We start from the raw sequence: 72,089 nt of genomic DNA, 5'->3' as shown, positions 1-72,089 counted from the left end.
AGAGATCTTTCAAGACTATCAAATAAATTACATTGAAATGTTAAATTTAATTCCACTGGATACTTCAGAGAGGATTGGTCTCAATTGGCCAGTGTGATTAAACGATTCGTTTGATTAACTAACGTATTTTAACCTAAAAATAACACTGACATGTATATATATAATCTATTGTTTCTTCGAAGGAAATTCCACATTTCTTAGTGGTGTGAAATGTTGGTGATGGAAAGCTTGGAGGCTCCACATACTGGCACTTCTATAATGATCCATTGATTTTCTTCTTTCCAAAGATGTAGAAAAAATAGTTTGGAGTTAATGAGTTTCAGAGAAGCCCTATCCAACTGTAAATTGGGGAACATGGAAACAACATGACTCTTAAATGCATGGGGAGAGCTAGGTTCGGATAATTTTGTCAGAAGCGAAGAAACGTGATTAATTCGAAGATTGAACAGTGTCAAGTCAAAAATCATACAAAAACATTACTGAAACATTCAAAGAATCATCGCATTGTAAGGTGAGATTCATTTACATTGAACTTGCTGTTAGTTACAACAGGAATTGTAATAAATTGTTCAAACATACAATTTTCACTAGTTCCTCGTCTCCATCGTGCCAGTACTTTAGAGTGTTGTGAATGAAATTTGGATTCTATCAGAATCCCATGGATCAACCAGTGATACATCAGAATTTCATTAAAGTTGATGGGAATTTGAGATTTTCTTAGTCGAGAATTTGTTCCATCACAATTTCATTGAGGTTAAGCCTGGAATGCATTTCTGAACAAGAACAGTATGTGTAAATGTTAGTATGGTTATTTGATGACAGACTGACAGGCTGCTATGGTAACACACAATACACTTTAATCTGGGCCAACAGAACATTCAGTTTTTTCTGATTTACAAAATAATTGAAAGATTAAGATGTTTTGGTTTTGTTTGTTTCAAACATTTTCTTTAATTAAGTTATGAATTTCACATTCAGATGAGCAGATATGCCACCCTTAAGGAAAGAAGTTTTTAACGAAAATATTTTTACAACAATTGAATGAGATGTATGTATAATTTGACAAGTATTGTTTGACCACTTTACGTCACAGATTTACCACAGTCAATATTAATATCGTCTGACCACTTTATGACACAGACTTACCATGGCCAGTGGTAATATTGTCTGACCACTTTATGACACAGATTTACCATGGCCAGTGGTAATATCGTCTGACCACTTTATGACACAGACTTACCATGGCCAGTAGTAATATCGTTTGACCACTTTATGACACAGATTTACCATGGCCAGTGGTAATATTGTTTGACCACGTTATGACACAGACTTACCATGACCAGTAGTAATATCGTCTGACCACTTTATGACACAGACTTACCATGGCCAGTAGTAATATCCCCTGACCACTTTATGACACAGACTTACCATGGCCAGTAGTAATATCGCCTGACCACTTTATGACACAGACTTACCATGGCCAGTAGTAATATCGCCTGACCACTTTATGACACAGATTTACCATGGCCAGTACTAATATCGTCTGACCACTTTATGACACAGATTTACCATGGCCAGTAGTAATATCGTCTGACCACTTTATGACACAGATTTACCATGGCCAGTAGTAATATCGTCTGACCACTTTATGACACAGATTTACCATGGCCAGTAGTAATATCGTCTGACCACTTTATGACACAGATTTACCACGGCCAGTAGTAATATCGTTTGACCACTTTATGACACAGATTTACCATGGCCAGTAGTAATATCGTCTGACCACTTTATGACACAGATTTACCATGACCAGTACTAATATCGTCTGACCACTTTATGACACAGATTTACCATGGCCAGTAGTAATATCCCCTGACCACTTTATGACACAGATTTACCATGACCAGTACTAATATCGTCTGACCACTTTATGACACAGATTTACCATGGCCAGTAGTAATATCCCCTGACCACTTTATGACACAGATTTACCATGACCAGTACTAATATCGTCTGACCACTTTATGACACAGATTTACCATGGCCAGTAGTAATATCCCCTGACCACTTTATGACACAGATTTACCATGGCCAGTAGTAATATCGTCTGACCACTTTATGACACAGACTTACCATGGCCAGTACTAATATCGTCTGACCACTTTATGACACAGATTTACCATGACCAGTACTAATATCGTCTGACCACTTTATGACACAGATTTACCATGGCCAGTAGTAATATCGTCTGACCACTTTATGACACAAATTTACCATGGCCAGTTGTAATATCGTCTGACCACTTTATGACACAGATTTACCATGACCATGCAGTCAGTACGATTGTTTGTGTACTTACTACTTATGGTCGTTTTTATCAAACTTTGGCATGGTAGGAGAAGGCAAATTATATAAGCCTTAAGATTTTTTGTTTGTTAGAATAAATGGACTTTGATCAAGTTTGGAATGCAGGATATAATCAATAGGGGAAGATGTTCGGTTATTTTGGCTCTGACCCCTTGAGGGTAGAAGGGCGGTGCCCAAAACCCTTTTTCTTCCCTTTGTACTCTGATGCAGCAGCATGTCAACACCCAGCATCAGTGATTATAATACAAACTCTGTTTTATATCAATGAATGATCAGAGCTCTATAGGGGCAAAGGGGCCATCCAATATAGCAGAAATGGGTCTAACATCATATTTGGTTTTACGCTAGTTAAAGAGAACTTTCTAATTTGGTATCAACTGAGGGTCTGGTGGATGAATGGGGCCTATAGGGGAAAATGATAATTTAATTTAATTTAATTAATGTTTATGCAGAACTATTTGATCAGTCCTTTTTGATCTCTTATATGTTTTAAGTTTTGTATTCGGCTTATAGATAGCTATAGTCACTCATATCAGTAGTAAGTTTTGTTAACATTTATGTTACGTGTAGCTACAGTACGAGGAGGGTGATTTGGTACTCAAACGCTCACAGAGCGTTGACCCGCACAGCCCTCTGCTCAGAATTTGCGCGGGTTTTTAGCGGGATTGCCGCGGGTTTTTAGCGGGCTTCTAGCGGATCGGCAGCAGGTTCGGGCGCGGGCTTCAGCGGGTTCGCAGCGGGCTTGAGCGGTTTTGTAGCGGGCTTGAGTGGACTTGTAGCGGACCCGCTTGCCGGGCGGGCTTGTAGCGGACCCGCTCGAGCGGAATTGTAGCGGACCCGCTCAAGCGGAATTGAATAGGACCCGCTCAATCAGTAATGGCGGTAGACTTTCAACAGCCTGGTGTCGATTAATTATACATTAATTACCATGTATATGTTTTCAGTTGTATCATCCATCGTAAGTATTTATTGGATGATGTACCTCAACAATGAGATAAAAATTCATATGTGTAATGTATTGCTCATGAAATCGTTGTTATAAGTTGAATAATATCTGCAATGATGTACAATATGACAGTGTACTTGATGTCAGCCCATTTTGATAAAAACTATTTGTAGGGAAATATTGTAGTTATTAAAGTTCAAATAGACTATTTTCATGCATGTGCAAGATCACTCACGAGCCATAAATCCAGTGATATTGGATATAGTTGTCATTTAGTGTTAGGAGCTGAGTCAATACATTGTAAATGTATCCTGTGACTGCTAACTGGTGACCGCCTTCTTTGGGAAAACGGAAAGGTAATCATTCCGGTTAATGGTGGACAATGAACCAAGTGTCCGCAGTAGCATTATTTCATTCTTACGGAATGGGGACAGGTCAAAAGGCGGTTTTGTCATCATTTCTAGAGTACTTAGGACGGTCGGATCTTGGTCAGAATGTTTGTGCACCTCGAGTGGGATATGGGGAACATGGAAATGTGCTCAATCACTTATCAATTTGCAGCATGGACTGCAATGCAGCATATGCTGGAATCATGCTGCTTTTATGCTGGCATCATGCTGCTAGTTTCACAGCATGATTGCAGCATGTGCTGCATAGCAGCATGGTACCATGCTTCTGTACAGCATGTAAATGGGAATATATCTGTAATATTACTATATGTTGGCACAGAAACACACAAATACCCCAGTGTTACCAATACAGGTCCTCTGGGTCTCTTGTTATTAACAGAAAATGATTACTTAAATTATTCCTCTTTAACCCCAACTTAAAATGAATTTGGAGGTGTTAAATGTGAGAGGTTTTTGACAGTGTGTTTGTGAACTGTTGTTTATTTATCTTAGTCTGAGATGAAAATATTAAGTTCTGGAATGGAAGCAGATGTTACAGATACTTCCAAACAATAATGTCTGGTATCACCTCCGGCAGACAGAACATAGACTAGACAAGTATAGTCACCTTCACCAAGTCTCACAACATGTTGGAAAGTTGTATTCGATGGACAGTATAATGGGGAAAAATTCACAAAGCAATAGTATAATTAATTCCAATAGACGGCAATCATTTCTTTTGTGCAGAATTTGGAGAAGAAATATATTGACCTTATTTTCTGTGCTGTAGTATTAACCCTGCTGATGAAAACAGGGGAAAGAGCTTCAGTGTGATCCAGGCTTCCGACTGACACTGGGAGACAAGAGTGCTCCTTGCTCCTTTAGAACAAACATTCCTTTGACCCAGACTGATGAAAAGTCGGAAGCTGGGAATTAAGGTGTTGACAGATAATAGGGCTATGGAATGGTTTTCAAGCTTACTTTGACTCTGAAGCACCAGCGTATGATTCATATCGGTTAATGATAATTCATAAACATGTAAAGAAATATATATTATTTGTAATTTTTATAAGAAACCTGTTTGAGTCTGTCTGTAAGTAGAAACACAAAATAAATTTATTAAGATTTTTGGAAAATTCTCAATAGATAATCATGGATGTGATGGCTATCTCCATGGTAGTTCTCCCTTGTAGGCCCCTGTTAGGAGTTTGACCATTAGACATGTGTCAGTTTGTGTAGTATTTGCATTGTAAAGCCCTAGTTGGGTGTTTATTTGTTTGTAATGGTTCTCTGAGGTGATTATCTTGACCACTGCAGTGACCGTTGGTCTGTCTGAGTCATCAAATATAACATAAAGATCTCTATCTCAATAGCAGGCCTGTCAAATTAATATGTATATGTATCATACAATATTTAGCAGCTCCTATAGATGGGCAGCAGTGATTAGGGATCACAGGGAGCAGAGAAGCCATCCATAGGTTTCCTTCTTCTCTTCTGATTAGTAGAGATTTGAATAATGACAGAGTAATATTGAAGAAGCATAGGAATGCATATCTATATTGGCGTATATGCTAATAGTTTGCTTGGTACCACTGCCTATGTAATGATAGAATTCCAGATGAGATTTGTTTTAGTATGCCCTGCCCATGTGATGGGACTATGTGTTTATGTAGATAAGGTGTTATCCAACATGTTACCCATGTCAAGCTTCCATTCCATCCTTCATCAATGTCATTTTGGTTCCAAGATCACATGAAAATCTCATCACATCATCCACATTATAGTGACATCACTATATTAGCAACTTCTTTTTTCCAGTTATTTTACCCATCACCTTGGGTGAGCTTATGTTTTAGAGATTCAAGGTCAGGTTCATCAAAACTCCATCATTACTAATCATAGATGCTGTTCCATTCATGATCAACCCTAAATACTTCATTTAGACCAAGTTGATATGATAATTACTCTGATGAATTCCCATTTCAGGGTTTCAATTGAATTGCAAGGTCAAGGTCACCTATTTCTAGAACTTTGTCAAACAATGATACAATAGTTAGCATGATGATAGCCCTATAGGAATTATCGACAGACTGGCCTTTTATATTGCCAAACAACTTCACGTATCATCCCTAGCCATATCTTATTGGCAATAATAAAGGCATTGCATTAATTTTTTTTTTTTTTTTTTAAACTTTTTTTTGATAGATTAATCATTTACAACTGTAATGTATTGGTCACTGGCCCCATACTGTGTGGTTCATCTTGATGTTGACAGATATTTTTAATTACTTGATTTATAGATGAAATAGAATGATTGAATTATTGCATAGTGCTCACATTGGGACATTATTTGTTTATCTGTGGAGCTGTGTTTGTGTAACACAAGGGAGGAAAAACAGCAGTCTTGGACCCCGTCTATAAATCATTAACACTGCCATGCAACCAGCAGAGGGATATACTTCATTGGTGGAATCAAGAGGTGCACCAACTCCCGCATACTTTAGCTGCCAGATGTATTTAAACTTGCACAAATTCATTTTCTATAAGATTGTGATCTTTTATCAAATGATCTGGAAGAGAAGTAGGATGTGTAAAATAAAAATATTGTAAGATAAAACCTATGAAGCATATAGTGAGTCTTGAAGATTTACCCCAAGAAATAGAAGTGGAATATCTTTACTGTGAGTTTTTATTACAATCATGACATAAATACAGAGATATGTGGTGTATCTTTCACTGTATTTTATAGGATTTTTGTAAATTGAGGACGGAAAAGAAAGTTGGAGGTTTATTTAGGCATGTCTTATCTCAGCAGAATCTGAAAGAAAAAAACTCCAACAAGACTGCAATTCATTCACAGGTTCATTCATACAGAAGTGTGTTAGTAATATATAGACATATATGTTCCCAAGTCTGCCAAAATCGTTCACTGAAATGCTTCCTCATTCTATTAGGCAATTGTTGGGAAAGGTTTCAATTTTAAGTTGGATTCAAAATAGTTACTTTGAGATGAAAAGAAAGTTAGTCTTTCCTTTTTTTGGGAAATTTTTTTTGAGACCTGTGTTATTCAATTGTCTGCTGGATGAGATGAAATGGAGCCTGCCGTGATGTCTACCCAGTGTTGGGCAATGTAGGGCTCGATTAGCTTTGACACCTTACAGCTAGTCACAACCATAAAAATGCTGCTAGGGTCAGAACCAGAGCACATGTGATGTACACCCATCTACATATGTTGTCTGCTTCTGTTTCGCCCTCAGGTTGAGCACGTAATCTATAGAAACGTTGAGGGCTTCTGTTTTAATCAATTTATCCCCATCCTGTAGTGTATGCAGTGTTATTAATGAGAGGCTGTGAAAACAGTATGTGGAAAGACAATTTCTTGAGCATGTAATGTTTTTTTCACAGAATGTTACCACATAGCAATCTGATGTTTATTACTTAATAGCAATCTCATACTAATTGCTTATTATAACATAAAAATCTTAATAAAAAACAACAATAAGATCGATATTGATACATAAGGGAAATAACATGTTCTCAAAATAAAAAAAGTATCCATGTATATTCAAGGTAGTCCATCTGCTGCTATCGTAGTGAGGGATTTGAGGGGATATACGTGGCATGTGTGTTTATAATAACCATTGGTACAACTTGAGAGGAGACATAATTAAAATTTATATACCGATCCTGTATAACAAATACCTACAGGTGTTTATGGAAAGGTCTACACAGTCCAACAAATGCTTGGTGACAACTGTAGACGTATTAAGAGATATAGCTCAAATAAATCTATACACATATATCTGGAGGGAATTACCATAGAAACAATCTAATATCAGATGACAAAATCTGTCAAACCATACACTGGGAACTGGAGTCTACATCACAACACACAATACAAACTGGAGTCTATAGATCACAACACACAATACAAACTGGAGTCTAGATCACAACACACAACACAAACTGGAGTCTAGATCACAACACACAACACAAACTGGAGTCTAGATCACAACACACAATACAAACTGGAGTCTAGATCACAACACACAACACAAACTGGAGTCTAGATCACAACACACAATACAAACTGGAGTCTAGATCACAACACACAATACAAACTGGAGTCTACATCACAATACACAATACAAACTGGAGTCTAGAACACAATACAAACTGGAGTCTGGATCACAACACACAATACAAACTGGAGTCTGCATCACAACACACAATACAAACTGGAGTCTAGATCACAACATACAATATAAACTGGAGTCTACATCACAATACACAATACAAACTGGAGTCTACATCACAATTAACATACAATAGAAACTGGAGTCTACATCGCAACACACAATACAAACTGGAGTCTACATCACAATACACAATACAAACTGGAGTCTACATCACAATTAACATACAATAGAAACTGGAGTCTACATCACAACACACAATACAAACTGGAGTCTAGATCACAACACACAATACAAACTGGAGTCTAGAAAGCAACACACAATACAAACTGGAGTCTGGATCACAACACACAATACAAACTGGAGTCTAGATCACAACACACAATACAAACTGGAGTCTACATCACAATACACAATACAAACTGGAGTCTACATCACAATTAACATACAATAGAAACTGGAGTCTACATCACAACACACAATACAAACTGGAGTCTACATCACAACACACAATACAAATTGGAGTCTAGAACACAACACAGTACAAACTGGAGTCTATATCACAACACACAATACCAACTGGAGTCTAGAACACAACACAATACAAACTGGAGTCTATATCACAACACACAATACAAACTGGAGTCTACATCACAACACACAATGCCAACTGGAGTCTATATCACAACACACAATACAAACTGGAGTCTACATCACAACACACAATACAAACTGGAGTCTAGATCACAATACAAACTGGAGTCTACATCACAACACACAATACAAACTGGAGTCTAGATTACAACACACAATACAAACTGGAGTCTACATCACAACACACAATACAAACTGGAGTCTAGATTACAACACACAATACAAACTGGAGTCTACATCACAACACACAATACAAACTGGAGTCTAAATCACAACACACAATACAAACTGGAGTCTAGATCACAACACACAATACAAACTGGAGTCTACATCACAACACACAATACAAATTGGAGTCTAGAACACAACACAGTACAAACTGGAGTCTATATCACAACACACAATACCAACTGGAGTCTAGAACACAACACAATACAAACTGGAGTCTATATCACAACACACAATACAAACTGGAGTCTACATCACAACACACAATGCCAACTGGAGTCTATATCACAACACACAATACAAACTGGAGTCTACATCACAACACACAATACAAACTGGAGTCTAGATCACAATACAAACTGGAGTCTACATCACAACACACAATACAAACTGGAGTCTAGATTACAACACACAATACAAACTGGAGTCTACATCACAACACACAATACAAACTGGAGTCTACATCACAACACACAATACAAACTGGAGTCTAGATTACAACACACAATACAAACTGGAGTCTACATCACAACACACAATACAAACTGGAGTCTACATCACAACACACAATACAAACTGGAGTCTAAATCACAACACACAATACAAACTGGAGTCTAGATCACAACACACAATACAAACTGGAGTCTACATCACAATACAAACTGGTGGCTAAATCACAACACACAATACAAACTGGTGGCTAAATCACAACACACAATACAAACTGGTGGCTAAATCACAACACACAATACAAACTGGAGTCTACATCACAACACACAATACAAACTGGAGTCTAGATCACAACACAATACAAACTGGAGTCTAGATCACAATACACAATACAAACTGGAGTCTATATCACAACACACAATACAAACTAGAGTCTAGATCACACCACACAATACAAACTGGAGTCTACATCACAACACACAATACAAACTGGAGTCTAGATCACAACACAATACAAACTGGAGTCTATATCACAACACACAATACAAACTAGAGTCTAGATCACACCACACAATACAAACTGGAGTCTACATCACAACACACAATACAAACTGGAGTCTAGATCACAACACACAATACAAACTGGAGTCTAGATCACAACACACAATACAAACTGGAGTCTAGATCACAATTAACATACAATAGAAACTGGAGTCTACATCACAACACACAATACAAACTGGAGTCTACATCACAACACACAATACAAATTGGAGCCTAGAACACAACACAATACAAACTGGAGTCTAGATCACAACACACAATACCAACTGGAGTCTAGAACACAACACAATACAAACTGGAGTCTATATCACAACACACAATACAAACTGGAGTCTACATCACAACACACAATGCCAACTGGAGTCTATATCACAACACACAATACAAACTGGAGTCTACATCACAACACACAATACAAACTGGAGTCTAGATCACAATACAAACTGGAGTCTACATCACAACACACAATACAAACTGGAGTCTAGATTACAACACACAATACAAACTGGAGTCTACATCACAACACAATACAAACTGGAGTCTAAATCACAACACACAATACAAACTGGAGTCTAGATCACAACACACAATACAAACTGGAGTCTACATCACAATACAAACTGGTGGCTAAATCACAACACACAATACAAACTGGTGGCTAAATCACAACACACAATACAAACTGGAGTCTACATCACAACACACAATACAAACTGGAGTCTAGATCACAACACAATACAAACTGGAGTCTAGATCACAACACACAATACAAACTGGAGTCTATATCACAACACACAATACAAACTAGAGTCTAGATCACACCACACAATACAAACTGGAGTCTACATCACAACACACAATACAAACTGGAGTCTAGATCACAACACAATACAAACTGGAGTCTATATCACAACACACAATACAAACTAGAGTCTAGATCACACCACACAATACAAACTGGAGTCTACATCACAACACACAATACAAACTGGAGTCTAGATCACAACACACAATACAAACTGGAGTCTAGATCACAACACACAATACAAACTGGAGTCTAGATCACAACACACAATACAAACTGGAGTCTAAATCACAACACAATACAAACTGGAGTCTAGATCACAACACACAATACAAACTGGAGTCTACATCACAATACAAACTGGTGGCTAAATCACAACACACAATACAAACTGGTGGCTAAATCACAACACACAATACAAACTGGTGGCTAAATCACAACACACAATACAAACTGGAGTCTACATCACAACACACAATACAAACTGGAGTCTAGATCACAACACAATACAAACTGGAGTCTAGATCACAACACACAATACAAACTGGAGTCTATATCACAACACACAATACAAACTAGAGTGTCTAGATCACACCACACAATACAAACTGGAGTCTACATCACAACACACAATACAAACTGGAGTCTAGATCACAACACAATACAAACTGGAGTCTTTATCACAACACACAATACAAACTAGAGTCTAGATCACACCACACAATACAAACTGGAGTCTAGATCACAACACACAATACAAACTGGAGTCTAGATCACAACACACAATACAAACTGGAGTCTAGATCACAACACACAATACAAACTGGAGTCTAAATCACAACACAATACAAACTGGAGTCTAGATCACAACACACAATACAAACTGGAGTCTAGATCACAACACACAATACAAACTGGAGTCTAGATCACAACACACAATACAAACTGGAGTCTAGATCACAACACAATACAAACTGGAGTCTAGATCACAACACACAATACAAACTGGAGTCTAGAAAACAACACAATACAAACTGGAGTCTAGATCACAACACAATACAAACTGGAGTCTAGATCACAACACGCAATACAAACTTGAGTCTAGATCACAACACACAATACAAACTGGAGTCTAGAAAACAACACAATACAAACTGGAGTCTAGATCACAACACAATACAAACTGGAGTCTAGATCACAACACACAATACAAACTGGAGTCTGGATCACAACACACAATACAATTTGGAGTCTAGAACACAATACACAATATCAACTGGAGTCTATATCACAACACACAATACAAACTAGAGTCTAGATCACACCACACAATACAAACTGGAGTCTAGATCACAACACACAATACAAACTGGAGTCTAGATCACAACACACAATACAAACTGGAGTCTATATCCCAACACACAATACAAACTGGAGTCTATATCCCAACACACAATACAAACTGGAGTCTAGATCACACCACACAATACAAACTGGAGTCTACATCACAACACACAATACAAACTGGAGTCTAGATCACAACACACAATACAAACTGGAGTCTAGATCACAATACACAATACAAACTGGAGTCTAGATCACAACACACAATACAAACTGGAGTCTAAATCACAACACAATACAAACTGGAGTCTAGATCACAACACACAATACAAACTGGAGTCTACATCACAATACAAACTCGTGGCTAAATCACAACACACAATACAAACTGGTGGCTAAATCACAACACACAATACAAACTGGTGGCTAAATCACAACACACAATACAAACTGGAGTCTACATCACAACACACAATACAAACTGGAGTCTAGAAAACAACACAATACAAACTGGAGTCTAAATCACAACACAATACAAACTGGAGTCTAGATCACAACACACAATACAAACTGGAGTCTACATCACAATACAAACTGGTGGCTAAATCACAACACACAATACAAACTGGTGGCTAAATCACAACACACAATACAAACTGGTGGCTAAATCACAACACACAATACAAACTGGAGTCTACATCACAACACACAATACAAACTGGAGTCTAGATCACAACACAATACAAACTGGAGTCTAGATCACAACACACAATACAAACTGGAGTCTATATCACAACACACAATACAAACTAGAGTGTCTAGATCACACCACACAATACAAACTGGAGTCTACATCACAACACACAATACAAACTGGAGTCTAGATCACAACACAATACAAACTGGAGTCTTTATCACAACACACAATACAAACTAGAGTCTAGATCACACCACACAATACAAACTGGAGTCTAGATCACAACACAATACAAACTGGAGTCTAGATCACAACACACAATACAAACTGGAGTCTAGATCACAACACACAATACAAACTGGAGTCTAAATCACAACACAATACAAACTGGAGTCTAGATCACAACACACAATACAAACTGGAGTCTAGATCACAACACACAATACAAACTGGAGTCTAGATCACAACACACAATACAAACTGGAGTCTAGATCACAACACAATACAAACTGGAGTCTAGATCACAACACACAATACAAACTGGAGTCTAGAAAACAACACAATACAAACTGGAGTCTAGATCACAACACAATACAAACTGGAGTCTAGATCACAACACGCAATACAAACTTGAGTCTAGATCACAACACACAATACAAACTGGAGTCTAGAAAACAACACAATACAAACTGGAGTCTAGATCACAACACAATACAAACTGGAGTCTAGATCACAACACACAATACAAACTGGAGTCTGGATCACAACACCCAATACAATTTGGAGTCTAGAACACAATACACAATATCAACTGGAGTCTATATCACAACACACAATACAAACTAGAGTCTAGATCACACCACACAATACAAACTGGAGTCTAGATCACAACACACAATACAAACTGGAGTCTAGATCACAACACACAATACAAACTGGAGTCTATATCCCAACACACAATACAAACTGGAGTCTATATCCCAACACACAATACAAACTGGAGTCTAGATCACACCACACAATACAAACTGGAGTCTACATCACAACACACAATACAAACTGGAGTCTAGATCACAACACACAATACAAACTGGAGTCTAGATCACAACACACAATACAAACTGGAGTCTAGATCACAACACACAATACAAACTGGAGTCTAAATCACAACACAATACAAACTGGAGTCTAGATCACAACACACAATACAAACTGGAGTCTACATCACAATACAAACTCGTGGCTAAATCACAACACACAATACAAACTGGTGGCTAAATCACAACACACAATACAAACTGGTGGCTAAATCACAACACACAATACAAACTGGAGTCTACATCACAACACACAATACAAACTGGAGTCTAGATCACAACACAATACAAACTGGAGTCTAGATCACAACACACAATACAAACTGGAGTCTATATCACAACACACAATACAAACTAGAGTGTCTAGATCACACCACACAATACAAACTGGAGTCTACATCACAACACACAATACAAACTGGAGTCTTTATCACAACACACAATACAAACTAGAGTCTAGATCACACCACACAATACAAACTGGAGTCTACATCACAACACACAATACAAACTGGAGTCTAGATCACAACACACAATACAAACTGGAGTCTAGATCACAACACACAATACAAACTGGAGTCTAGATCACAACACACAATACAAACTGGAGTCTAGATCACAACACAATACAAACTGGAGTCTAGATCACAACACACAATACAAACTGGAGTCTAGATCACAACACACAATACAAACTGGAGTCTAGATCACAACACAATACAAACTGGAGTCTAGATCACAACACAATACAAACTGGAGTCTAGATCACAACACGCAATACAAACTTGAGTCTAGATCACAACACACAATACAAACTGGAGTCTAGAAAACAACACAATACAAACTGGAGTCTAGATCACAACACAATACAAACTGGAGTCTAGATCACAACACACAATACAAACTGGAGTCTGGATCACAACACAATACAATTTGGAGTCTAGAACACAATACACAATATCAACTGGAGTCTATATCACAACACACAATACAAACTAGAGTCTAGATCACACCACACAATACAAACTGGAGTCTAGATCACAACACACAATACAAACTGGAGTCTAGATCACAACACACAATACAAACTGGAGTCTATATCCCAACACACAATACAAACTGGAGTCTAGATTACAACACACAATATAAACTGGAGTCTAGATCACAACACACAATACAAACTGGATGGTTTCATTTAGGTTCAGATATTTAGGGTAAGGATAATTTGGTTTTTAATGTACAGGCATGTTCATGTGACAAGTTTAGTGTTCTACATTTAAACTGTTGTCATCGATATTGAAGCTGTTGAGATAAAAATGGTTAAGACAAATCCCAGGGATGTAGATATAATCAGGATAAACTACATGTTTATTGTGACACAAGCTTAGATGGAGAAATCCTATATATGTTCTGAAACCTTGAGACTTTGCTGTCTTCATTTAACAAGTGTTCAGGGACAAATCGCACGAACAATATACATTTGTCACCAAGTCTTAGTCTGCTTCTAATAGATACACTTAAGGTGCTAAACCAATAACATGGAAAATAAAATTGTTTTTCGAAAGTTAACATAAAATTTGAAAGCTTACATGCATTTATAGGAGTTGTTTAAGAGGAAGTAAAATGTTTAATAAAAATGGACCCAGGATAAATAGTTGATAAGGATGGAGAAGTATGCTAACAATACTTGAACCAGGGTGTCTTAAATGGATCACTAATAAGAATCATGGTGACCTTGACCTTTGTCCATTAACACCAACTTTGGACATCCAACAGTGTAGTTCTATATATGGCTGGTATGTTTTAGGCTGTTGAGGATTGGTAATGTCTACGTTACATCAGGCGATTAGACAGAGGCCATTTTTTTCAATTTGTGCCTCGTTGTCTGACATCCGTAAGCTTTATTTGCTAGCAACCTTGACATCACAGCTTAAATAAACAGATAATACTTACAGCATTATTACAGCTGAAAGCTTCTAAAATTGAAAGCATGATTAACTTTCCTCAATTTCCTTCATAAAAATACTGGTGAAGCTCAGTTCTTAAATAGAATTAATCTGAATGTTTGTGAATGCTCCTTATGGTCAGAAATCTGCCATTCCATAGACACAAGTCTGCTATTCCACAGACATATATCTACAATGCCCCTCCAACTCTGGACAGGTACATGTTTCCACACTTTTACAGGTATAAGATTTCCTTATCTGCAGTTTTATCCAAGCGAGTCGATCCTTCAGTCAGGGAAAAAACAACCTACACATGCTCTTTTCACATTCTCGACAATTGTATTTCGTCACATCAACAATACCATAACATCATGGCAACAGTACAATGAAGTCACACCGACAATTCAATCAAGTCACGTGAACATTTCCTTGCATTGATGTAACATCAATATTAGATACATAACAGGGTAAACAGGGTAAGAGAAAAATAATCATTCACCCCAAGGAAGTGAGACAGGGGAATCTCAACCCTGAGGGTTAGATAATGAAGCTGCACAACAATCAGCAAGCCTCGTATTCTGCAACTTAAGAATGTTCCCTTCGGGTTGAGATTCACCTGTCTCGCCCCCAAGGGGGAGAAAGTTTCTATTATTCTCTTACTGTGGACAGGTGTATCCACACTTTTATAGATGTAAGATTTCCTTTTCTCTTTACCTGGACTAAACTTTGAGTTTTTAGGTCACCTGAGATGAACCCAGAAGAGACCTATTGCAGTTGCCTTTTGTCCATTGTGGTGTCTGAAAATAATTTACAATTTTCAGCTTCTCAATGATCAAGTGGCTAATGAATTAAGGGTCATGATATTCGGCCATTAGCATTGTTGCGTGAAGGCCTACCAAGTTGGTTCAAATGAATGACCTCAACCGATTTTAAAGGTTACAGGGATCAAACATAAGGAAATATTTAAACATTGACTTTTCCAAAACTGTTAAAGGTCCCGAGTCATGATATTGTGCTTGATGCATGCTGGTAAGAAGTGTTATCAAGTCTGTTCAAAGGAATGACCTTGACTGACTTTTAATTTTAAGGTCACATGAGTCAGGTTTATTGAAAAACTTATAAATGAAACATTAACATTAAATACCTGTAAACAAATACAGAAATAACATGTATATATATACTACATCAGCATTAATACAGGAATAACATGTATATATATACTACATCAGCATTAATTTTGACATGTTTTTCCTTCATGTAAATATAGTCCTTTTGTCTACTAGCTGTCTCTGTTCTTAGAAACTTATTAGTCATTTATAGAAATTTCACATCCCATACTATCATTGCAAATTAACCTGTCATATTGATTGTGAATTTATCGTTTTCCAAGAAGTGAGGTTTTGAATTGATGGAATGTTAAATTCAATCAAGTCTTTATTATGAGTTTATATACATTACAGCGTTTTGTCTGGATATGTTTTATTAAAATCCTGTTCTTCATGGAGTACTATTAATTAAAAAGAAAAAGTTATGTATTTCCTGGATTCAATGGGACTTCAGAAAAAATAGAATAAAATAAAAGAATAGACAAGAGATATGGGAGGTCTTAAGCAAAATTCTCTGTATACCTTAAAATCTCTTTTAATCCTCCAATTATTGTTAAAATTATTATATAAAGATAATGCTTTATATGATTAAGGGGGGGGGGGGATACTTTTCCTATGGGAGGGGGGAGGCGATACAAATGCTATGGCCAGTTTTGGTATCCAGATACAAATCCTACAGGGGATACCTTTAATCTTATATGACAATATGAAATGATCTAAGTCTATAATTGTCATCAAGTTTTGACCTAGCCGATTACAGATAGGGATGGCTAAGTAAAAACTTATGTCCAAAAAAGTCCATGATTACTGATATTTCTTCTCTTCCACATACTGCGTTTGGTTTCTGAGTGATTAGTATTCAATCACATTATGGACCTTTAGCCCAATGGCCAGGAAATTGACGATCCTATCATAAACTATCTGCCCCATTGTATCTCAGGATGGAGACGAGAAGGCTTCCTGAGGATTCATTTTGTCCCAGAGATCTTGGCCAAGTACCAGACAGGAAAGAGAAGATTGAAGACTGGTCATTTGGTCTGTACAGACTGGCTGAGTACCCATTGATGGACACTGGTCTTATCGTTGATTAACAATTAACAATTGATTATAGTAGAAGTTTGGAAGGACCACCACACAGGAAATGACCTGTCAAAGGCTGGGGTCAAAGTGACATCCCATTAGATAGCTCTTCAGTGTTTGATATACATATAAATACCATCATATACTGCTGTTTTATCTTTTTAGTTTATGTTTTTAAGTGATATGAAATAAATTAGAAATAGAAAACAACTAAAACTTCTGTTAACTCTAAATCTTTTGCCCTTCTTATTTAATGCATGCAGGACTTAACTGTTGCCAACAGCTTGATTTTTACACATCAAGTCACAATATTTTGCTGAATGGATTTGATGTTTGGATTTACCATTTTGTTAGGTGTCAAAATCTGGAGCAGAAGTAAATGATACTGAGGTCTTTAGAAATATAGTTATGTCTCATTTAGGATCGAACTCCCAGGCTCTCAGACTTACTATATTGCAGCGAGTATTACTCCCCCTCCTGAATACAACTTTAATGTCTTAGAGATTTCCTCTTGTAACAATGATGATTGTGAAGGTCTTTGTATAATCTGGAGTATCTATATGGGCTCCATTGTCACAGAGGTTTTGATAAATCATATTTGATTTGTTGCCTCCGCTAAGAATTGAACCTGCAAGGACTATTGGTTTGTGAAGTCTTATACTTAAATGACCAAGCTAAAGAAACCTTTTCCCTAGTCACATGGTATATTGCCAATTGTATTTACCAGAGTTGCATTGAATTCATGATTCTATGAAAAAGTCAGAATCATGAAAATGGAAAATAAAAAAGTGAACATTATACATTTTCAGTATTTTTAACTTAATTAAATTGATATTACAACACGAACATAATAATATGTCTGTTATATAAATAAATTGTTAATATTTAGTATATCTGCTTGTGTTTTTAAAACTGTGAAGGGTATAATTAATAATTACATTGATGAGACTCCTTATACCGCCCATATCTCTTTATCCAGTCAATAAAATATAGCTCCTGACATTAGGATGGAAATAACATCATAAACCAATTTAGATCTCTGCAGGGAAGATACACAATTTATCTGCTTACATTTATTACTTGGGTAGGTGGCACTAAGAGTTATCTCCCCTAATGTCGATGAATTATGTCCCCTGGTGGTGATGTACATTAGCAGTACTACCCCCAATGTTTCTGTCAGGGCCTGGGATAGTCATACATCTAGCTCTGTGTGAAATGTCTGATTTTCTTGATTGGATGTTCCCATCAAGTATTTATAGCTGTCTATCCTCTTTAGAGAGATAAGATTTTCATATCTTGTCTAGCTATGTATATTGAAGCTTTCAATTATGACTTATTTCCCTTGAAACAGGATAGCTTCACTGTCCTTGTGCAAGTCTTGTTTAAACACTGTATTAATTATTAGTTACTTCCCCTTGATCTTGAAAGACTGCTTGGATGTTCACTTCTTGTTTTCTCCCCTATTCATATTCATAACTTTTCAAATGACAATCTTGATATGCACTTCTTGCTTTATCAGATATACATCTAGAGTTCTCTCCCCTGGGTTCTGGAACCCATCATATGTTATGAAATACCACTATATGTATAATATACAACAGTGTTTAAAGTCTCCAGTGTTGGCCTGTGTATGAAGTTATTACTGGATGTAGCAGATTTGATAGACTGCAGAACTTACTTTTATTATCAGTTGTCAGACAAATCTCTGTAATTATCCAGTTATTCCCCTTGATGTAGAATTCTATGGTCTGTGCACCCTGCAGAGTGATAACTTAGTCCTGGTTTGAATGCATGGTGATGATAATACTGTTCCATTGTACACTATATTGTCTGTGTTGTTTATGTATGGCTCTAATGTTACATGACTGTTCACCATAATATAGTCTGTATTGTTATTATTTATGTGGCTCCATTGTATACCATATAGTCTGTATTGTTATTATTTATGTGGCTCCATTGTATACCATATAGTCTGTATACTGAATCCTATGGGATCAGAGGAAATAGTTTATTTGATCCTTTGTAATACAGAAATAGTTTATTTGATCCTTTGTAATACAGAAATAGTTTATTTGATCCTTTGTAATACAGAAATAGTTTATTTGATCCTTTGTAATACAGAAATAGTTTATTTGATCCTTTGTAATACAGAAATAGTTTATTTGATCCTATGTAATACAGAAATAGTTTATTTGATCCTTTGTAATACAGAAATAACTTATTAGATCCTATGTAATACAGAAATAGTTTATTTGATCCTATGTAATACAGAAATAGTTTATTTGATCCTATGTAATACTGAAATAGTTTATTTGATCCTTTGTAATAGCAGAAATTCATATAGAGTCTGGTTTGTCTTAAGAAAGTTTTATTGAATGTCAGAATCTCTGGAAATGACTGGAATACACTGATTTAAACTATCTATTCCTATAACGGTTAGATAAATGAATGTTTTTGTTTGAGTCTTGCAATTTCCTTTTGCTTGCAATATTGATAGAGACAATTGTTGCTTAAAGTTTTGACAATAGAAATGACAATTAACATCATCTCCATGTCAATCGGCGGCTGTCATGGAGATGAATCACTGTTGTAAATGAGCCGGATGACTGACCAGGGTACAGTGTGAATCATAATCTGCAGTGATTAGTCCATTAATATCCACTTGTAACATCATTTTATGGTGATAACAATAAAATCAGATACATTAACCCCTGTTAACTCGTCATGTTCAGTAACCAATCCTAATTGGTTATGATTGATTAGTTTTGATAATTAACCCTTAAAACAATTTGAGGATAGTTGAAATTGATAGATGCTGATCTAATGGGGAGATAGACAGGTAGAGAGAGGCTGGAAGGTAAATGATTAAGTGTTTAGTTACACTTGGTTGGCAGAAATTAGCAGTTTTATTATAATGGATGTCAAAGCTGTACAATTATCATTTAAATAAAAAAGCAAAATGACTGAGATGAAAACAAAAATTCTTGATTATATGTCTTATATGATGGTATAATTTTATGATTGTTCATTATGAAGGTAATATATTTGGGTATTTGTTGGATAAGACATGCATTTCAGTTGTTGTGTTAGTCAGGTCATTCATTATCAATTACGTAAATCACAAGTCAATTAACAGTTTACTATATTTCTGAATTTTGTTTGTCTTATTTACTGAGAATTTGTTCACAATAACAGTATCAAACAGCTGTTTGGAGAAATGTAAGTTTATGTTTAGAAGTAAACTATTACCCATCCAGTTATAGGTATTGGTGTTGTGGATGGATACAGTTAATTGTACATCATGATAAAAGGAAGTATGCCTCACCCAGCACCTGTGCCAAAGCATTATGGGAAGAGAACTCATGCTGTGTAAAAATGTCCAAGGACTGCATTCATAAAGCATGCCAGAACTACAGGAGTCTATTCCAATTTTTTTATGATATTTATATCATATTTGTGATAGTGTAACTTAATTCATGCATTACCAACGTTTTATTTTGTGTGTGATCATTAATAAAACTGATGGGATCATAAATATATTTAATGGGACGAGAAATCCCGCACACACTGAAAACACTAGTGAAAGGTTTACTTTGGTTACATTTTTGTTCTGTAGAATGCAGCTGATCTAAAGTATGTTGTTATGTCTGAACTTAAGACAAAAGTAAATTGTTATGTCTGAACTTAAGACAATAGAACACTAATTTGTTATGTCTGAACTTAATACCATATCTTATATGTCTGAACTTAATACATACAAGATACTGAATGGTTTTCCATTTGATATAACATACTATTTCAAGAGTATGACAGAATATAGATATTTTCACGAGTGCAAAGTATGAGTGAAAAATATCGAAATATTCTGTCATACGAGTGAAATATATGTTATATTAAACGGGAAACCATTCAATTTTCTTTTTATTGTATATGATATACTTGAAATCAAAACCATTGAAAAATTAATGCATTTGTAGTGTCAAAATATGCAGGAATCAATAACATAATTCATGACGTCATCTCTTTGTGACGTTACTTCATGTCAACTTGGTGATGCTATTTTGAAAGGACTGATCAACGCAATTTAAGCGTTTTCTGCTGTTATTGGAGAACCTGTGCATGAATAGCTATTGTCAAGTGAGTATTTGAGCATTGGTGGTGATGGGTGTCTGTGGTGGTGGTGGTGGTGGTGATGGGTGTCTGTGGTGATGGTGGTGGTGGATGTGTCATTGATGGTGATGGTGGTGATGGTGTTGGTGGTGGTGTTGGTGTTGGTGGTGATGGTGGTGGTGGATGTTCATTGATGGTGATGGTGTTAATGGTGGTGGTGTTGGTGGTGGTGGTGGATTTGGCATTGATGGTGATGGTGTTGGTGGTGGATTTGGCATTGATGGTGATGGTGTTGGTGGTGGATTTGGCATTGATGGTGATGGTGTTGGTGGTGGTGGCGGTGTTAGGTGGTGGTAGTGGTGGTGGTGGTGGTGGTGGATGTGTCATTGATGGTGATGGTGTTAGTGGTGGTGGTGCGGTGTTGGTGGTGGTGATGGTGATGGTGGTGGCGGCGGCCTGTTTTTAGACAATATAAACTGTGTTTAAATTTTTCAATAAAACTTTGATTGAGTCAAATCCCACAATCTGAAATGGTATGATGTAAATTACTTTGTAATTATGAAAGTTGACTATATCACTAACTTTATGAGAGCTCATATTTAGGATATAACCTGTTAAGATTGTAAATTGTAGTCTTAATTCTTGTTCTTTACAACTCTTTATTCCTGTGATTACTTCTGCATTAGCAACCCACTGAGAGGGCTAGTAGATAAAAATCTATTTCCATGGAGCTTCAACCCTCTCACTATATACCACATCAGAAATGCAATCACTCCTACCTCCCCAGCTTGTCAAGTGCCACCTAGTGGTCACATTGAGTATGAACACCAGGTGGCACTCATACCATATCCCAGAATTTATCTTCAAGTTAGGCATGGTCACCAAACCGGTTGTCATCTGCCAATATTGGAATTGAATCCTGTTTTAATTCCAGCTTTGTAACATATAGATAAAGTTTGGATACATTTATTTTACTATTTTTTGAGAAAGTAATTTTTGGGGAAAAATGAAGCTCTAAGCTGACCTTACTTTATATTCTAATAGTGAAGCAAAGTTGTTGCCATGCCAGCGGACTGTCCCTGGCTGTAAAACTGAACAGTGAGGATACCCCATACAGGGTGGCAGTCCAACAACACATGGAGGATGGGGTGTGCAATCTGTAACCAGACACGGCAAGTTCGGCAAGTTCGTAAAAAAGAGATAATATTTTCACTCTCTGACTGTGTGCTTTATGTTTTATTGTCCAAGTTTTATTTGGTGGCTTGCTGATTATGGAATCCACCCACCTAAATAATTATGGTATCAGTAGATTTCCTAACTGATCCTGACCTAGGAACATTGATACAGGACATAAAAGCTGGCACTTATAGACCCTACATTGAGATTTGGAAAGAAAACATGATTATATATATTAGTGGGATGGGTAGGAAGTCAGGAGAATATGAAAATCTATTCAGACAGAACACGGGGACCTGTTTTAAAGAGGGATTGAGGTGATGAGATATTCTGAATAGGAATGAGAATACCTAGTAGCTTTAGAGAAAATGTTTGATACTTCTTAATTCATTTTTTTTTTCATTTATTGCACATGAAATCCATATTCACAGGTTTCTACATGATATTTGGGATTCATTAAATCTTGTTACAATATTTTCTCAGGGAAGTCCCTGATTCACTACAACAATAACTTATCAAGGGCAAAACATTTATGAAACTTACAGACCTTTTGGATTTGTTGCCTTGCTGACATTATCAGTACCCATGTGATCTGTCTTCGTTAGCTCTGGCCGATTCCGTGGGGGCACTTACTTGCACCAAAAAAGAATATATTGAAAAAGATGAAATTTTTATTAAAAAACTATTTTTTTCTTCAAATTATAATCTTTCCTTTCCTCTTTCTGAGTGAATATGTAGGAATAAAGTGATCGTTGTCTCCCTTTTGCTTGACTGATTTGTTTTAAAAAAAAAAGGCTCATTATGAAAAATAGTCAGACAAAATGAAACTTGAGATGACTGGTGTGAACAGCTGGTGACTAAGAGATAACGGATGAAACAGGATGAAATGGAGACTATATAAAAATAATACTATAAAATTGCAATTATGATATTCAGTCAGTGCAGGGAACCTTTTCTACTGTTTTATATAGTTTCTCAACCTGTAGGTGGGCATTGATTAGTAATCTATTTTGTTGTATAAATTAAGAGTTTATTGAGATCTGATGTTGGCTTATTGGCTACAGGTATAGCATAATATTGTCCTCACTGTTATATAACTGTCTATAATACAAAGATGATGGAGGAAGGCCACTGTAGTCCACTACTGGTAATCAGATATTAACTTTAACGTTTGTGGTACTCTGCACTAATAGAACACAGAAACAAAACAGGACATATTACCTTTCTGAAACGTACTTTTACAGTGGATAATATAAATAAATAAAGGATGAACATTTTTTATTTAAATGTTTCATCTGCAACAGATGATCTTAATGTATTTCTCATTTTCACAGCTAAAATAATGGAAACCATATTCCCTTTATTGTAAGGCTGAGACAATAGTAACCATGGTCCCTTTATTGTAAGGCTGAGACAATAGTAACCATGGTCCCTTTATTGTAAGGCTGAGACAGTAGTAACCATGGTCCCTTTATTGTAAGGCTGAGCCAGTAGTAACCATGGTCCCTTTATTGTAAGGCTGAGACAATAGTAACCATGGTCACTTTATTGTAAGGCTGAGACAATAGTAACCATGGTCACTTTATTGTAAGGCTGCGACAATAGTAACCATGGTCCCTTTATTGTAAGGCTGAGACAATAGTAACCATGGTCCCTTTATTGTAAGGCTGAGGCAATAGTAACCATGGTCCCTTTATTGTAAGGCTGAGACAATAGTAACCATGGTCCCTTTATTGTAAGGCTGAGACAATAGTAACCATGGTCCCTTTATTGTAAGGCTGAGACAATAGTAACCATGGTCCCTTTATTGTAGGGCCGAGACAATAGTAACCATGGTCCCTTTATTGTAAGTCTGAGACAATAGTAACCATGGTCCCTTTATTGTAAGGCTGAGATAATAGGAACCATGGTCCCTTTATTTACATGACATTTGGACAGTTTTGTTATTGAGTCATCACAGACTATCTTTGTTATTGAGTCATCACAGACTATCTTTGTTACTAAGTCATCACAGACTATCTTTGTTATTTAGTCATCACAGACTATCTTTGTTATTGAGTCATCACAGACTATCTTTGTTAATGAGTCATCACAGATTATCTTTGTTATTAAGTGATCACAGACTATCTTTGTTATTTAGTCATCACAGACTATCTTTGTTATTTAGTCATCACAGACTATCTTTGTTACTTAGTCATCACAGACTATCTTTGTTATTTAGTCATCACAGACTATCTTTGTTATTTAGTCATCACAGACTATCTTTGTTACTAAGTCATCACATACTATCTTTGTTACTAAGTCATCACAGACTTTCTTTGTTATTAAGTCATCACAGATTATCTTTGTTATTAAGTCATCACAGATTATCTTTGTTATTAAGTGATCACAGACTATCTTTGTTACTAAGTCATCACAGACTATCTTTGTTATTGAGTCATCACAGACTATCTTTGTTATTAAATTATCACAGACTATCTTTGTTATTAAGTGATCACAGACTATCTTTGTTATTAAGTGATCACAGACTATCTTTGTTATTGAGTCATCACAGATTATCTTTGTTATTAAGTCATCACAGACTATCTTTGTTATTGAGTCATCACAGACTATCTTTGTTATTTAGTCATCACAGACTATCTTTGTTATTAAGTCATCACAGACTTTCTTTGTTATTAAGTCATCACAGACTATCTTTGTTATTGAGTCATCACAGACTATCTTTGTTATTAAGTCATCACAGACTTTCTTTGTTATTAAGTCATCACAGACTATCTTTGTTATTGAGTCATCACAGACTATCTTTGTTACTAAGTCATCACAGACTATCTTTGTTATTAAGTCATCACAGACTATCTTTGTTATTAAGTGATCACAGATTATCTTTGTTATTAAGTCATCACAGACTATCTTTGTTAATAAGTAATCACAGACTATCTTTGTTATTAAGTGATCACAGACTATCTTTGTTATTAAGTGATCACAGACTATCTTTGTTATTGAGTCATCACAGATTATCTTTGTTATTAAGTGATCACAGATTATCTTTGTTATTAAGTCATCACAGACTATCTTTGTTAATAAGTAATCACAGACTATCTTTGTTATTGAGTCATCACAAAATATCTTTGTTATTGAGTCATCACAGACTATCTTTGTTATTAAGTCATCACAGACTATCTTTGTTATTGAGTCATCACAAACTATCTTTGTTATTGAGTCATCATAGACTATCTTTGTTATTAAGTCATCACAGACTATCTTTGTTATTGAGTCATCACAGACTATCTTTGTTATTGAGTCATCACAGACTATCTTTGTTATTAAGTGATCACAGACTATCTTTGTTATTGAGTCATCACAGACTATTTTCTAAATATGGTTATGAGTTAAGAGAAGGTATGATTAGATTTGTTGTGTTGGTTAGAAGTGTAAAGTACATGTCAGGTAACTATATATGATGCTACAGTTGTTAGGGCAAAGTGTCTCTTATTTATTTTGCTAGCTTGAGTTTTAAAGTGCTGAATATATTACAGGGAAAAATGGGAAAGTATTCTTTTACAAAAAAATTTCTGTCGGTTAATGTTGCAGGAATGGCTCTTGGAATAGCTAGGAATAGGAGAAGGGCCAACAAAGTTGTTCAAAAGAATGGCCTTGACCTGTTTTCAATGTCACATGGTTCAAATGTGTTAGAAACTTAAAATGACTTCTTTTCAGTAACTAAGAGGCCCATAGCCATGATATTGGGCCAGTTTCGTGGTGGGATGACTTTGTTGAATGCCTTTCCAGGACAAACTATTGCTAGTGGCTTTTTCTGTATTTATCTATAATTTTTAGCCCACCATCTGATTCATGTCATTGTTATGGCTGCTGAACCGTGAAAGTTATTCTCTCAAATAAGAGCTATTATGGCGTTCATTTTGTTCATTAATATATTGATCAATATCGTGTTACCTATAATTATCTCCCTGATACTTGTTGTTGTAGACATTAATTTACAATAAATGTTTTTTTTGGCGGTATCCTTCATGTCTTCATGCCTAAGCTATGTGTTAGTCAAACAGGAACCTAATACAAGGCTGTATTTACTTCATTAAAGCCTCTGACCAATGCTAAATTTCTGTCACCAGATGTTGTCAAAATAATGATTTATGTAATAATTATGGAACTTTCAGACAAGATGTAGTAATTAGCATATCATTTTTACTGGAGAAAGTCGTAAATCTGCCCCAGACCAGTATATATTATAGCGAGGTAATTTATGATTAAATTAGGATCATATTGATAATTGGAGATTTTGGTTCTATTCTGGATGTATCAAATTAAGTATTTTACTAGTACCTCAGGAGGTGAGACAACATGTGTATTAGTGTATCCATTCTTTGTGATAGAATCCTGGTAACATTCTGTCTTTTTTGAGATTCTGTACCACCATCTGATGATGGTGGGATATTCAAATCCCTTACATTCTTACTATCTGATGATGGTGAGATATTAAAATCTCCTACATTATTACCACCTGATGATGGTGGGATATTAAAATCCCTTACATTCTTACTATCTGATGATGGTGGGATATTCAAATCGCCTTCATTATTACCACCTGATGATGGTGGGATATTAAAATCCCCTACATTCTTACTATCTGATGATGGTGGGATATTAAAATCCCCTACATTCTTACTATCTGATGATGGTGGGATATTAAAATCGGGCCCCTACATTATTACTGTCTGATGATGGTGGGATATTAAAATCCCCTACATTATTACCATCTGATGATGGTGGGATATTAAAATCCCCTACATTATTACCATCTGATGATGGTAGGATATTAAAATCCCCTACATTATTACCATCTGATGATGGTAGGATATTAAAATCCCCTACATTATTACCATCTGATGATGGTGGGATATTAAAATCCCCTACATTCTTACTATCTGATGATGGTAGGATATTAAAATCCCCTACATTATTACCGTCTGATGATGGAGGGATATTCAAATCCCCTACATAATCAATGGTGGGATATTCAAAATGTCGGAATTAATAGAATCTATCGTGGGTCTGTACCATGGGGCAGGGATATCTCAACCCGAGTGTAGAGTTTGGCCAGTCAGCTCAAAGCTTGCTGAGTGCTGGCCAGCCAAACTCTTACATGAGGGTTGAGATATCCTTGTTCACAGAACAGACCCTTGATTTGATTATTTTTCTCACATGCATGCAAGCAAATGTAAGTTTTTTATGAAAGTTTTTTATTGTGCCATCTACAATTCTCCTTGAAATGTGCATCAAAATTGATGATGCCGTCATTTACGACATGGTTACTCAACGTAAAATGATGATGATATGTTATTGTTAGCAGTGTTATATAGTGTCTGTGTGCCGACTGTATTTTACCCCATCCCCTGTGTGAGACGGATTTCTTTTTCGTGGTCAATCTATCAGTGCATATTATATATGTATGTCACCTTCTGTAAAATCATTTTTTATTGTCTTTTCTTGAAAATGACTGGAAGTATATTTCTCGAACTTTACATGTATGTTCCCCTTTGGTCCTAGTTGTGTCCATTCAAGCTTGAGTGTAAATTTGACAGTCAAACTTTGTTAATTAATTGCTGTTTCTTAGAAAGTTCTGTTTTCTTTGTTACCAAATTGTTAGGGGGAAAGAGGAAAGAATGAAGAGTAGATAAAACCATATCTTAAATAGAATTATGATAATTCAATGGTGAGTGCCAATCAGATTTAACTCCAAAATTCAATACATTAACCAAGTGGGACTGTTGCTATAATTAAAGTAAAAGAATCCTTTCTAGTGCATATCATATTTGTTTTATGACCTTATATGATTGGTTGGGTTATATGTAGGGATTTCAAATATGAATGGAAATATCATTGGATAAGTGAATTTAGTACCAGAAAAGAAATAACTGTTTTGTAGTGACATCATAAATTTATCAATAAGGAAAGTTATAAAATCATAATTGCCAGCTAAATATTGGTGTAGATGTTTCTTTGCATTCTTCATTATTGCTAGATGTAATTAAACATGTATCTGAGTAAAAAACTTTTATTTCAAAATCCATCAACCAATTTTGTCACATTAGTATTTTGAAGTGACTCAAGGGCCAAGAGAAATAGAATTAAAACAATGAAAAATCAGTCATGAGCACTATTAAAAAGATGGCTGACTTGGGATGTACTAGGTAAGGGTGAGCATGGCTACATCTAGGGTCCCCTAGAGATTCATAAACACTGGTAACTCTGCACATGATTTTCTTTGCCGTGCAATGTTTGTCAAGTGATTACAGAATAATAATCCACTCAAGATGTCCTTTCACATCTGGTGTCAGTCATTAAAGATCAGTCATAATTTCATCAATGTTATTCTGTTCTCTGGATCACTGACATCCCCCACTGTACACGATGCACTCTTGATGCAATGTTAACGGGTTTGAGAACAAATAGGCCCATTAAAATTTATCCCAACGAAATCTGCCATTGTCCCAGTGTGAACTTTTGTGGTTTGATCCGTAGCTGGTGCAGACTAAGACTTCTACAGATGGATGGGAATTGCTTAATGTCGTCTGATCATGTTGTGTTAATTGTTAATCTAATGCAGAGCCTTTATTACCTCCCTTTTCGCTCTTGCCCTTTTATTTCGTTTAATTTATGACACAGTTGCAACCACCAGGATCGTGGAACTTGGGAGGAGAAAGTCCCTGTCACATTGCCGCTGGTGTAGGTTTGTGAACTAAGCCTTGAAGCCGGAATTTGGATTTTTTTAAGCAATTTATTCTCAAGTAAACATTCAAGGCACCAGTAAATTTACATAGAGTCTATAATTTTGAAGAATATCTATATGTTAATACTTTATAAATCTGTAGTGAGATACAAAACAAAAATTCTTATTGTTGAAAATGCAGTGTAGATGCGTTACCATACTGTCAATAATTATAAAAAGAAGCTAATTAAATTTTAGAAATACATTAACTTTACAGGCTTAATGGTACAGAGGATAGAACACATTATCTCTAGAAAACCAATACATCACCATAAGTCGGGTACACTTACAGAGGCTGCTCAGTATAATGTAATGCTGCGCATGATGATTGTTCTATTGGATTTAATTCTTAAATGCATTTTAAGGTGTAATCTCTCAGATTCTAATGAGATGCTTTAAATAGCAGCAGTACGTCAAATCATCTCATTTTCTGTTACTGGTATCTTATTTCTATAGGTTTAGAAATTAATCAAACAATGTCAAACAGTTGAATTGGTGCAAGACTGAAACAATGGAATCATGCAAAGAGCTAGGTTTTGGTTCTATACAGAAACAATGGAAACATACAAGAAGGTTTTGGTACTAGACTGAAACAATGTCATCACATAATCCATGGTTAGTCCTTAAAATGCTAGATTTCCAGAAACATTTTAGTCCCCTATGTGCCAAATAAGGTGGGATATAGGTTGTTTGGTCAAGGTCAAGATAACTATTACTATTTTTATAAAATCGTTGTTGGCGCTCTAGCAGTTTAATTTTGTTCCAGGTTTTGATCAAGTTTCACATACTTACAAAGGACGACAATATATCAAACAAGTTTGAGTTTCAGAGTTGTTAGATCAATGTCAAAATCACTTACTATTTTCATCATCAGCACTTAAGTCGGTTCATTCCCTGGCAGGTTTTTACCAAACTTCACATAATTAGGAAGAGCCATGGTATTGTTGGGGTCAACATCAAGGTCACCATAACTATTTCTATAAAATCATTTTCATTGCTCAGTGGCTCCATATTTTTATTGATTTTCATCAAACTTAATTCAGACACTTATTAAGGATAATAATATCTTGTACAAGTTTCAGTTTCAGAGTTGTTGGGTCAAGGTCAAGGTCACTTCTTTAAGAAAAATCATTTTCAGCACTCGCTAACAGGTTCATTCTTTGAGGAATTTTTATTGAACTTCAGACCTTTATTGAGGACCATAATGACTTGAACAGGTTTGAGTTTCACTGTTGTAAGGTCAGGGTCACCATTACCAATTTGGTTTGGTTTATTTTGTTTAATGTCCTTTTAACAGCCAGGAACATTTAAGGACATAACAGGTTTTTGGAGCTGGGAAAAGCCGGAGTACCCGGAGACCTACAGTCAGTACCAGACAATTGCCCCTCGTGGGTTTCGAACTCGCAACCCAGAGGTGGAGGGCTAAATTAATTCCTAAACTAAACAAAGGTACTGTCTTTATGAATCATTACAGTGTAATAGATAGCGTTGGTCGGTAGGGGATATATGTATTAATGCTTTAGCAATAATGCTCAGTATGCTTGTTTGAGTTGAAAATATATTTAAATATTTCACTGGCAACAACAGTATGATCTGCCCAGGTGTGAAGCAGTGAGCCATTAGGGAGGACCAAAAACCCTCAAAGGACCAAACACATGTCTCTGTGTGGAAGTATTTAAACAGAACAGTGGGTACATTATCTCCGTGATTTCAGATTTCTCTAGGAAGTTGGCCAGACTCCCAGCTATGGATTGTCTGTGATTTGTGCTGATATGAGCTGAGACAGTGGGAGATTATACTAAGGAAGTGTAAATGGTTTTGAAATTTATTTTCATGTTGATATATATAGCAGCTATTGCTCACTTAAAATGTGATTGAGAAATGGGATGTGAAATTACTTTACATGCAGGAAGTGGTACTAGAAATGAATGGATTTGAGAGTCGCTATGGTGCATTAATACAACTCCAGGTCGCAGCCAACATGCTGAATACACTTTACAGTGTTTGACTTGTGGAAGAAAGATTTCCTTTGTGGGCGGGCTAGTGATGGTGTTAAGTGCATATTTCTGTAGATATCATTTATTTTTCTGAATCTTCAGAAAGGTTAAAAAAAACATTAGTTAGATCTACATCTGATAAGTTATTGATCAAATTTATACAGCGTTGGAAAATGTGTGATGTATCAATTTCTCAGATACAGTGTTCTCCAGCTGATAAGATGTTGTGGTTATCTCCCTTGTAATAAGTTTTATTCTCTCCCACCTTGTTACAGAGCTCTTCATAGTTGTGTGCTGTAGAGTTGTTTAGGACACATGTAGTAAACCATCCAGTGAATAAATAAATATCTTTGACACTGGTTACAGAAGATCAAAGCATGTCAGGAGTAGATCTCGCTGATATTTACTTGGGTACAAATTCTATCTTCCTTAAGTTAATGAAGGATATTCAAGAGCTCCAATACTGGACAAGAGCCTCCCTGACCTCACTCTGACATATTGTGGACATCTCACTACCCCCAATACTGGACAGGAGCCTCCCTGACCACACTCTGACATATTGTGGACATCTCACTACCCCCAATACTGGACATGAGCCTCCCTGACCTCACTCTGACATATTGTGGACATCTCACTACCCCAATACTGGACAAGAGCCTCCCTGACCTCACTCTGACATATTGTGGACATCTCACTACCCCCAATACTGGACAGGAGCCTCCCTCACCTCACTCTGACATATTGTGGACATCTCACTACCCCCAATACTGGACAGGAGCCTCCCTGACCTCACTCTATATTGTGGACATCTCACTACCCCCAATACTGGACAGGAGTCTCCCTCACCTCACTCTGACATATTGTGGACATCTCACTACCCCAATACTGGACAGGAGCCTCACTGACCTCACTCTGACATATTGTGGACATCTCACTACCCCCAATACTGGACAGGAGCCTCCTTGACCTCACTCTGACATATTGTGGACATCTCACTACCCCAATACTGGACAGGAGCCTCCCTGACCTCACTCTGACATATTGTTGACATCTCACTACCCCCAATACTGGACAAGAGCCTCCCTGACCTCACTCTGACATATTGTGGACATCTCACTACCCCCAATACTGTAAAGAGCCTCCCTGACCTCACTCTGACATATTGTGGACATCTCACTACCCCCAATACTGGACAGGAGCCTCCTTGACCTCACTCTGACATATTGTGGACATCTCACTACCCCAATACTGGACAGGAGCCTCCCTGACCTCACTCTGACATATTGTTGACATCTCACTACCCCCAATACTGGACAAGAGCCTCCCTGAACTCACTCTGACATATTGTGGACATCTCACTACCCCCAATACTGGACAGGAGCCTCCCTCACCTCACTCTATATTGTGGACATCTCACTACCCCCAATACTGGACAAGAGCCTCCCTGACCTCACTCGGACATATTGTGGACATCTCACTACCCCAATACTGGACAGGAGCCTCCCTGACCTCACTCGGACATATTGTGGACATCTCACTACCCCAATACTGGACAGGAGCCTCCCTGACCTCACTCTGACATATTGTGGACATCTCACTACCCCAATACTGGACAAGAGCCTCCCTGAACTCACTCTGACATATTGTGGACATCTCACTACCCCAATACTGGACAGGAGCCTCCTTGACCTCACTCTGACATATTGTGGACATCTCACTACCCCAATACTGGACAGGAGCCTCCCTGACCTCACTCTGACATATTGTTGACATCTCACTACCCCCAATACTGGACAAGAGCCTCCCTGAACTCACTCTGACATTACTGTGGACATCTCACTACCCCCAATACTGGACAGGAGCCTCCCTGACCTCACGGTGACATATTGTGGACATCTCACTACCCCCAATACTGGACAGGAGCCTCCTTGACCTCACTCTAACATATTGTGGACATCTCACTACCCCAATACTGGACAAGAGCCTCCCTGAACTCACTCTGACATATTGTGGACATCTCACTACCCCCAATACTGGACAGGAGCCTCCCTGACCTCACGATGACATATTGTGGACATCTCACTACCCCAGTACTGGACAGGAGCCTCCCTGAACTCACTCTGACATATTGTGGACATCTCACTACCCCCAATACTGGATAGGAGCCTCCCTGTATAATATGTTGTGTATAATATGTACCCTGTGCCCCTACGAAAGTATCCCGATACATAAAATGTATTAATTTTAACTTTATTAATCTGAAATACTATTTATCTGAAATACTGAAGATCTGATTAGACGACACAGGGAGTGTCATTGACAATGTTACCAATCTCTCCCCACCAAATTTCTGACCCACAGGGCCAAAAAATTGAATGTTTTTTTTTTTTGCCCCATCCATCAATTATGACTTAGAACCAGCATAAAAATAAATAAAAATAAAAATAGGAAATAAAAAGAGAAAATGGAAGTCCCACATAATACAAGTAGTGGTATATAGGACAGATAACTGCTGGTCATGGCTTCTATACCATAATTTGCTGGTAGCCATTTGTTTTTAACAAAATTATCCATGTTAGGTCAACTCATACCTCCTTTCTTACTTAATTCCCTCAATCCTCAGAGTATGATGTAATCATCGAGATGGTGTAATAAGATCTGTAGGCAGCCATTTTCCTGTGATAAACAGCTACAGGGAAAGTGCTGCCTGTTGTCAGACCAGTTTTCTTTTAAAACGAAGAAATAATTTTGAAATTGAACTGTAGTTCAGTGAGTATGTTATACGCTGACCAATCAGAAATATCCACACTAACGTCATTTTTTGACCAGAACTATAATATTGACAGACAATTATCTGCCAATTAGGTTGAGAAGTAATATGGCAATGTCTGAGGATCTCCCTATAAAGATAAGCCAGGCTTAATATTGTGGGGATGACGATCAACATTGCCTTCAAAGGGAGTTAATGAAAAGATGTATATATGATGATCTGACTTAAAATCTGTTTTATAATGGTATAACATAGATGCATCATTATATACTATTAGCTGAGAAAATTGTTATGCAGATTTAGAGTGAATGTTTACTGGTGCATAGTGATCAGTGCAATTCTGAAGGTGTTGGTAGGAAACTCGGTCTATATTTCTATAGTGTGTAGGTACGACAGTGAGGCTATGTTTCTAAAGTGTGTAGGTACGAAACTGAGGCTATGTTTCTGAAGTGTGTAGGTACGACACTGAGGCTATATTTCTAAAGTGTGTAGGTACGAAACTGAGGCTATGTTTCTAAAGTGTGTAGGTACGAACCTGAGGCTATGTTTCTAAAGTGTGTAGGTACGAAACTGAGGCTATGTTTCTAAAGAGTGTAGGTACGACACTGAGGCTATGTTTCTAAAGTGTGTAGGTACGAAACTGAGGCTATGTTTCTAAAGTGTGTAGGTACGACACTGAGGCTATGTTTCTAAAGTGTGTAGGTACGACACTGAGGCTATGTTTCTAAAGTGTGTAGGTACGACACTGAGGCTATATTTCTAAAGTGTGTAGGTACGACACTGAGGCTATGTTTCTAAAGTGTGTAGGTACGAAACTGAGGCTATGTTTCTGAAGTGTGTAGGTACGACACTGAGGCTATGTTTCTAAAGTGTGTAGGTACGACACTGAGGCTATATTTCTAAAGTGTGTAGGTACGACACTGAGGCTATGTTTCTAAAGTGTTTATGTACGAAACTGAGGCTATGTTTCGAAAGTGTGTAGGTATGACACTGAGGCTATGTTTCTAAAGTGTGTAGGTACGACACTGAGGCTATGTTTCTAAAGTGTGTAGGTATGACACTGAGGCTATATTTCTTAAGGATGAAGGTATAAAACTGACTCTACATTTAGGTAATAGAGTCCATGATTACTTAAATCTAAATCACCGTCTCTGCTAGGAATTGAACCCGGGACCTCTGGCCAACTAGTCTTACGCTCAACTGATCAAGCTAAGAGAAGATCTCTTTAGCCGAGCGATATATTGCGGCTAGTATTTACCAGGGTTGTATACTTCCCCTCCAGGAAAGAACTCGAGTTTCCTTGGGTTACATTAATGCTTTTGCAAGCAACGCTAAGTATGATTCCCGCGTGCCTATATACATGGGCAGCAATATAACAGAGTGTATGATTATTTAAATATAAATCACTGCCTCCGCTAGGGATCGAACCCGTGACCTCTGGCTTACTAGTCTTACGCTTTACTGATCCAGCTAAAGAGAAGATCTCTCTAGCCGAGTTGTATATTGCGGCTAGTATTTACCAGGGTTACATTTCTAAAAAATGAAGGTACAAAAACTCAGCCTATATTTCTAAGGGTTGTAAGGTTGGTAGGAAACTGAGTCTGTGGCACTTATTCTTCAAAGTGAAAAGTGTAGATTCAAAAGAAAAGCAACTGATGAGAGTGGCACTTCTAAAGTTTGTATATTTGAAACTGTCGAGTCTGCAAGATTGAAATTTGAAACCATGCGTGTCATTTCTGAATGATGTACATATAAAACTCGGTTGATTAATATGTAATGAATTCCAATATATATGTTTGAGTACCAAGGACATAATTTTAACCAGCTCTGCAGTTAATGATAACTTATGAAGCTCCTGGATTTATGGCTATGTAGTGCTTTATGGATATTTTATGATAAGTAATCATGTGTTGTTGAAGATTAATGTCAGGCTTATTGTAAGCTGTCAACTCACACCTACACACTGACCTTCTCCTCTAAGTAAAAATTCAAATTAGATCACATCATGTACCTTTTACATCATTAGAAATATCAATGGGTCCTAAACCTTTATCTTCATCATGCATTCACCTTTTCCATTAATTGGAGACATATGTGTTTTGGTAAAGTTTATGATATAAACAATACTCATCTAGAATTATATGATATGTTACTGATAAATGATTTCTGTCACCTTTGTTTAAATGTTACACCATTTCACTGACAAATCAGAAGTGGTCATAATATTGTCAGATTTTGCCCATAAATGTATTATTAACAACAGACACTTATTTTTTATAGAACTTATTTCTGACAGGAGATGAAAACAGTCAGATTACCTCCTCATAAACTTTGTGAGGATGATTATCAAAGATGACTGAACAGGAAATTAAGGATGTCATTAATGTGTCTGCAGTCATGAAATAAGTCAGTCTTGTGTTCAGTACAAGGTAAAACATATGTGACAGGTAAGAACGTAGGAAAGTCTTGACACTTATTTCAAAAATGGAATTAACCTGGTCTTGCAAGATGTTCAAAATGTGAAACACAAACCTGGTCTTACCAGATGTTCAAAATGTGAAACAAACCAGGTGTTGCCAGATGTTCAGAATGTGGAACACAAAGCTCGCTTTGCCAGATGTTCAAAATGTGGAACAAAACCTGGTCTTGGCAGATGTTCAAAATGTGGAACAAAACCTGGTCTTGGCAGATGTTCAAAATGTGGAACAAAACTTGGTCTTGCCAGATGTTCAAAATGGGGAACACAAGCCTGGTCTTGCCAGATGTTCAAAATGTGAAACAAAACCTGGTCCACCAGATGCTCAAAATCTAGAACACAAAGATTGCTTTGCCAGATTCATCCAGCTATGAGCTTTAACCATATCTCCCATTTTACTCTGCATTCCTAACTTAATTCTCATTTAGAAATGATTTTCTCAATAACAAAAGCAACCACTTCTATATAGAGCAAGTATAGCAACCCTACTACACTGAGCAACCACTTCTATATAGAGCCATGCCTTTTACACAGAGCCATGCCTTTTACACAGAGCAATGGCTTTTACACAGAACAACTACTTTAACATATAGTAACTACTTCAACACAGAGTAACTACTTCAACACAGAGTAACTACTTCAACATAGAGCAACTACTTCAACATAGAGTAACTACAACACAGTAACTACTACAACACAGAGTAACTACAACACAGAGTAACTACTTCAACACAGAGTAACTACTTCAACATAGAGTAACTACAACACAGAGTAACTACTTCAACATAGAGTAACTACAACACAGAGCAACTACTTCAATACAGAGTAACTACTTCAACACAGAGTAACTACTTCAACACAGAGCAACTACAACACAAAGCAACTACTTCAACATAGAGCAACTACAACACATAGCAACTACTTCAACACAGAGCAGCTACTTCAACACAGAGCAACTACTTCAACACAGAGCAACTACTTAACACAGACCAACTACTTCAACACAGAGCAACTACTTCAACACAGAGTAACTACTTCAACACAGAGTAACTACTTCAACATAGAGCAACTACTTCAACACAGAGCAACTACTTCAACACAGAGCAACTACTTCAACACAGAGTAACTACTTCAACACAGAGTAACTACTTCAACATAGAGTAACTTCAACACAAAGTAACTACTTCAACACAGAGTAACTACTTCAACACAGAGTAACTACTTCAACATAGAGCAACTACTTCAACACAGAGTAACTACTTCAACATAGAGTAACTTCAACACAAAGTAACTACTTCAACACAAAGCAACTACTTCAACACAGAGCAACTACTTCAACACAGCAACTACAACACAGCAACTACTTCAACACAGATCAACTACTTCAACACAGAGCAGCTACTTCAACACAGAGCAACTACAACACAGAGCAACTACAACACAGAGCAACTACTTCAACATAGAGCAACTACAACACATAGCAACTACTTCAACACAGAGCAGCTACTTCAACACAGAGCAACTACTTCAACACAGAGCAACTACTTCAACACAGAGCAACTACAACAGAGCAACTACTTCAACACAGAGTAACTACTCCAACACAGAGCAACTACAACACAGAGCAACTACAACACAGAGCAACTACTTCAACATAGAGCAACTACAACACATAGCAACTACTTCAACACAGAGCAGCTACTTCAACACAGAGCAACTACTTCAACACAGAGCAACTACTTCAACACAGAGCAACTACTTCAACACAGAGCAACTACTTCAACACAGAGCAACTACTTCAACATAGAGCAACAACTTCAACACAGAGTAACTACTTCAACACAGAGCAACTACTTCAACACAGAGTAACTACTTCAACACAGAGCAACTACTTCAACACAGATCAACTACTTCAACACAGAGCAACTACAACAGAGCAACTACTTCAACACAGAGTAACTACTTCAACACAGAGCAACTACAACACAGAGCAACTACAACACAGAGCAACTACTTCAACATAGAGCAACTACAACACATAGCAACTACTTCAACACAGAGCAGCTACTTCAACACAGAGCAACTACTTCAACATAGAGCAACTACTTCAACACAGAGCAACTACTTCAACACAGAGTAACTACTTCAACACAGAGTAACTACTTCAACACAGAGTAACTACTTCAACACAGAGTAACTACAATTGTACTTCAACATAGAGCAACTACAACACATAGCAACTACTTCAACACAGAGCAACTACTTCAACATAGAGCAACTACTTCAACACAGAGTAACTACTTCAACACAGAGTAACTACTTCAACACAGAGCAATCCCTTTTACACAAAACAACACATTGTATTTAGACGAACCCCTACACATAGCAACTCTTTCAAGAATCACCATTCCTTGGACCTTGAAACCACTGCAAAGTTGTCAGTTTAATCTTTTAATTCATGTCATATATCAAAACTAAAGCAAAGATAAAGGCAGGTATTGAACAATTTGAATGAAGAATAACAAAAAGATAGACTCAATACGACAGATTATATAGTCAAACAGAATGTCAACCTTTACGCTTTGGCATTCCACAAGGAGAATGCTCAGATCCCTCCATAGCATGCTTGTCAACAACCAATTCAAATTTTGCATGTGCAGCAACGAGCAGAATGCAAATAAATCTTGAACACAAGACAGTGTTGAAAATGATTTTCACGGTTCACCAATTAAATTGTATGCCTATAATTTTGTATCATGACTTGACATTTTGCAAATTGAAATAATTGTACTTTTTAGTGAATATTTATATAGAAAACAATTTGTTTACATGTGACGTGTCTTAAATTAACATTGGAACATATGAAGTTCTCACTAAAAAGAATACAACAGCTTATTTTCAAGAATTTGGAGTTTTCTACTTGAAATTTTAATTTCACGTGTCTTTTTAATGAAGTTTTAATATCTATCAAAGCTTCTGAAAAGTCCTGTAGCAGTATTATTAAGCTTATAAATATCAACCCTATATTTGAAGTTCATGATATTGAGCTACCATGTAACAGCATCACTTCAGAAGTGTGGCTGCTGCAATCTGAGCCTGAGACTGAGATGACAACATGTAAGAGAGGTTATGTAAAGCTGAAAACTATAAACTATTTAAATGTTGTGGGTCACGAAAATTTGTCAAAATTTGTTTTTGAGATAAACATACAGACAGTTTGCTGGCATAAAAAATGGAGTGGTATTTGAAGCAGACACTGGAAAATTACGACCTTTAAGAAATATTCTGCTTGCTACTCATACATGTCAAAGGCTATTTTGTGAAAAAGCAGATGACAAAATGTAATGCTAGAATCAAGCATGGGCATTCATGTAGAGAGTTTTCTGTAAAAAAAACTTGACATATGCTGATGGCACAGTCAAAGACTGGCGAAAAAAAGAGTTGATGTCTGCTCATAGATGTCGCTGTAACTGCCAAAGGGCAGATTTTGATGGCAAGATACTGAGGAAGACATGGACCGCACCGCATGGTAATAATTACTGGTCTGTTATCACACCAACACTGGAGTTTTCTGTGTGGTAAGGGATACTTTTCAATGTTGTAAGGGATTGGAATAAATGTCAGCTTCCATTAGGAAGACAGGTCCCCAGTGTTGAGGAAGGATCTTATCTGACTATTCGACATTTTAAATCTTTCTCTCCCCTTTGTCCATCCTTGTTAACCCTGTTGCAGACGTTCAACAAATGTTCACTTTGATAAAAAAAGCGTTTGGGAAATATTCTGCCCACATTGGCTCCCTTTGGACACAGGAGACCTGCTGACACAGGGATGTTAGATCTATTTCCTGTTACACACATGCCTATGAGATTTGTTTTTATCTATTTGCTAAAAAAGGACGTTTTTCAGTCAGATTTATTCTCAATAGTGAATTGCATTCATAGCATGTAATCTCCATGTTCTGAATATTGACTTCTGTTTTAAAAATCAAGTATGATTGCAAAAACAAATTATCCTTAATTATTTCATTTTAGATCAAAACTGAGTCTTAAATTCTTCTTCCTTTAAGAGATACATATTGAAGATTACCGTCGCTGTGAAGCTAAAAGAAATAGTTTTGTTACAGGTTCTGGGTCCTTAGATGTTGCTGATTTTGGACTTCTACTTCATCAATGGTCATGCCAGGTCACTTTTACCGAAAAAGAATTTATTTGGAGTCCCGAGAATATTAAGTGACCTAAAAGAGGGGGATATCGTAATCCTTTTTTAATTCAGAAGTCATATGATTTGGTTTTCTTTTGGAAACCTGTCTATAAGGAGCACTGTCTATCCATGTAACTACCACTTGTAAACAATTATTCTGTAATATGAGGCATGGCAACTGTGCCTTAATTTAAAGCCTACTTTTTCTCTGTCTTCAGCAGTCTTTGTAGATTTGTTTTGTGTACGAAGGCAATTTATTTTTCTACAGACATCATTTCCACAGTGGAACCACACAGACTATCTCCTGAATAAAGTATTGCCATTATGAAAAATCTTTAGACCACCATATAGAATAGATAGAGCCCTGCCAGTGGATATTGTCTGGAATTAGCCATTTATATAGACACTTGGCTGAACACCTACCTCCAATTACTGTCACCCATAACCTCTGGCTCGGTACTTTATAAACCGTTTGTGTCCAATACACGATTAAACATCTTAGAAATGACCAATTCATTTGTAATCTATAATCATTTGTCTCCTGTAGTACATTTAAAATCTGGCAATAGCCTGAGATAAAAGTACTAAAAGAGATTAGAAGTCTGGGACACAACCATTTAGTGTATAATGTTCCTGGTGCCACAACTTTGTGGTTCTATACACAGTACTTACTATACTGTGGAACAATGATCAGTTTAGATATTGGAAACTGTAAATAAATATATATATATATATATATACATTTTGTATATGGAAGATCTGACTTAATGAAGCAGTTATCTAATACAATACACCTTTGTGACTTCCTAAAACTTTCAGATTTGCTGTGAACTAGCTAGCTGCCAGCTTTTTAAAAACTTGCCTTTGAATATGAATATTTTCTTGAGATAATTAAGCATACAAATTAGTAGAACGAAATTATGAATGGTAGTATTGAGAGGCTGACAAGTTTGTTCAAATGAAAGATGTTGACCTATATTTAAGGTCATTGAAGGATACAATAGGTTAAAATCTTTAAATGACTTCTCAGTAAGTAAGAAGCCCAGGGACCTGATATTGAACATGTAGCATGCTCGGGTGAAGGGCTACCAAGTTTGTTCAAATGAATTACCCTGACCTACATTGCAGGGGTCAAATATGCTAAAAACTCAAAAAATGAGATTATAGGCTCAGACCAATATTAATCTTCAGGCATAGAATGATGGCAGTCTTTGAGAAAAATGTCAATAATTCACATTTGCATGAGGAATTTCTCATTTTTGTATTCCCTTGTGCAAGAGACCAAAAGACCTCATATTTGGCCTTTATCATACTGAGGGGAAGGGCTGCCAAGTTTGTTCAAATAAATGACCTGGACCTACTTTGAAGGTCACAGGGGTCAAATATACTAAAATTTTGAACAACTTCTCAATGATTAAGAAGCCCTGGGACCTGATATTGGACTTGTAGGATGTTGGGATAAAATGCTACCAAGCTTGTACCTATGGATGACTTTTACCTACTTCTGAGGTCACAGAGGTCAAATGCACAAGAAATCTTGAAATGCTCACTTCTTAATACTCTTATGTTTGAATAATATGAAATAATCTTGCAGATGTGCAAAGTTGCAAAACAAACAGTTGACCAATATAGGTCCATTCGGTTTCATGTTTTTTTTTCACAGTGTGCTTTTGCAAAAGCAAGAAACAGAGAAATGAAATGAAATGCCATCAATACATATCAAAAATTAATCTAGGACAAGCAATATGGTTTGACATCTCCAAGAATATCTAGTTTCTGACAAATGAAAATTTAAATGTCAAGCAGATTGGGCTAAGATTTCCTTACCATAAATCAAGTTACACACACAATGTGTTGACAATAGCCTTAGCTTGGGTTTTAATATATCAATAGATTTGAGAAATGTCAGCCATCATCAAACTGGTCCAACTCTGGTATAACTGGGTCAAGGTCAATGATGGATTTACATCATCAACAAACAGGGTCAAGGTCAATGTTGGATCAACACCATCAACAAACTTGGTCAATTAGGTCAATTTTGGATCCACAACATCCATAAACTGAGATAGATTGTCAATGTGGAATCCACATCATCCACAAACGGGGTCATGGTCACTGTCAGTTCCACATCATTTACAAACTGGGTCAAGGTTAATGTCGGATCCACATCATCCACAAACTGAGCCATGGACAATGTCAGTTTCACATCATCCACAAACTGAGCCATGGTCAATGTCAGTTCAACATCATTTACAAACTGGGTCAAGGTTAATGTCGGATCCACATCATCCACAAACTGAGCCATGGACAATGTCAGTTTCACATCATCCACAAACTGAGTCATGGTTAATGTCAGTTCCACATCATTTACAAACTGGGTCAAGGTTAATGTCGGATCCACATCATCCACAAACTGAGCCATGGTCAATGTTGGATCCACATCATCCATAAAGAGGGTCAAGGTCATTGTCAGATCCACATCATTCATAAACTAGCTGGGACAGGTTGTCAATGTCATATCAATATCATCCACAAACTTGGTGGTTGTAAATGTTGGATCCACATCATACACAAACTGGGTAAAATTTTCAATATTGGATCCATATCAGCCACAAACTTGGTCATCATCAATGTAGGATCTACATCATTCACAGGTCATTTTCCTATTTATCAGCAGTTTACAAGGTCAATGACCAGTGTAGAAACAGACCTTGTCAAGGTCATCATCTACCTTATAATTGAGCTAAAAACAAGCACTGCACTTCATGTAGAAATGAGAGTAAATTGATTAATAATCTCAAGTAGATTTTAGGGAATGGATTGATATTTTTGGTAAGTTTTCAAAAATCATCAAAAACCAATGTGACTTAAAAGTATTCTTTTCATTTCAGCAGTTATCATTATGTAATGCTTCTAGAATTTATGCTTAACAAAAATATTTCTTTATCAATTATCAAATCTACTTTATTAAATTAATTCTCTCATTACATTAGCACTGGACATTGATGACTTCAGCATTTCTGTGTGAATCATTGCTTAAGTATGATTTTTAAACTACTTTTTTTTTTTTTTTTTAATTTGACAATTCTTGATTGAAGCAAAAAATTCTTTTCAAACAGAAAATGAATGGGTCCTGGACTAAGGCAGGGAATTGGAGAAATTGTGCAATTTTGCAACTTTGGCAACTTTGACATGATAAATGTTCAAGTTATTGATTTTGAAATTTGAGAAGAAAACATGGTCGATCTTCATTCTTCAATTTCATCCCAGTCAGCATCCTTATTTTTGTTGGATTTCCAATTATGAGCTGTGGATTTGTAAAGTGAAATGGATCATTAATTCTATGCTTAGATGTTTTATAAACAGGAGCCTGAAGTACTCCTACATTATCAGTATTTCCTATCAACCTGATCTATTGGTCTTTGGGGTAAATTTAAGTTTAATCTATCACCATTTTCCACGATCTCTGAGCTAGTACACAAATTAGGTCACATTCCAATCAATTTCCTACATTTGTAGAGATTAATTCGTCTAACTAAGCAGTATACCTCATGTGTTTGAAAAAAAATTAATCCTTTCTAAATTCAAAATAAGAGTACCATATGGATTTAATCATGCAAAAGTAATATCTTATACCATAAAGTAATAACAAATATTGATCTGTATAAATGTACAGTATCTTTATCCAAAAAGAGCTATTAGATTGGGAGATGGAAACAAGGAGTACTAGTCACCTTTGACATGAACTTTTGAGAATTAGATAAAAATGGCACCATGGTGTTGATAATGAGGAATCAATTTGTTTGGAGAAGGTGGACAGAGCTGATAGGTAATAAAAACGGTTCAACTTTCACTCCAGTAAAATTACGACCAGGCTGTAAAATTTGGTGATGGAATTTTTAAAAAGGAGTCTTAATTGGGTGTATGGCAGTGGGAGAATACAGTATATCATTAATTGGGTGTATGGCAGTGGGAGAATACAGTATATCATTAATTGGGTGTATGGCAGTGGGAGAATACAGTATATCATTAATTGGGTGTATGGCAGTGGGAGAACACAGTATATCATTAATTGGGTGTATGGCAGTGGGAGAACACAGTATATCATTAATTGGGGGAAACATTAGGCTAAATTGATGATGTACTTTATTCCAGGGAAGTTCCTTAAAGTTCATTGGCCTGAATGATTAATTATTTACATGTGTTTGACAGGTAAGGAATCTAGTGGCTAGTACAACATGATGTTTATTGAAAAAACAGTTTTTTGTGCAGCTGCTTTAACATATAAGGGAAAGTGATATTATTTGATGAAATGTCATAAATATGTGTATCATTAGTTAAAACAGTGTGACTGCAGTAATACATAATGTGTGCAGAGTAAGTGGTGCACTATACTATGACTAGGTATGACATTTCAGTATGATGGCACTATACACTATAAATGCCTCCATTAGTGACACCATCATCTTTTGCGCAGTGTCTTTATATGACCCTGCACTATTTAGAGGATTATGACTATTAATAACCCTTTAATCTGAAAACATGTGAAGCCTGTTTCCCAACAATTGTAGAGATATAAAAAACCTATATAAATACTTCGACTAATGTGAGGAAAAAAAATCATAATTGAGCATGTTACATAATTTCAATTGAAGTATTAACAAAAAATGTTGTATAAGGGACAAAATGTTTGTACATCCTTCGATCTTGATCTTTCCACAGTTAATGTGTATAGGGTATCCATTATGTGCAGGAAGAATTGGAGACATGGCTAACATCAGTATACCACATCATTGTCAATCTCGTCCTGTTCTACAAAGGATGGATGTCTGATCCAAGTCTGCACTAGGCAGGGGAGAAAATGGCAAGCCGACAGCAAAAATAAAACCGGATGGTCCTGAGACATATATCTCATTACTGTCATGAAAAAGGACATATATACCTATTAACTGAAATACAATGAAAATGTTCACTTCTGAAATGTTAACATATGGTAGAATGGTTAAAATATAATGGGTGAACTCCCTTCAATATCCCTTGAATGTGGTTATCAATTAGGGCTTATCTTAGCAGTAGTTATATCACACAAGGGGAAGTTGTGACCTCAAGGTCATATACAAACACCCAAAGGTCTTGGCCTGGATCTAACAGCAACTGACTCTTTGTTTCCCTTGGTGATTATTTTCTCCCTGAGCAAAATGTCACCAGGACAACCTACAGCTGTACAGGAACAGACACTGATAGAGACAGTGTAAAGTTCACAGAAGAATGTGTTTTTTTCTGGAGCAGATGATATCAACAAAAAGATCATTACTAGGACTGAAGGCCAGAGGAGAACTATTTCAATACTGAAGCATCCAGGATCTCTTGTTGTCTCCGAGGGTTGTAACTTCTTTTGAACCGAGGGTTGTAACTTCTTTTGAACTGTCAAGTGTAAAGTAAAGCTTTTCTCTAATTGGCTGTATCTTGTATTGAACCATGAAGTATAGAGTAAAGCTTGTCTCATAGTGGCTGTATCTTCTATTGAACTGTTAAGTGTAAGTAAAACTTGTCTCCGAAAGGGGCTGTATCTTCTAATGAACCATCAACTGTAGAGTCAAACTTGTCTCCGAAAGGGGCTGTATCTTCTAATGAACCATCAGCTGTAGAGTCAAACTTGTCTCCGAAAGGGGCTGTATCTTCTAATGAACCATCAACTGTAGAGTCAAACTTGTCTCCGAAAGGGGCTGTATCTTCTAATGAACCATCAACTGTAGAGTAAAACTTGTCTCAAAGGGGCTGTATCTTCTAATGAACCATCAACTGTAAAGTAAAACTTGTCTCAAAGGGGCTGTATCTTCTAATGAACCATCAACTGTAGAGTCAAACTTGTCTCCGAAAGGGGCTGTATCTTCTAATGAACCATCAACTGTAGAGTCAAACTTGTCTCCGAAAGGGGCTGTATCTTCTAATGAACCATCAGCTGTAGAGTCAAACTTGTCTCCGAAAGGGGCTGTATCTTCCAATGAACCATCAGCTGTAGAGTCAAGCTTGTCTCAAAGGGGCTGTATCTTCTAATGAACCATCAACTGTAGAGTCAAACTTGTCTCCGAAAGGGGCTGTATCTTCTAATGAACCATCAACTGTAGAGTCAAACTTGTCTCCGAAAGGGGCTGTATCTTCTAATGAACCATCAGCTGTAGAGTCAAACTTGTCTCCGAAAGGGGCTGTATCTTCTAATGAACCATCAACTGTAGAGTCAAACTTGTCTCCGAAAGGGGCTGTATCTTCTAATGAACCATCAACTGTAGAGTAAAACTTGTCTCAAAGGGGCTGTATCTTCTAATGAACCATCAACTGTAAAGTAAAACTTGTCTCAAAGGGGCTGTATCTTCTAATGAACCATCAACTGTAGAGTCAAACTTGTCTCCGAAAGGGGCTGTATCTTCTAATGAACCATCAACTGTAGAGTCAAACTTGTCTCCGAAAGGGGCTGTATCTTCTAATGAACCATCAGCTGTAGAGTCAAACTTGTCTCCGAAAGGGGCTGTATCTTCCAATGAACCATCAGCTGTAGAGTCAAACTTGTCTCCGAAAGGGGCTGTATCTTCTAATGAACCATCAACTGTAGAGTAAAACTTGTCTCAAAGGGGCTGTATCTTCTAATGAACCATCAACTGTAGAGTCAAACTTGTCTCCGAAAGGGGCTGTATCTTCTAATGAACCATCAACTGTAGAGTAAAACTTGTCTCCGAAAGGGGCTGTATCTTCTAATGAACCATCAACTGTAGAGTCAAACTTGTCTCCGAAAGGGGCTGTATCTTCTAATGAACCATCAACTGTAGAGTCAAACTTGTCTCCGAAAGGGGCTGTATCTTCTAATGAACCATCAACTGTAGAGTCGAACTTGTCTCCGAAAGGGGCTGTATCTTCTAATGAACCATCAGCTGTAGAGTCGAACTTGTCTCCGAAAGGGGCTGTATCTTCTAATGAACCATCAGCTGTAGAGTCAAACTTGTCTCCGAAAGGGGCTGTATCTTCTAATGAACCATCAACTGTAGAGTAAAGCTTGTCTCAAAGGGGCTGTCTCTTCTAATGAACCATCAACTGTAGAGTAAAGCTTGTCTCAAAGGGGCTGTATCTTCTAATGAACCATCAACTGTAGAGTCAAGCTTGTCTCAAAGGGGCTGTATCTTCTAATGAACCATCAACTGTAGAGTCAAGCTTGTCTCAAAGGGGCTGTATCTTCTAATGAACCATCAACTGTAGAGTCAAGCTTGTCTCAAAGGGGCTGTATCTTCTAATGAACCATCAACTGTAGAGTCAAACTTGTCTCCGAAAGGGGCTATATCTTCTAATGAACCATCAACTGTAGAGTCAAACTTGTCTCAAAGGGGCTGTATCTTCTAATGAACCATCAACTGTAGAGTCAAGCTTGTCTCAAAGGGGCTGTATCTTCTAATGAACCATCAACTGTAGAGTCAAGCTTGTCTCAAAGGGGCTGTATCTTCTAATGAACCATCAACTGTAGAGTCAAACTTGTCTCCGAAAGGGGCTATATCTTCTAATGAACCATCAACTGTAGAGTCAAACTTGTCTCAAAGGGGCTGTATCTTCTAATGAACCATCAACTGTAGAGTCAAACTTGTCTCCGAAAGGGCTGTATCTTCTAATGAACCATCAACTGTAGAGTCAAACTGGTCTCCGAAAAGGGCTGTATCTTCTAATGAACCATCAACTGTAGAGTAAAGCTTGTCTCAAAGGGGCTGTATCTTCTAATGAACCATCAACTGTAGAGTCAAGCTTGTCTTAAAGGGGCTGTATCTTCTAATGAACCATCAACTGTAGAGTCAAGCTTGTCTCAAAGGGGCTGTATCTTCTAATGAACCATCAACTGTAGAGTCAAACTTGTCTCCGAAAGGGGCTATATCTTCTAATGAACCATCAACTGTAGAGTCAAACTTGTCTCCGAAAGGGGCTGTATCTTCTAATGAACCATCAACTGTAGAGTCAAACTTGTCTCCGAAAGGGGCTGTATCTTCTAATGAACCATCAACTGTAGAGTCAAGCTTGTCTCAAAGGGGCTGTATCTTCTAATGAACCATCAACTGTAGAGTCAAACTTGTCTCAAAGGGGCTGTATCTTCTAATGAACCATCAACTGTAGAGTCAAACTTGTCTCAAAGGGTCTGTATCTTCTAATGAACCATCAACTGTAGAGTCAAGCTTGTCTCAAAGGGGCTGTATCTTCTAATGAACCATCAACTGTAGAGTCAAACTTGTCTCAAAGGGGCTGTATCTTCTAATGAACCATCAACTGTAGAGTCAAGCTTGTCTCAAAGGGGCTGTATCTTCTAATGAACCATCAACTGTAGAGTCAAACTTGTCTCAAAGGGGCTGTATCTTCTAATGAACCATCAACTGTAGAGTCAAGCTTGTCTCAAAGGGGCTGTATCTATTAATGAACCATCAACTGTAGAGTCAAACTTGTCTCAAAGGGGCTGTATCTTGCACTGTACAATAAATAAAGCATGTCTCCAGAGTGCTGCTTTGTAGATAAATGACTTGACCTTAACTAAGGTCACACGGTAATGTGATGTATTGATGACATCTTATCAACTATAAGGCCTATATTCATACTGAGGAATGATTAGTTTGTTTGTTATAATCAACATTCAAGGTCACAGGGGTCAAATACATTCAAGTAGTGTTTTTTAATGTTCAAGGAGGCTGAGATTAGAACTTTATGTGGACCAGAAGTGTTTTTCTGACATATTATTTTGGGTTTATAGTCAACTTTGAGGACTGTCTGAAGTTGATAGGAAGACTTCTGATGTCATTTATTTCCATCTTAATTATATTAATGCAAAATTGACTTGAAATATTTATCAAATTTGGACCATCTGAGTATAACTGGATGACTGTTGTAAGTATTTATGCTGTTAGGACTAAAGAAACAGAACTACTGTGGTACAGCTAAAACAAACAAAACAAACAAAAAACACAAAAGGTGACAGGCAAATGAACTATCAGACCCAGCTCATCTGTGTGTCAGTTATAACTTGTCTAAATACACCTTGTTTAATCCTGGAATATGTTATTGTTATTGTGGACTGTCTATACTCAGACAACCACCTAAAAACTCCAGCAAGCATTTCATGCTAATGTGGCTAGGAAAATGTACTTAATAAATCACAAGCCTAAAGAGATATGGTAATGGTCTGAGACACATAAAAATGTTTTTTTCTGACAGAGATTTGGATTTTCTGTCTGTAGCTTTCACTTTGGAGTGTGAAACAATGTCTTGCCTTACCCACCAAAGTAGCCTTTGATGACACGACTCATATTCAAGGAATGTCGGTTACCCTTTACTTTTTTCGAAAATATCTTGATTTTCAAAGACTTTCTGTGAGCAAGTGTGATGTTTTATGTTGAGGACGCGTTAAGGGTGAGGTAACTTTGTAAGTCTACAGCAGATGCACAATCCTATGAATTGCACCACAAGAAAGGGGATATAACTCTGATCAAAAATCAAAATAAGAAAATGATACAGTTATCGGTGAGATTTTCTCTACAATTTTATGATCTGTTTCAGTCCGATGTTTGATGGTTTGTCAGGATCACACATGTTTGGTGTAAACAGAACAACAGATGTTTTTGTTCTGTTTTTTTACAGACTTTCCAGTATCACACTTGTGACTGGTTGTATATGATTGTGGTACTGCAGTAGAGAAATCTCTACAGAACTGTGGCTCATTTAATCATAGCTGGGACCATTATTTTGATGTTTAACATGTAGTTTTTTCCTTTGCCTTCTCTGACAGGTGAATTCACGCTTTTTTCTTGCACAATTTATTTAAAGAGCCCTGGACTTTGCTTACTGATACAAAATTCCTAGGGACAACCAAAAAAAAAATTATTTTCAGAGTTCATTATTTTCAATATGTAACATATACAGAGAAGTAAATCACTTCTTAAAAAATACATTTTTGCAGCCAATTTTTGTTGTTCTGAACTTTAATAATTTTTCAAGTTTAACATCATGTGATCAAGGCCATGACCTTATATTTACTGTTGCCAAAGGTCAAAGGTCAACTGAGTTAATGAAATAGGACAAAGGATAGTATAGGAACAGACTTTGTCATTTTCATCAGATAACTGACCAGCATGAAGCATATATAAAACTATCATCAAATTGATAGGTCTTTTTGGCAACATTATAAATATAACCTTATGTACACTAAGGTGTAAAATGTACAAAGATGTTATCAAATTGATGGGTCTTTCATATCCAAATGGCTTGCTATACTTTCTCTAAAAAGTTAGCTAGCTGTGTTGTATCCAGATGGTTTCCTATACTTTCTTTAAACATTAGCTAGCTGTGTTGTATCCAGAAGGCTTCAATTCCTATACTTTCTTTAAACATTAGCCAGTTGTGTTGTATCCAGAAGGCTTCCTATACTTTCTTTAAACATTAGCCAGTTGTGTTGTATCCAGAAGGCTTCCTGTACTTTAAAACATTAGCCAGCTGTGTTGTATCCAGATGGTTTCCTATACTTTCTTTCAACATTAGCCAGCTGTGTTGTATCCAGAAGGCTTCCTATACTTTCTTTAAAACATTAGCCAGTTGTGTTGTATCCAGAAGGCTTCCTATACTTTCTTTAAAACATTAGCCAGTTGTGTTGTATCCAGAAGGCTTCCTGTACTTTAAAACATTAGCCAGCTGTGTTGTATCCAGATGGTTTCCTATACTTTCTTTCAACATTAGCCAGCTGTGTTGTATCCAGAAGGCTTCCTATACTTTCTTTAAAACATTAGCCAGTTGTGTTGTATCCAGAAGGCTTCCTATACTTTCTTTAAAACATTAGCCAGTTGTGTTGTATCCAGAAGGCTTCCTATACTTTCTTTTAAAAAGTTAGCCAGTTGTGTTGTATCCAGATGGCTTCCTATACTTTCTTTAAAACATTAGCCAGTTGTGTTGTATCCAGATGGCTTCCTATACTTTCTTTAAAACATTAGCCAGCTGTGTTGTATCCAGATGGCTTCCTATACTTTCTTTAAAACAGTAGCCAGTTGTGTTGTATCCAGAAAGCTTGCTATACTTTCTTTAAAATATTAACCAGTTGTGGTGTATCAAGATGGCTTCCTGTACTTTCTTCAAAACATTAACCAGTTGTGGTGTATCCAGAAGGCTTCCTGTACTTTCTTTAAAACATTAGCCAGTTGTGTTGTATCAAGATGGCTTCCTATACTTTCTTTAAAACATTAGCCAGTTGTGTTGTATCAAGATGGCTTCCTATACTTTCTTTAAAACATTAGCCAGTTGTGTTGTATCAAGATGGCTTCCTATACTTTCTTTAAAACATTAGCCAGTTGTGTTGTATCCAGAAGGCTTCCTATACTTTCTTTAAAAAGTTAGCCAGTTGTGGTGTATCCAGAAGGCTTCCTGTACTTTAAAACATTAGCCAGTTGTGTTGTATCAAGATGGCTTCCAATACTTTCTTTAAAACATTAGCCAGTTGCGGTGTATCCAGAAGGCTTCCTATACTTTCTTTAAAACATTAACCAGTTGTGTTGTATCCAGAAGGCTTCCTGTACTTTCTTTAAAACATAAGCGAGTTTTGTTGTATCCAGATGGCTTCCTGTACTTTCTTAAACATAGCCAGCTGTGTTGTATCCAGAATTTTCCTATACTTTCTTTAAACATTAGCCAGTTGTGTTGTATCCAGATGGTTTCCTATACTTTCTTTTAACATTAGCCAGTTGTGGTATCCAGATGGCTTCCTATACTTTCTTAAACATAGCCAGTTGTGTTGTATCCAGAAGGCTTCCTGTACTTTCTTAAACATAGCCAGTTGTGTTGTATCCAGAAGGCTTCCTGTACTTTCTTAAACATTACCCATACCAAAAAAAGGTATAAAAAGTTATAACTTTTTAGTACCTTTTTAGTACCTTTTCTGTACCTTTTTCAAAAGGTACAAAAAAGTTATAACTTTTTTGTACCTTTTTGAAAACTTAGAATTAATGAATGTAACTTTTGATAACTTTTTTGGACTTAGACAATTTTAGATGTAACTTTTTTGTACCTTTCTAGACTTAGAAAATTTCAGGTATAACTTTTTTGTACCTTTTCTGGACTTAGAAAATTTCAGGTATAACTTTGTGTAACTTTTCTGGACTTAGAAAATTTGAGGTATAACTTTTTTGTACCTTTTCTGGACTTTGAAAATTTGAGGTATAACTTTTTTGTACCTTTTCTGGACTTAGAAAATATTTACAACATCTGAAAAGATTGATTAATTTTAGCAAAACTTTGCTGGACTTAGAAAATTGCATGTATAACTTTTTTGTACCTTTTCTGGACTTTGAAAATTTCGGGTATAACTTTTTTGTACCTTTTCTGGACTTAGAAAATATTTACAACATCTTAAAAGACTGATTATTTTTAGCAAAACTTGTCTGTATCTTTTCTGGACAACCATAAGATTACTAAATAAATCTTATGTTTGCTTATGACACATAATAATTACTGTAAATGTAATCACAAATAATTATACAAGACAGTGACAGTGAAATTCTATTACAGGTAATTCAATCAATATAAGCTCAATCCCCATTTAAATGGAAATCTTAATTTAATAATGTACATACAATTGATTAAAATACAATTATCAGTGAACTGTAGGGAATTTGTGATGGGTCAGAGAGGCGAATCGCCTTTAGAAGACCTCAACGACAGGTAAGCTAGGTAACAGGTGATTGGAATCCGAAATGTGTGTTGAATTGTCCATGCATAGATAAATTTTTCATTCCAGAGAGGCATCAAAAATATTTTGATAAATAACATACATATAGATTTAAAATTAAACGAGATCCCAGAGGGATCTTGGCGCCCACCATTGAATGATCTTAATAGGTTCCATGTTAGATTGATCTTTTCTCTTTTTTTCCCTTCCTCTTACTAATCTGTATAAATTGAGAAACATCCCTCCAGTGCTTTTTAAACAAGGGAAACTTATATATGAAATTTGAGATTTGGCTATAATGGTTGTCTGTCGACAATGTTTTCAGATTGGTCCAAAAATGCAATACAACGGACCAAGGAGAACCTACATATGAAAATTGAGAAAGATTCCTTCAGTTCTTTCTGAGAAATCTCGATACCAAACTTCAATTGTCAAAATCCAAGATGGCTGCCTGTCGGCCATCTTGCTTTCCGATCGGTTCCAAAATGCGATATGCATAACTAGGCACCAAGGGGAACCTACATACGACATTTGAGAAAGATCCCTTTAGTACTTTCTCAGAAATAGCGATAACAAACTTCAATTGTCAAAATCCAAGATGGCTGCCTGTCGGCCATGTTGTTTTCTGATCGGTTCCAAAATGCGATATGCATAACTAAGCACTAAGGGGAACCTACATATGAAATTTGAGAAAGATCTCTTCAGTACTTCCTCAGAAAAAGCGATAACAAACTTCAATTGTTAAAATCCAAGATGGCTGCCTGTCGGCCATGTTATTTGGTGATCGGTCCCAAAATGCAATATGCATAACAAGGCACCAAGGGGAACCTACATATGAAATTTGAGAAAGATCCCTTCAGTACTTTCTCAGAAATAGCGATACCAAACTTCAATTGTCAAAAACCAAGATGGCTGCCTGTCGGCCTTGTTGTTTTCCGATCGGTCCCAAAATGTAATATGCATAACTAGGCACCAAGGGGAACCTACATATGAAAATTGAGAAAGATCCCTTTAGTACTTTCTCAGAAATAGCGATACCAAACTTCAATTGTCAAAATCCAAGATGGCTGCCTGTCGGCCATCTTGTTTTCTGATCGGTTCCAAAATACGATATGCATAACTAAGCACCAATGGGAACCTACATATGAAATTTGAGAAAGATCTCTTCAGTACTTCCTCAGAAAAAGCGATAACAAACTTCAATTGTTAAAATCCAAGATGGCTGCCTGTCGGCCATGTTGTTTTCCGATCGGTCCCAAAATGTAATATGCATAACTAGGCACCAAGGGGAACCTACATATGAAATTTGAGAAAGATCCCTTCAGTACTTTCTAAGAAATATTGATAACAAACTTCAATTGTCAAATTCCAAGATGGCTGCCTGTCGGCCATGTTGTTTTTCGATCGGTCCCAAAATGCAATATGCATAACTAGGCACAAAGGGGAACCTTAATATGAAATTTGAGAAAGATCTCTTCAGTACTTCCTCAGAAAAAGCGATAACAAACTTCAATTGTTAAAATCCAAGATGGCTGCCTGTCGGCCATGTTGTTTTCCGATCGGTCCCAAAATGCAATATGCATAACTAGGCACCAAGGGGAACCTACATATGAAATTTGAGAAAGATCCCTTTAGTACTTTCTCAGAAATAGCGATAACAAGAATTGTTTACGGACGGACGGACGGACGGACCACGGACGCAGGGCGATTTGAATAGCCCACCATCTGATAAAAAGGGCTAAAAAGGTATTCACTTTTAATTTATTGCATTTTTAGTACAATATTCACACCCTTGAAATGCGTTTTTTTGGGGGGGGGGGGGGGGCAGTTTTTTTTAAGTTTATCTTTTTATCTCAGAGGACCAATCATTGCTCAGAGGACGTGAATAATTACAACTTAGCATTGATAAGTCACGACATGAACAAACTCAGTTGTTATAAAAGATAAGCAGTTCGTTATATCCCAACACAGACGTTCATAAACGTACGTACATAGAACATGATGATATAATTTACTTCACGTGGGACGATGGGTCGCTCACCTACAAAAATATTTTCCGGAAAACCCAAGCTTCATTCATCCCAATGGGATTAATATAGCATGGTCTTTGTCAGTGCATCGCATATTTTCTGGATGTTTGCGCTTTTGACATTAATCTTGTAGTAGCATGCACAATTATGCCGCATTGGACACAAACTCCAGCGGTAAACAAACACACGTGTGTAACACTTGTGTCATTTTGATCGTCCAAACTCTCAGACGCTTTGATTTAACTCCATATAAGTAAAGCGTTTTTATGATCTCGATATGACGTAAATTGCAATAAACATTTTAATCTGAAAACAGCGCACACGATGTTTTGTCAGTGAACACATTAAACAAAACAATCAATTGGTCATATATCTATAAGCCAGATCGTCAGATTATTCACAAAGGACATCTGCAGGAGAATTGATCTCGTAGCATTACAGTAGCCTATAGCTAGTTAGTGATGTTACTGAAACGTGCACATCATGTGTGTAGGCTACCTCACGAAAAGTGGGACCACGCACCAAAAGTTAACCGACCCCGTCAGACACAAGCTGATCACCGAAGACCTCATACTCGGGGCATCAATTAGAATATAATTAGCGGCAGTCTACTGTACCGAACTCATTGAATTTTGTAAATACCTGTGTACCTGAGGAGTGTCCAGTTCACCTGCTGACATAGCGGTGTCCTGGGGCGTTAATTAATTAGTTACATCGTTGTCATGCCTGACTGCCTATGATTTGTTGCATTGGCCAGTTTACCTGGGTATCTCACCTGTGCACAATATTATCGGTATCAAGAATATAACAGAACATATGACACGTTAGTTTCTCTGTACAGACACTTATGCATGTGTGCCATCATGTGCACTGTGAAAGAGTACGATGTTGCAGTAATCATAATAATAATTAAATAAAAATATATAACAACAACTAAAATATATATATAATAATAATATCGATAGGATTTCTCATGATATCGTAGGCGGCCTAATAACTTTATTCGACATTTTTCTTCTTCGTTCACTTGGCCCTACTATACACATGTATACCCACCGCCAGGCGGCGCTCCCTTCAGTTTAGCGGGAGATTTGTATTACAAGTGGCGGCCATTTTGTTTGTTTACGGAAACGTGATGAAAGCTTAGACCTAGAACAAAATCACGTTATATATACAGTACGGTATATATTGGCGACATTTAATTTCCCCACTCACGGAATACAATCGACAAACTGGGAACAGAATATCAAATTTCGTCTAGCTTTTGGCGACTTATGATACCCCTTTCACCGGCAAACACTGAATTATCGGACAACATGAAATCAGGGTAAGTTATGTTCTAATTTGTCTTCGAATCGCAGATTTTGTCGCTCTCGCGATCGTCATACATTAAACAACATTGAGTGAATATGTTCATATGAAATACTTCATGTTTCAGGACTAAATTCACCAGCATTCATGTTCCTCGGACCACCCGCCCCCTACGCACAGCCGATTTATAAATGTTGCATCTTTCAATCGTAAGTTTAATTTGCTTGCCAAGTGATTATTTTTTAATCCTTCACCTTCACATTCAGGGTCAATATTATGATATATTTAAAATGGATTCACACATATATGTGGCCATACACGTTTTTCGTTTATGGCGTTTGGTATGAACGTCCCAAAGTATATAGTATATATAATATACTTCGTTTTTCAATGGATTTTCTTGAAATTCGATCCACTATATATTGGGGTAGGCAATAATTCGTCAGCTATTTTACCTGATAATTTTTTTCATGTTTTCCCGTACATTTGTTACTATTTTTTACTGAAATAGACGAATATATGCACCATAATTTATGGTAAGTATGAACATTTTGTTCTTTATTCCTAATTATACGCACAACACTATTTTTTTTTTAAATGTAATTAACATGCAATTAATATCTATGGAATCGGCTACGGTAAATTAAATATATATAGAAATGAGAGGGATTGTTACTTGTTGTGTGCGTGAAATTTCAAGGAAATCCAATAAAATAAAGTCCTAATTGAAAATTTGTCAAAGTATACGTATTTAAAATAGATCTACAAAGTAAAATCTATATACAATTTTAGCACATTTTATTTATTATACATAGACCATTGGAAAATTTTAGAAGAATCTTTCTTCTTTTATTTTATGTGAATTCATTTAAAATGTTTTATTGCTGAATTAACACACATTGATTACTCTCACCATCAGTTTCCCTTTTAAGTTGATCATCCCCGCCCCCAATATATTAGCTTGTATGCAATGCAAGATGGCTGACAGGCTGTCATTTTGAATTTTATAATTTTGAAGTTTCTCAGAAAGTTATTTATGGATCTTATTCAAAAGAAACATTTTAGGCTTCTGTTTTCAAATTAATAAGATCTAGAAGAAGAGAAAAGTGATTCCTTATTTGGGAATCACTTTTCTCTTCCTTCTTAGGCTAAAGAACAGTCCTGTATATATGATATATATAAAATTGATATTTATATAATAATCATACAATTACATGATATCTCTGGGGGTATCTTCTTTTTGATTTGACATGATAAGTTGTGTTTGTTAGCCTATAGTAATTACTTCTGTCTCCCAGCCCTCTAATTTTGCTGCTGTCTAATAATTCTAGAATTTATTGACAAATTTACACGAAATGGGCCAGGTACAGTTCACAAAATTATGTCAAAACCCAGGGTCAAAGCTCATGAAGGTCATTAGATTGAAAGGTCAAGGTAATTTTTTTTTCTTTTCATCAATATTTTGTTTTGGCATGATGAAGCAAATTTAGTTGGAATTAAACTAGGTGTAAACTGACAAGGTCAAGGTCAAATTTTGCGTTTTTTCACTGATTAAATATTTTGTTTCAAGGCTAAAGCAAAGTTGGTCAGAATTAAACATTATAATAATGCATGGAGTCAACTGACCAAAGGTCAAGGTCACTTGGTCAAAGGCCAAGGTCAGATTTTGTTTCAATATAATTCCAACCAATATTACTCGGTGATTTAGGCAGATGGGTTCTTGATGATTATGGGAGATATATATTATTTATTGCCTCATGATGAAATTGATGGGGTCCTTTAAATTTTCAGTGTTCTAGTTAATAAATTATAATAACCCAATTAACTCTCAGCCTGTCCTAGTTATTAAGTTATTACACCGAAACCAGCATTACAATATGTAAATAGATCACTAACTGTTTTGTTTTCTTTTCTTTTTGATGGACTATAGAGTGTCAATCCCAAGAAGAACCCTGATCAGCTCCTGGAAAAATCAGTGTTCTTGCAGTATTGTCAGTCAAATCTCAAGGAAAGGATCCCAGAAGAGGAACATTTACATTATTTCAGACTTTTTTCTTTCCTGTGTAACAATGCCTCAAACAGCTAACACATTTTATATAGTATACAATACAATGTGTATTAATAACAGTCCAGTTAGAGTGCTGTGTTATGCAGTAAAAATACTTAATTCTTGATGACATGTTGGTTTTATGTTTACATTAAACGGTAGTTATAATATATACTAAAGAAACATAGTGGATAATGCCTTGTACAGGAGCAGGAGTATGACAGTGTAATAGTACATGACTGCTGCGTTCATCCATGGAAGGAGTCTGTTATTCGAAATAAAGCTTTCCATGAGGACGAAAAATAGTGCTTTTGTTAGTCTTTCAAGAAAATGTGCAAAGTGAAAGGAGATTTCCGTGATGTTTTATGAATAGTAATTCATTGGTCTAGAAGACATGTATTTAATAAGTATATTTCTGGATAAAAAAACATTCTGAAGCAAAATCTTTTTATATTTTTCTGTACCTTTTCCATACTTTTTCTGTAACTTTTCTATACCTTTTTTGTACCTTTTCAGTACCTTTTTCATACCTTTTTAGTACCTTTTTTGTAACTTTTTAGTACCTAGAAAAAGTTATAACTTTTTTGTACCTTTTTCATACCTTTATAGTACCTCGAAAAAGTTATAACTTTTTTTTAACTTTTTAGTACCTAGAAAAAGTTATAACTTTTTTGTACCTTTTTTATACCTTTTCTGTACCTTTTTAGTACCTTTTTTGTAACTTTTTAGTACCTAGAAAAAGTTATAACTTTTTTTTAACTTTTTAGTACCTAGAAAAAGTTATAACTTTTTTTTAACTTTTTAGTACCTAAATTATACCTAATTTTGTGTGAAATGTAACTTTTTTATACCTTTTTTGTACCTTTTTTATACCTTTTTTGTACCTAATAAAAGTTCTAACTTTTTTTAGGTACAGAAAAGTTATCAAAAGTTATAACTTTTTAGTACTAGATTGGAACCGCTGTTTAAACATGGTTCCAATCTAGCATCAAAAGTTATAACTTTTTTGTACCTAAAAAAGTATAACTTTTTTGTACCTTTTTTTGGTATGGGTAGCCAGTTGTGTTGTATCCAGATGGTTTCCTATACTTTCTTTTAACATTAGCCAGTTGTGTTGTATCCAGATGGCTTCCTGTACTTTCTTAAACATAGCCAGTTGTGTTGTATCCAGAAGGCTTCCTGTACTTTCTTAAACATAGCCAGTTGTGTTGTATCCAGATGGCTTCCTATACTTTCGTAAACATAGCCAGTTGTGTTGTATCCAGATGGTGTCCTATACTTTCTTTAAAACATTAGCCAGTTGTGTTGTATCCAGATGGTTTCCTATACTTTCTTTAAAACATTAGCCAGCTGTGTTGTATCCAGATGGTGTCCTATACTTTCTTTAAAACATTAGCCAGTTGTGTTGTATCCAGAAGGCTTCCTGTACTTTCTTTAAAACATTAGCCAGTTGTGGTGTATCCAGAAGGCTTCCTATACTTTCTTTAAAACATTAGCCAGTTGTGTTGTATCCAGAAGGCTTCCTATACTTTCTTTAAAACATTAGCCAGTTGTGTTGTATCCAGATGGTGTCCTATACTTTCTTTAAAACATTAGCCAGTTGTGTTGTATCCAGATGGTGTCCTATACTTTCTTTAAAACATTAGCCAGCTGTGTTGTATCCAGATGGCTTCCTATACTTTCTTTAAAACATTAGCCAGTTGTGTTGTATCCAGATGGCTTCCTAAGGGTGAATATGTTTCTGCTCTGCTTCATTACTCTTCTGATATTTGATGTGTTGCAGTTCTTAAGCTTTAATCCAATTTCAAAACAATTAAGTCACAAAACTGAATAATGCTGGCGATTTACTAGACCAGAACGGAAACAGTCCAGTTCCAGGTCAATGAAGTGGCAATTAGATTTTGATACAGAATGAAGTCACGTCTTTGAGTGGGACAATTTAAAAGTGGTTGAGATCTTGATAACTTTTTTAGCAGCAGAAAAAAGAAGCCAATAATAGATAGAAGCCATCTATATTTGCTGCAGTGACACAGTACTTAATAAGGATGAGGGGGCCCATAGATTGAATCATGCATATCTATGACTAAGTTTAAAAGAAAGCCTAGCTGAATTGACTTCTACACAATCAACACTTTCTACCAACATGGTGTACATAGAAAATCTATTCACATTCACAAACCAGAAGAAAATGCTTTATAGTATAAGAAAACATAGTAAGTTTTTTCAATGGCAAGAATTTAAGACATCATACTGTGAGAATCAATAGAGAATTTTAATATCTAGATCATTCTCCCAGCTTGGTGCTGTAAGCATATACTCTGTTCTAACGGCCAGATAATCTGTATTGAATACTTGTGCTCATCTCACCCTCGGGTTTGTTTTTACCCTGTCACCAGCAACCTCTCACAGATTGGCCCATCTCACTACTTGGAGCCTTATTTTTTCTGTAAAACTTGGTTTTAATTAAGTTTTTGCCTGTGATCCGATTTTATATAATGCGGAGGACCATCTCACCATGCGATTTCTTTCTCATCTAACTTGCGGGCAGGTGCATTGATGCAATGAGGTGATGGTGTTTGGTTGACAGGAATTGATATATATAGCAGCACCAGGCATTGAGAGTTCTGGTATAATTGGACAAACCGGTAAAACACATTATAGAAAATTAACAAAAACAGAGAACAGATATGTGTAAACAGTCCCTGGAGTAAGTCTCCTCTCGATACAAAATCCAATTTTTGTATTAAAGGAAGTGAAGAACTGTCTGAGTTTGGCACAAACCTCATATGATCATTCAATAGATGGGTAATGAGATCGAAAAATTTTAAAGCGAGAAACAGTTTTTAGACAATAGTTGGTAGGGATCACATCAAATTCAGTAGGTTTGGCTGGTCGTTACCAACGGAAACCTCCTCTGCAGAACATGTGACCTGTTAGCAATTCACTTTATTTAGAATTAATGCATATCAACTTTTTGGAGGTCTCTCTTTTTTCTCTCTTTGGTTTGAGTTCCTGTAGAGCATTTCTTTACTTTCATTGCTGACATGGGGAAAATAACGGATTTGTTTTTTTTTTCTTTTCTTTTTTTGTGGGGGTTGGGGGTTGTGATATTTATCTCTGGAGCAGTATTATGTATTTGATTTAGCCAGTAAAATGTCAAAGCTTGCAGGAAATTCCCTTGCTTTTTTTTTAGCACCCACAGGTGTCGGAGAGAGCGATGTGTTACTCAAGATCAGGTTATAAACTGTGGTGAATTGGAATCAAAATGGCATATAAGATAGGTGCGGAGTAATGCCTTCTATGTATTTAAGGAATCCTGGGGGTTCTGTTAAAACCCTGCTGCGATAACCACGACATTAACAGCCAAAACATCAACATAGTTCATTTAATGATTAAATGTGATGTAGTCATTTCACATCAGACTTTATAATTAAACTGGAGATAAAAGCCAAAGCATTAGGAAAACTTTAGGATGCAAACATATCACCTCACGGAGCTCTCACACATTCAATAGTTGGAATCAAACTGTAAACAATTTTTTTTTAAATTCTTTGAACAGGTTTAGTATTTAACATCACAGCTGGTATATGGAAAACTACTAAAGTTTAGGCCACTGGCCAGAAACTTGTATGAAATTGACATCATTCACCAAAGCCTGCTATATGGATCACCATTTTACATCACTAATTGAGGTCAAGGTCACATAATGGTGTTTTGTTTATGTTTACTGTTGTGTTACAATGTCTGTACAGGGCTCAATGGGGTCAAGGTCATATAATGATAACTGTTGTGTTACAGCTCTGTACAGGACTAACTGAGGTGGAGGTCATATATTGTTATTTACACAACTTGCTGAGGTCAAGGTCATATTTTGTTAATTGTTGTACGTGTTATAAAGTGTGTACAGGACTCAATGAGGTCAAGGTCATGTATTGTTAGCTGTTGTGTTATAAAGTCTATACAAGACTTACTGAGGTCAAGGTCATAATTATATTGTTAGCTATTGTTAGCTGTTGTGAAATAAAGTCTGTACAAGACTTACTGAGGTCAAGGTCATAATTATATTGTTAGCTGGTGTGTTATAAAGCCTGTACAAGTCTTCCTGTGGTCAATACCATACCAGTTTTTACTATTCACCATATAACCTTTAATAGTAGCCATATCACCACAATATTAATGGTATCATCTTTAATATCTAGAAATGTGTAAACCTATCTGATAGTGATGATGAAGATGATGGAGAAGAATTAGAATGTGGAGTAAACCTGGGTGTCAGATATTGGAGTCTGTACACAGGTGCCTCAGTGGGAGTTGGCTGATTAATTCAAGATGGATATTGTGTTACAATATCTCCAATCTGTTTCCTGATTACTCAGGGACAAAATCACACAGATTTACTGAAATTTAAGAGGTGTTGTTGCAGATCATTATCAAGTCAAAGTATTTGATGCGTGACCAAATAGACTATAAATGTCTATGCAGTATAATGGTTTCCTCTCTCTGCGGGATCTCCAAAGCTGCCACCGAACTGTGTACGATTTTATTACTCTTTTCCTTTTACTGTTTTGAAATGTAACACCTTTCACAAACAGAGATCACAGAAATTCAAAACATTTGCCTTATTATTGCAATATTTTATCATATTCTTCTCATAATGGAAAATACTAAAACAACTATCATTAAAGTAATTTGATTCTCTTTTTACGATAAATTAAATAACATAAATTAGTATAGGAACTGTATAAATGCTCTCGCACCACAGACAGTATTGTTTGTAGTGAAATGTATAAATACACTGTAACCATAGACAATATTGTTTGTAGTGAAATGTATAAATACACTGGTACCATAGACAATATTGTTTGTAGTGAAATGTATAAATACTCTGGTGCCATAGACAATATTGTTTGTAGTGAAATGTATAAATACACTGGTACCATAGACAATATTGTTTGTATAGTGAAATGTATAAATACACTGGTACCATAGACAATATTGTTTGTAGTGAAATGTATAAATACTCTGGTGCCATGGACAGTATTGTTTGTAGTGAAATGTATAAATACTCTGGTGCCATAGACAGTATTGTTTGTAGGGAAATGAATAAATACTCTGGTGCCATGGACAATATTGTTTGTAGTGAAATGTATAAATACACTGATGCCATAGACAATATTGTTTGTAGTGAAATGTATAAATACTCTGGTGCCATAGACAGTATTGTTTGTAGGGAAATGAATAAATACTCTGGTGCCATGGACAATATTGTTTGTAGGGAAATGAATAAATACTCTGGTGCCATGGACAATATTGTTTGTAGTGAAATGTATAAATACACTGATGCCATAGACAATATTGTTTGTAGTGAAATGTATAAATACTCTGGTGCCATAGACAATATTGTTTGTAGTGAAATGTATAAATACACTGATACCATAGACAATATTGTTTGTAGTGAAATGTATAAATACACTGATACCATAGACAATATTGTTTGTAGTGAAATGTATAAATGCTCTGATACCATAGACAATATTGTTTGTAGTGAAATGTATAAATACTCTGGTACCATAGACAATATTGTTTGTAGGGAAATGAATAAATACTCTGGTGCCATAGACAATATTGTTTGTAGTGAAATGTATAAATACTCTGGTACCATAGACAATATTGTTTGTAGTGAAATGTATAAATACTCTGGTACCATAGACAAAATTGTTTGTAGTGAAATGTATAAATACTCTGATACCATAGACAATATTGTTTGTAGGGAAATGAATAAATACTCTGGTGCCATAGACAATATTGTTTGTAGTGAAATGTATAAATACTCTGATGCCATAGACAATATTGTTTGTAGTGAAATGTATAAATACTCTGGTGCCATAGACAATATTGTTTGTAGTGAAATGTATAAATACTCTGGTGCCATAGACAGTATTGTTTGTAGGGAAATGAATAAATACTCTGGTGCCATGGACAATATTGTTTGTAGTGAAATGTATAAATACACTGATGCCATAGACAATATTGTTTGTAGTGAAATGTAACCATAGACAATATTGTTTGTAGTGAAATGTATAAATACTCTGGTGCCATAGACAGTATTGTTTGTAGGGAAATGAATAAATACTCTGGTGCCATGGACAATATTGTTTGTAGTGAAATGTATAAATACACTGATGCCATAGACAATATTGTTTGTAGTGAAATGTAACCATAGACAATATTGTTTGTAGTGAAATGTATAAATACACTTGTACCATAGACAATATTGTTTGTAGTGAAATGTATAAATACTCTGGTGCCATAGACAATATTGTTTGTTATGAAATGTATAAATACTCTGGTACCATAGACAATATTGTTTGTAGTGAAATGTATAAATACACTGGTACCATAGACAATATTGTTTGTAGTGAAATGTATAAATACTCTAGTGCCATAGACAATATTGTTTGTAGTGAAATGTATAAATACACTGATACCATAGACAATATTGTTTGTAGTGAAATGTATAAATACACTGATACCATAGACAATATTGTTTGTAGTGAAATGTATAAATACTCTGATACCATAGACAATATTGTTTGTAGTGAAATGTATAAATACTCTGATACCATAGACAATATTGTTTGTAGTGAAATGTATAAATACACTGATACCATAGACAATATTGTTTGTAGTGAAATGTATAAATACACTGGTACCATGGACAATATTGTTTGTAGTGAAATGTATAAATACTCTGGTGCCATAGACAATATTGTTTGTAGTGAAATGTAACCATAGACAATATTGTTTGTAGTGAAATGTATAAATACACTGATACCATAGACAGTATTGTTTGTAGTGAAATGTATAAATACTCTGATACCAGACAATATTGTTGGTAGTGAAATGTATAAATACTCTGGTACCATAGACAATATTGTTTGTAGTGAAATGTAACCATAGACAATATTGTTTGTAGTGAAATGTATAAATACACTGGTACCACAGACAGTATTGTTTGTAGTGAAATGTATAAATACACTGGTACCATAGACAATATTGTTTGTAGTGAAATGTATAAATACACTGGTACCATAGACAATATTGTTTGTAGTGAAATGTAACCATAGACAATATTGTTTGTAGTGAAATGTATAAATACACTGGTACCACAGACAGTATTGTTTGTAGTGAAATGTATAAATACTCTGATACCATGTTTACACAGTAGAAATGTTTGAGTAGACAGTTTGTGGAAATGATTTTAGACTGAATGAAGGGGTGTACACATGGAGAGAACTCGGTTAGTCTCTAAAGTACAGATTTAATACAACTTCCAGAAGAAATGTAATCCAAAAAAGAAAGAAAAAAAAAACTACTTAAGATATCTGTAATGTTATGGAATCATCAAGAATCCAGCATTTAATCCAACATTGAAACAACATCACAGATTATCACTTCACAAAATTGTGGGCACTGACTGATAAAAAGACTTTAGAAATAGGTATGTGATGGGGGAATGTAAAAATGTCAAGTCTGAGAGAAAAAGGAAATAAAAAAAAACTTTGCAATAATTTATGTGTGGAAGAAGATGTTTGGTAAACAGCTGTGGTTTGATCTCACTCTGACAGCGATACAAAGGCTACTCCTCCTAACAATTTGTATCAACGCAACCTTACAAATTAACTGACAGATTTTGAAATGTTCTAAGCCACAGGGTTTCCCCGTTACACCTTTGTTTTAACACTGTGTGTAGAGGTACTAAAAACATTCAATGGAAGTTACCTCTATTTCATTAAAACGCATCAATAGATGTGTCAAAAGGAATCAGAACTAATGTAAAAATCTGTTCATTCTGATATTGAGCCAATTCCATGTTTATCGTAATGAATTTGCAGACATATTGAAATGAAACTATAACTAATTTTTTCTACTCGTTATTTCTGTATTCCATGGATGAGGACTGGCCTTTGTAAAATTTATGTTTCTAGACTGTAAATACATTAAACAATAAACCGAGTGAAACTACCATTTAAACTCACTGCCTCAATTCTGGCTCATGGTTGAACATTCATCCTTGTGAGGATTGCTTTTGTTCCTGTCCCCTAGCGGAGATATATCTGCTAGATTCTATAAAAATGGTCGCTGCTACTCTCTCTTAATGTTCTGCATTTTGGGAGTGGGTCGACTGGTTTGCCCGTTGTAAGTATAATGTGACAGGTGAGGTGTCCTGCCGGGTGTCTTTGGCAGTATGATTCGGTGAGGCAGCACTATAATTTAGATAACAGTTTTGCACTATCACAAGGAGATGAACACTAACATACCACAGCCTCCCAAAACACACTGTTAATAGGACATTAAATATTACCTAAACCAAACTAAACATAAAATAAAGTTACTAAAGGTAGATTTGTTATAATTTATAAACTTATTAACACAATGACTGTAATATGGATATGTCTGCTTACTTGATGGCTGATATGCCTATATGTTCTGTATCTGTGTTACAGGGAGTTGGCCAGGATGGTGAATATATATATATGGATCATTGTGAAGAGTTCTCTGTTTCTGTAAAGGGTCGGTTGATTTATATGACAAACAGATGCAGGAATTTCTTAATTCACATGTACACCTTTTCAAAAATAAACATACTCCCACTTTGATGTTACATAATTTAAATATGCCGACATGTCTCACTTAGCCGACGGCCATTTACTTTATCTGTACATCTTTTTATTCCTCACAAATTATTTCATATTCATCTTAAAAAAGAATTATTCAAAAGCTGCCGGTGTTTTGTTGAAATCTTTAAAGATTGTTTTTGTTGAGAAAATGGCAACATGTGAAGAACTTAATAGTAGGCAAAGAGTGAAGTGGACTGTTAGGTCACATGTTAGTGTGTGGGCTGTGACGGTATATGGGAATTATCAAACGGGCAGTCCTACTGTTTAGTTATTATAACAAAACCAATAAATTTATCTTGGCAAACAGAAATGTCCTCTTCAAAATATCAAAACAGGAAGGCCTTCTCTAAAATATTGCAACAGGAATGTCTTTTGGGTCATATGTAGATCCTGTTTAAATATCCCAGCATCTATGCTATACCTACATCTAACTGACCTGCTTATAAACTAAATATAGTGAGGCGTGATTGTTTAAACTGTTCTTTAAAAAGACAAATTCCAAAACTAATGATGGAGCAAATGTACTTTATCAAATATTTGTTGAAGAGTTTGGTGAAATTGTTGCCCAGAGGAAATTATATCCACATTATAATAGTGTCGTCATACAATGAGCGAGTGCAATCTAACAACAAAGATTTGGTGAAAAATGTCGCCAGGAATTTGACCAAAATTGTAGCCCGCGGAAACATGAGTCTGAGAAACAACGATGGCGTCGTTATAGACCTGACTTGAATTACAGTACCGTGACAGACACTACCAAATTAGGGGGCAGGGTAGATGATGTAACAATTTGTATGCAGGGACAGTGTTCACAGATTGTTGTCATTGCAGAATTCTATTATTGCCTACTAAATACTATTTGAAACGTCTCATTTGAAACTGATCCAGGCACCAGGGAGGTTTAAAGGGCCTACATTTCAAAGTGATATTTTTTGTAAAGAATGGAATAAAAAAGTTGTTCGTAATACCCTTTGTTTGAAATAGGGGATATGTCAATTCAAATCACTGTCGTCAGCTTTCTGTTATAGTCACATTCTGGTGGAGTTTTCTTGTGTCTCCGCTGTAGTGAGACGTACTTAAGATGAAGGGCTATGATAGAAACCTTAAAAGGAAGAGCTGTGAGCTCGGCATACGACATGAGTCATCATAATTTTTGAATTTTAAACATGACTCATATAAAACAAAAGGTTTCATCTGTAAGATAATAGTTTTTCCTGGAGAAATAATTACTTGTGGTTCTTATTGGAAAAATAACTGTTTACATGAGTGGAATGAAAAGGTATGATTAAATCTTCAGATAACCCTTACACTATGTTAGGTGTAGCATTTAACCCTGATCACAATTATTGTATGAAAACATAAATGAATGAAAATATAAAACCTTAAACTTGAAATGAACATGTTTTAAGCTTTACATGTGGTAAAATTCCCATCTTGTTTGTGTAGAATGAAAATGAATAAAATGATAATAGCTTTTGTTAATTATTATAAGTAACACATGCTGTAAATATGTCCATGGAGAAGGAGTGAACATCACAGATTCTATTTGGTTATTTTTCGATGTTATCATGAATTCATTATCATTTTCTTCTGGATTTGCTAGGAAATACTTTAATTTTCTAATGAGCATAAAAACAAGACAAAAAATATGATTTTGCACAGAGATCTTCTCATACGTGAATCAGGGTTTTTTTGGTCATTAATTAAACTGGAGTAACATTTTAATTAAGAAAAGCAATTAAGGCCTGGGTAGTCCATACCCTTTTGAATTTCACTGTTGACAGTTACTGAATTAATGACTTGAGCCTGACTGGGTCTTATGATTCTCCAAGAAACCTTACACTGCATATTGTAGAGAGGCAAACACAGAGATGTCAGAATGTCCTTATACAGAGATATCAGACATCCATAGGGGAGGGTATACACCCTAAAGTGTCTTTATACAGAGATATCAGACATCCATAGGGGGAGGGTATACACCCTAAAGTGTCTTTATACAGAGATATCAGACATCCATAGGGGGAGGGTATATACCCTAAAGTGTCTTTATACAGAGATATCAGACATCCATAGGGGGAGGGTATACACCCTAAAGTGTCTTTATACAGAGATATCAGACATCAATAGGGGGAGGGTATATACCCTAAAGTGTCTTTATACAGAGATATCAGACATCCATAGGGGAGGGTATACACCCTAAAGTGTCTTTATACAGAGATATCAGACATCCATAGGGGGAGGGTATACACCCTAAAGTGTCTTTATACAGAGATATCAGACATCCATAGGGGGAGGGTATACACCCTAAAGTGTCTTTATACAGAGATATCAGACATCCATAGGGGGAGGGTATACACCCTAAAGTGTCTTTATACAGAGATATCAGACATCCATAGGGGAGGGTATACACCCTAAAGTGTCTTTATACAGAGATATCAGACATCCATAGGGGAGGGTATACACCCTAAAGTGTCTTTATACAGAGATATCAGACATCAATAGGGAGATCTGGAATGGACAGACAGAACTAAGATCTTGAATGGACAGACAACTAAGATGTGGAATGGACAGACAGAACTAAGATCTGGAATGGACAGACAGAACTAAGATCTGGAATGGACAGACAGAACTAAGATCTGGAATTGACCGACAGAATCAATATATTGAATGGACAGACTGAATCAATATCTTGAATGGACAGACAGAACTAAGATCTGGAATGAACAGGCAGAACTAAGATCTGGAATGGACAGACAGAATCAATATCTTGAATGGACAGACTGAATCAATATCTTGAATGGACAGACAGAACTAAGATCTGGAATGGACAGACAGAACTAAGATCTGGAATGGACAGACAGAACTAAGATCTGGAATGGACAGACAGAACTAAGATCTGGAATGGACAGACAGAATCAATATATTAAATGGACAGACTGAATCAATATCTTGAATGGACAGACTGAACTAAGATCTGGAATGGACAGACAGAACTAAGATCTGGAATTGACAGACAGAACTAAGATCTGGGATGGACAGACAGAATCGATATCTTGAATGGACAGACAGAATCAATATCTTGAATGGACAGACTGAACTAAGATCTGGAATGGACAGACAGAACTAAGATCTGGAATGGACAGACAGAACTAAGATCTGGAATGGACAGACAGAATCAATATATTGAATGGACAGACTGAATCAATATCTTGAATGGACAGACAGAACTAAGATCTGGAATGGACAGACATAACTAAGATCTGGAATGGACAGACAGAACTAAGATCTGGAATGGACAGATAGAACTAAGATCTGGAATGGACAGACAGAATCAATATCTTGAATGGACAGACAGAACTAAGATCTGGAATGGACAGACAGAACTAAGATCTGGAATGGACAAACAGAACTAAGATCTGGAATGGACAGACAGAACTAAGATCTGGAATGGACAGACAGAGCTAAGATCTGGAATGGACAGACAGAACTAAGATCTGGAATGGACAGACTGAACTAAGATCTGGAATGGACAGACTGAACTAAGATCTGGAATGGACAGACAGAACTAAGATCTGGAATGGACAGACAGAACTAAGATCTGGAATGGACAGACAGAACTAAGATCTGGAATGGACAGACAGAACTAAGATCTGGAATGGACAGACAGAGCTAAGATCTGGAATGGACAGACAGAATCAATATCTTGAATGGACAGACAGAATCAATATCTTGAATGGACAGACAGAACTAAGATCTGGAATGGACAGACAGAATTAAGATCTAGAATGGACAGACAGAATCAATATCTTGAATGGACAGACAGAATCAATATCTTGAATGGACAGACAGAACTAAGATCTGGAATGGACAGACAGAACTAAGATCTGGAATGGACAAACAGAACTAAGATC

General features: G+C 36.2%; 1 protein-coding gene and 1 long non-coding RNA gene across 2 annotated transcripts; one reads left to right on the top strand and one right to left on the bottom strand.

The window, feature by feature from the left end:
• Nucleotides 1-47,409: 47,409 nt before the first annotated feature.
• On the bottom strand, nucleotides 47,410-50,708 carry LOC117341786 (circumsporozoite protein-like). Its single transcript, XM_033903651.1, has 3 exons — nucleotides 50,681-50,708; nucleotides 48,036-48,419; nucleotides 47,410-47,669 (listed from the first exon to the last, which is right to left on the bottom strand). Exons 1-3 carry the CDS (start codon nucleotides 50,706-50,708, stop codon nucleotides 47,410-47,412), a joined length of 672 nt encoding a protein of 223 aa, XP_033759542.1.
• Nucleotides 50,709-56,610: 5,902 nt separating this feature from the next.
• LOC117319768 lies at nucleotides 56,611-59,800 on the top strand. Its single transcript, XR_004530816.1, has 3 exons — nucleotides 56,611-57,466; nucleotides 57,578-57,659; nucleotides 59,381-59,800. It is a non-coding gene; the product is annotated as an uncharacterized LOC117319768 (long non-coding RNA).
• Nucleotides 59,801-72,089: the final 12,289 nt, after the last annotated feature.

Source organism: Pecten maximus, chromosome 2 (assembly GCF_902652985.1).
Source record: "Pecten maximus chromosome 2, xPecMax1.1, whole genome shotgun sequence".
NCBI lineage: Eukaryota > Metazoa > Mollusca > Bivalvia > Pectinida > Pectinidae > Pecten > Pecten maximus.
Note: the sequence above shows the minus strand (reverse complement) of the source record. Positions and strands in the feature narration are given on the sequence as shown.

Bases quoted from the DNA above. Each gene is read 5' to 3' on its own strand.
- LOC117341786 (XM_033903651.1), bottom strand. From the start codon at position 50,708: ATGAGTCGTGTCATCAAAGGCTACTTTG. The intron at 48,420-50,680 runs GTGGGTAAGGCA...TTTACTCTACAG, and splicing joins TGTCATCAAAGGCTACTTTG to TTGATGGTTCATTAGAAGAT. The intron at 47,670-48,035 runs GTTCATTAGAAG...TTTACTCTACAG, and splicing joins GTTTGACTCTACAGTTGATG to TTGATGGTTCATTAGAAGAT.